At 42.9% G+C, this 72,089-nt stretch overlaps 1 long non-coding RNA gene across 1 annotated transcript; it reads left to right on the forward strand.

Moving 5' to 3' along the window:
• The first annotated feature begins 21,286 nt into the window (after positions 1 to 21,286).
• Positions 21,287 to 37,461, forward strand: LOC309856365. Its single transcript, XR_014307161.1, has 3 exons — positions 21,287 to 21,441; positions 24,794 to 24,955; positions 37,295 to 37,461. It is a non-coding gene; the product is annotated as an uncharacterized lncRNA (long non-coding RNA).
• Positions 37,462 to 72,089: the final 34,628 nt, after the last annotated feature.

Raw genomic sequence — 72,089 nt, forward strand, 5'->3', positions numbered from 1 at the left:
TCCTGGGATCGACCCTCTTATCGGGCTCCCTACTCAGCTCCCCTGCTCCACAGGGAGCCTGCTTCCCCAACCCCTCTGCCTGCCTACTTGTGACCTCTCTCTGTCAAATAAATAAATAAAATCTTTTTTTTTTTAATTGTTTCAAACAGCCTAATGAGATATAGTAGGACGCCTTCCAAACTTGATGAGGTCAGTCGCTGATGGGAGTAACCATAAAAATTATTCAGCACAGCTGAGATAACCCAACCGTTCTTTTCTGAGCTACTTATGAATCCTGAAACTGAATTTCATTTGGAGTTTTTCGGTTTGTTTTCCTTTTGGATTTAGAATGGGAAATGCTTCTAACTCTCTCAGAGCAGAAAGTCTTTTTTTTTCTTTTTTTTCCCCCTCCCACTGTCTGACATCAACAGGTTCCACTCAGGCTTGTCCAATGAAGTGTGTGTTTTGGTTACTTGTTAGATCAATGATCAGGTTTCCATTTCTACACTTGGAGGGGAAAAAAGGTAGTTACTATATACTGCTTTACAAATGTGTTGCCTTTCCTCCTTCTTTTCCCTCTCCATCAAATACTACTCCAATATGGCAATTCAGAGAAGTCTTAGAACATCCCTGTCCTGCTGTTTGCTCCATCTGTGGAGCAAAAACCATTTAAAATGAGGAAGTTTTGCCCGTGCCTGAACGTTAGCCTGTATGTTTCAGCCAGCTTGGAAGGTGGGCAAGGCATATGCAGGAAGGCAAGAGCGAGCTGGAGAGAGCCCAAAATGGTTTAAATGCAAAATAACAAGATTTAGAACTTTGGGTTAGGATCAAGACCGGCAACCATTAAACTACAAATCTTTGCTCCTGGGGCACCTGGGTGGCTCAGTCAGTTAGGCATTTATACATCCAACTCTTGATTTCGGCTCAGGTCATTCACTGGGTCCTGGGATCAAGCCCCATGTTGGGCTCAGCAGGGAATCTGTTTCTCTCTCTCTGTGTCTCTCTATTTTCCTCTACCCCAACCACTGCCCTCTTTCTCTCTCTCAAATAAATAAATATATCTTAAAAAAAAAAATCTTGCTCCCACAGCCTATAGGAGCAAAGCATATAAGGGTGGGCTGAGAAGGGCCACTTATGTGCTTAGTGGACATGTGGACCAGCAGGCACTATATCACTGTCTAGGCCAGCCTGTGGCAAGATGGTAGACCCGGCTCCATTTCTTTTTATTTTAACTATTGAAAATATATTCTGTAGTCTAGGGCCAGCTATATAATTTGCTAGACCTAGGGCAAAATAAAATGCAGGGCCCTTATTCAAAAAGCAGGAAAAAAGTATTGTTTAGGTCCGGAAACATAAAAATCTGTCCTCTGCTCAACAGTGCTTTTTGTTTTTTTTTTCTCTCTCTCAGTTTAGTTTCTTTTTTTCTTTTTTTTTAAAGATTTTATTTATTTATTTGACAGAGAGAGATGACAAGCAGGCAGAGAGGCAGGCAGAGAGAGAGGAGGAAGCAGGCTCCCTGCTGAGCAGAGAGCCCGATTTGGGACTCGATCCCAGGACCCTGGGATCATGACCCGAGCCGAAGACAGCGGCCCAACCCACCGAGCCACCCAGGCGTCCCTCAGTTTAGTTTCTATTTAATGTCACACTAAACTCCCACAGGCACCTGGCGCTCTCGTTCTGTGATGGGGCACATGTGCTCCAGCTGGCTGCCAGGTGCGCCTCCCATCAGCCACTAGAGCCACGCTCAGTGTCCCAGCCCCAGCCAGGGAGTCAGTACCCCTTCCGATAGCCTGTGACAGACTCCCCAAGGGATTGCAACTTCCATATGCAGAGCAGCTAGAGGCTCACACTTAACCAACTGTCTGCTGATCCCACCAGAGTGCTGCCAGCCCATGGCTGGGTCAGCTCCCACCATGCCCCACCTGAGACTCCATGGGGGAGGCATGTGGCCAACCCGCCCCCTACCTTGACATTCCTGCACCTGTGCCAGGTAGAACAAGCATCTCCTCTCCCCACTTTCCCGCCAAGTCCCCTATCCCACTCGACCCACGCCATTCTACCCCCTCCCCACTCTGCTACCTGGACACGGTCTGGGTTAGAGGGTGGTAGTGGTCGCAGGGCAGAAAGGAGAGGCCAGATAGGGCTGGGCTCCAATGGGTGGAGGACTGGGGTTGGTCAAGAACCCACTGGAAGGGGTGTCTGGGTGGCTCAGTGGGTTAAGCCTCTGCCTTCAGCTCAGGTCATGATCCCAGAGTCCTGGGATCAAGCCCCACATCGGGCTGTCTGCTCAACAGGGAGCCTGCTTCCCCCACTCTCTCTGCCTGCCTCTCTGCCTACTTGTGATCTCTCTGTCAAATAAATAAATAAACAAACAAACAAATAAATAAATAAAAGAACCCATTGGGAAAGGTGGGAAGGTGGCACGAGGCTGACTCAAGGTGGACCAGTCTCCAAACCCTGGCACCCCACATCCTCCACTGTCCCACAGGACTTCACTTACAAAACAGAAATTCAAAGATAGAAGTATTAAGAATGTCAATGTGTCAACAGTAGAACATGAAGCCCCAGTCAGGGCCCTTCGGCGCACAGAGCCTGGTGTGATCAGGCACCTCCGGAGCCCTCTGGGCTGCAGTCTCCAAACACGTTCCCTGAGGAGGCCCTCCAGGGGTGACACTAACAGATTCTCTTGAAGCCCCTGGCTCATCAGCTAGCAGCCAGAGCTGAAATTCAGAGTTGAAAATATTGGGTCCCAGCACAGCTCCATTTTCTTTATACTTATTTATATGTTTCGACTGTTTTTGACTTTCTACTTAAGTGGGTTTTTGCTCGCTTAATGAAGAATAAATTCTCAGCAGATATGGACTGTATCCTTCACAGTAGCATTTTATAAGTCTGCACACCCCAAATTCATACTTTGGGTCTAAAACTACCTGGCAAGAGTGAAGGGAAAGAAAATCATATACTGACAGATTCTCAAATGTTTTGAATCCTCTTCATGCAGAATTTTCTAGACCATAATTAACACTTTTCATAGGCCTTTGAAATGGAGAGCTCTGGCTTTTGATTTCATTGGTTCACAGAAAATTTTGACAACTCAAAACCTCCAGCACATTTGCTGATTTCCCAGCCCAGTATTCCATGGTGGAGCGGCACTAGGGCCCTGGTGGCTGCTACTTTTACTTCTGTCTCTACCCCCCCACCCCCACCTATATCCACAAATCTCCCCCACACCCTCCTCAGTCTCAGGGCACAGCCCCTAGCAGGTTCTCAAATACCACCATTCTCTCAGTCATCATCGAAAGCATTTTAAAAGCATCGATCAAATTCTGTGGTAAGTAAATTATGGAATAAAATAAACCCGATGTTGTTTACCGACTGCCTGGCTCTTCTCGAGCATTTGACAGTCGATTGTCCTAGCTTTCAAAGACAATGAACTTGACAGAAAGAGAACATTTATCATTTGAAACATGACATCACATTGCAGAGAGCGCGTCTGGAATACAGTTAAGACAAAATACATTCATTTCCTGCCTTGTAAAAGTCATTTGAGCTCAGCAATATTATACATATTTTCTGGAAATTCGTTTAATTAACACCAACGTGGTCATGAAGTGCTTGATGTAATTTTGTAAAATCATCATGGAAGTAGGGTGCGCTCCTTCACTTATATATCTGCTCATAATTTAGAACCAAAGAGGGTCGTACAGCCTTGAGGAGCTATCCCTAATCCGACGTTTCTCTATCATTGTATGTGTCACTCAGGTGTAGCCGCCCATTTTTTCTGAACCTCAGTTTCCTTATCTGTAAAACAAAGGTAAGACTTACCCATCTTGCAGTTATTTTCAAGATGTAAGGAAAAAATACAGTGAAGGCACACTGCAAACTCTAAAATCCACTTCAAATGTAAATGATTCTCCTTGCCTAAGGTCACATAGGGTGCTTACATCAAACTAGATCAGATCGGAAGAGCCTGACTCTGGGTCCCATGCTCTTGACATTCCGTTTACAGAGACCCTGAGCCATGAAGAGGGAAGTTCCGTCTATCCATCTGTTTCTCCATTGTTTGTCCATCCATTCATCCATTCATCCATCATCCAGCCATCCAGCCATCCATTCATTCATCCGTCTGAACCACAAATACTTACTGAATGTTCCTGCTCTCCTGGGCCTTACCAGGTCTTACAGAGTGAAACATGAAGATACAATATGGATATGAAGAAAAATAAATGGGGGTGAAGGGATATAGTGGGATGCATGTGCAATGTCAAATGGGAAAGCAGAGAAGGCGTCAGTGAGCTGGTAATATCTGGGCGATGATCTGAAGGGGGTGAGGGAGTAAGCCCTGCACGTGTGTCTGCAGGAGGGATGTTCCTTGCTGAGCGTGTTCTATGTGAGATGGAAGGAGAGCTAGCTAGGAGGCCTAGGAGAGCAACTCCACTGGTCCGTTTAGGAGACCAGAAACCTCTGATATTTACCCACACTGCTTATTCCAGGGGCCCTGGCAAACAGAGCCTGAGGCAAGGCTGAAATGCTAAGGCTTTCACAGGAGGAATAATCCAGGGCAGCCAAAGTGAGGACAGAGACGCGCGAGACTCAACCATGAGATGATACCCGGTGGCACCCGCTTCCCAACAAACTACAGGAGAGACACGGCTGGCTCCTTTAGGGGAGGAAGCGACATGGAAGAAGCATGCCTCTTTACAGTCCAGCAGAGGGGATGCAGATGGGGAACTTATCTGTTGACTCTCTGCCACTTCTTATCTCCCCGCCAGGTCCACATTCATCCACGGACATTAACCTCCCTGCCCTTCTATATTAAAAATCATATAAATTTTAGGATTATTTGCTCCAGCTCTTTGAAATACTGGTGGAATTTTGATTGGAATGGCATTAAAAGTATAGATTGCTCTAGGCAGTATAGACATTTTAACAATGTTTATTCTTCTGATCCAAGAGCATGGAATGGTCTTTCATCTTTTTGTGTCTTCTTCAATTTCTTTCATGAGTGTTCTGTAGTTCCTCAAGTACAGTTTCTTTACCTCTTTGGTTAGGTTTATTCCCAGGTATCTTATGGTTCTTGGTGCTATAGTCAATGGAATCGATTCTCTAATTTCCCTTTCTGTATTTTCTTTGTTAGTGTATAAGAAAGCCAATGATTTCTGTACATTGACTTTGTATCCTGCCACATCGCTGAATTGCTGTATGAGTTCTAGTAGTTTGGGGGTGGAGTCTTTTGGGTTTTCCATATAAAGAATCATGTCATCTCTGAAGAGAGAGAGTTTGTTTGACTTCTTCATTGCCAATTTGCATACCTTTTATTTCTCTCTGTTGTCTGATTGCTGTTGCTAGGACTTCTAATACTATGTTGAACAAGAGTGGTGAAAGTGGGCATCCTTGCCGTGTTCCTGATCTCAACGGGAAGGCTGCAAGCTTTTTCCCATTGAGGATGATATTTGCTGTGGGTCTTTCATAGATAGATTTTATGAAGTTCAGAAATGTTCCCTCTATACTAAAATTTGTATGCAATCAGAAGAGACCCCGAATCATTAAGGAAATGTTGAAAAACAAAAATAAAACTGGGGGCATCACATTACCTGATTTCAAGCTTTACTACAAAGCTGTGATCACCAAGACAGCATGGTACTGGCATAAAAACAGACACATAGACCAGTGGAACAGAGTAGAGAGCCCAGATATGGACCCTCAACTCTATGGTCAAATAATCTTCGACAAAACAGGAAAAAATATACAGTGGAAAAAAGACAGTCTCTTCAATAAATGGTGCTGGGAAAACTGGACAGCTATATGTAGAAGAATGAAACTCGACCATTCCCTTACACCGTACACAAAGATAAACTCAAAATGGATAAAAGACCTCAACGTGAGACAGGAATCCATCAGAATCCTAGAGGAGAACATAGGCAGTAATCTCTTTGATATCAACCACAGCAACTTCTTTAAAGATATGTCTCCAAGGGCAAAGGAAACAAAAGCAAAAATGAACTTTTGGGACTTCATCAAGATCAAAAGCTTCTGCACAGCAAAGGAAACAGTCAACAAAACAAAGAAGCAACCCACGAAATGGAAGAAGATATTTGCAAATGACAGTACAGACAAAAGGTTGATATCCAGGATCTATAAAGAACTCCTCAAACTCAACACACACAAAACAGACAATCATATAAAAGGATGGGCAGAAGATATGAACAGACACTTCTCCAATGAAGACATACATATGGCTATCAGACACATGAAAAAATGTCATCATCACTAGCCATCAGGGAGATTCAAATTAAAACCACATTGAGATAGCACCTTATACCAGTTAGAATGGCCAAAATTAGCAAGACAGGAAACAACATGTGTTGGAGAGGATGTGGAGAGAGGGGAACCCTCTTACACTGTTGGTGGGAATGCAAGTTGGTGCAGCCACTTTGAAAAACAGTGTGGAGATGAAGAAATTAAAAATAGAGCTTCCCTATGACCCTAGGGCCCTAGTGAAAAGAAGGGCCATCTGTACTTCTGTTTATAGCAGCAATGGCCACGGTTGCCCAACTGTGGAAAGAACCAAGATGCCCTTCAATGGACGAGTGGATAAGGAAGATGTGGTCCATATACACGATGGAGTATTATGCCTCCATCAGAAAGAATGAATACTTTTGTATCAACATGGACGGGACTGGAAGAGATTATGCTGAGTGAAATAAGTCAAGCAGAGAGAGTCAATTATCATATGGTTTCACTTATTTGTGGAGCATAACAAATAGCATGGAGGAGAAGGGAGTTGAGGGAAATTGGAAGGGGAGGTGAACCATGGGAGACTATGGACTCTGAAAAACAATCTGAGGGTTTTGAAGGGGCGGGGGGTGGGAGGTTGGGGGAACCAGGTGGTGGGTATTAGAGAGGGCACGGATTGCATGGACCACTGGATGTGGTGTAAAAACAATGAATACTGTTACACTGAAAAGAAATTTTAAAAATAATCATATAAAATCTGTGCATTTTATTATATGTAAAAATAGAGTATTTCCCACAAACAAACAAAAACAAAAAACAGTCTGTTTCTTCAGCCTGGGTCCACATACAAAGTCGATGTGCAGAAGAGCCAGCAAGGAAGAAACTGTTGCTGATCTACACAACCGAACTTCTAGAATCAGTTTTTATTGCAGGATAACCGAGCCTCTCTTGACCCATGCAGGGAATCACTACCCCATCAACACATTCAAGGAGAGAAGTCTTTTAGTAAAGGAATCAGTTTGACTTTATTAAATCGAGTGTTTCTCGAACTATTTTGACTATTGGATCCTCTTGTCACAATCTGTATTATCTTATTCAACGAGATTGGGAAACATACTCTTTTCTAGAATAATTAAAAATATTCCTAGCTCTTAGCAGTTTGGGGTATGAATGATGTCACATGAACATTTATGCTCAAATTATGGACTCCTAGCATATCACCAAGCACCCCCCACCAATCCCTCTAATTTCCCCCAGGACTTCATGAGACAAGCATCTTACAGGTATTCAAGAAACGTCCACATTCTTCTAAGCCATGCTTGCTGTCGAATATCTAGTTCCTAACAGTTGCCAAGTAGGTTCCCTTTTCTCTTCTGGGAACTGCATTCTCCATTAGTGGCTACTCTAGGCCCTGTAGTGCCAGTGCAGAGTAGGGCTGGAGGAACATGAGCCCTTCTTGGGCCCAGCATGACAAGAGAGTGTCTAATGAATGGAGTCCCTTCAGCTCTAGGCCCGACTCCTTTATTTCTAAGTTCTCAGATGCTCATCAGATCAGGCACAGGGTAGAGACCAGCCCAAGGGTCTGTGTCCCTTTGCCCCTCTTTCCTGGGTATTTTCTTCCTCTTTTTGCCCCCAAATGAGAGGCACCTTAAATCGACTCAAGTAAGACCAGGATGGCAGGAGTCGGTAGATCTACTGACACTGACTCCTGGTTTGGGGTTCAGCAGGGACACCTTCCTTCATATGAGGACCCTTCATGCCTCCGCTCTAGCTCCTCAGGAAGTCCAGTCCATAGTAATGTTGGGAGTTGAAAGCCACAACTCTATTGTCACAGGGGCATTGAAGCTTGGCGATGGTTCTCATATCCAACCAAACCACTAGGCTGAGGAGGTGAACAATGTTCCCAGGCAATAGCTCAGAAGGGACCAAAAGACTTTTTACAGTATTTGAGTATCCAGACTCACCTACAAGGAAATCTCTGGACTTCCTCCCACCACAGAAGCCATGTTGGAATTCTCAGCCTCATCCTACTAAGTCCTTGTGGGAAAGAAAGACTTCAGGTGGGCAGTGCTGAGTCTATGATGGAGAGAAAGGGATATGGATGGGAAAGGTGAGGAGGGGAACGAAGGGGGACTAACCCTGATTCTGAAAACAGCTTGAGATTTTAAATGCAACTGGAAATCAAACCTGGAGGCAAATTCACTAAATGATTGATGAGTGAATTCAGTAATTAAATCAACTTAGTTCCTTTTAATATGATTTTCCCTAGAGAATAATCAAGGAAACTCTAAAAAAAGTGTTTGCCAAAGCGATCTCATATTTAATTATCCCTAATTCTATGCCATGCACAGAGGAAGAGAAGGAAAACAGAGGCTTTGACTTTATGGCTTCTATTTATCCAATGAAGTGGCCTATTCACTGCCTGGGAGAAGGAGAGGAACCATTGTCTTGCCTATACTGAGGTAAATTTTGTGGCTGTTTTGATTATAATTTTTGACCCAGCTTCAAAATTTCTTCTCTATGGAACTTACTCGAAAGAACTTGGCCCAAGGCATCTGGAGTGATGAAAGTTTTTTATAGGCATGCTTCTTAAGCAAACAAAAGTTACTGCTTTCACTGGCAAAGCTTTGCCTTTGTGACAGTGGATGAGGTCTTTCTCAAAGGCAGAAGTGGGAAAAACGGGGCATTGTGGATTAGACTACACCTCTCAGACATGTAGGGGTGGCTGATTGAGTCCGTGGGGGGTACGGGAGTGGTGAGAACTCTTAGGGTAAGTCCTTTCCATTGAACACTTCCCAGAAGGGATTGCCCTTTGGCAGAATGTCACATGCACTTGCTTCTCACTCTAGATCTCAATTTCCTCATTCTTGAAGATTTCTACAGAAGAAATCCATCTCCTGCTTTCACTTGCTCTCCACAACCCCCCCTTAAATGGGTGCTCCAGAAGAAGCAGAGGCGAGCCAGCCAAGGACACTTTGTTCTGACACCTCCTACCTCCTGCACCTTCATACAATACTCATTAGTCAGTCTGCCTTTGAACTTCTGTCTGAAGGCGGGCAGAAGTACACTGAACCCATCTCATATGCCTGAGTGAGCTGATCATTTTCTGTTATTGTGGTTAACTCATCAGGCTGGCATTTGTGATAAGAAGTAGAAAACCATGGAAGACCGTAGACATTAGAAAGTTACTCTTTGATTGCCTGGAATGACTGCTTTTCTTTAAGTATGCATTGTTTATTTGAAAAAAAAATTTTTTTAAAGATTTCATTTACTTATTTGACAGACAGAGATCACAAGCAGGCAGAGAGGCAGGCAGAGAGAGAGAGGGAAGCAGGCTCCCCGCTGAACAGAGAGCCCAACGTGGGGCTCGATCCCAGGACCCCGGGACCACGATCCGAGCCGAAGGCTGAGGCCCCAACCACTGAGCCACCCAGGTGCCCCTGTTTATTTGAAAATATTTACCTAAATCTCCTAACTCTAGATACTATTTGACCATACTTGGTGCCCTTCCAAACTGGTATCCAACCAGAAAAGCTTAAATTCCTGCTTTATTATTTAGTAAGGTAGTTACCTTGGGCACCTTACTAAACTTTTCTGTGCCATCTATAAAATGGGGACAATAAATCACCTACCTCATAGGGTTAGGAATTAAGTGGGTTAATGCATATAGAAAGCTATAAATAGTGCTGGCACATAGAACATAAATGTTAGATAGTATTTTCTGTTATATGTTAGATAGTATTGTTAGATAGTATCTAAATGTTAGATAGTAATTGTAGATAGTAAATGTTATGTTAGATAATGTAATGTTATCCGTAATGTTATGTTAGATAGTATTTTCCGTAAATGTTAGATAATATTTTCATTCAAATGTCTTGAAATTAATTTAAGCCCCATGTTGGGTGTAGAGATTACTTAAAAATGGAATCTTACAGGCACCTGGATGGCTCAGTCATTAAGCATCTGCCTTCAGCTCAGGTCATGATCCCAGGGTTCTGGGATCAAACCCTGCATGGGGCTCCCTGCTCAGTGGGAAGCCTGCTTGTCCCTCTCCCATTCCCTCTGATTGTGTTCCCTCTCTCACTGTCTCTCTCTCGGTCAAATAAATAGAATCTTTAAAAAAAAAAATCTTGGGGAAAAAGAAGTAGAAAGTTTCCCACATAACCCAGGGAAGCCATAAGATAAGCACCATGAGGGGGGTCTCTGTGTAGGAGCAAGTTAGCATATGGAACCTCAGTCTCTTACTATGCAAATCAAAGCTAATTCTTGGGAACTCAAATGTGCAAATTAAATCAGAATTTCAGTGCTCTGAAATATTTCTAGAAGAGTGTGAGCCATACATAGACTCAATATAAATGACAGTTGTTGCTTCCACTTATTTATTTGGCTAGTGGTATCTTTTCCATTAAATTAGCTGATCTCAGTTGTAGTGAATTTCTTACAAACTCTATAGATTTTTATAGTCCAGCTCTTGGCAAACACTGTTGTAGAAATGGACATGGATGTGGATGTCAGCAAGTAAGTCTGGATTCAGTAAATACTCAGCGAAGGAAGAAGAGATGATAATAGAGGAGTCACCGTGAAGGAAGTTTAAAGTCATGCAAAGTTGGACCTCACTCCGATCTCCAGGTGTGGGCCACTGACTGGAATTTTTTTCTTAAAGATTTATTTATATGGGGCACCTGGGTGGCTCAGTGGGTTAAGCCGCTGCCTTCGGCTCAGGTCATGATCTCGGGGTCCCGGGATCGAGTCCCGCATCGGGCTCTCTGCTCAGCAAGGAGCCTGCTTCCTCCTCTCTCTCTCTGCCTGCCTCTCTGCCTACTTGTGATCTCTCTCTGTCAAATAAATAAATAAAATCTTAAAAAAAAAAAAAGATTTATTTATTTGAGGGAGGAGGGGTGTGGGAGGAGGGAGAAGGACAAGCAGACTCTGTGCTGATAGCGGAACCCGATGCCGATGCCAGGGCTCAGTCCCATGACCCTGAGATCATGACCTGAGCCAAAACCAAGAGTTGGACGCTTAACAGACTGCGCCATCCAGGTGCTCCTGGAATTGTTTTTCTTTTTTTTCTTTCTTTTTTTTTTTTTAAGATTTCATTTATTTATTTGACAGACAGAGATTACAAGTAGGCAGAGAGGCAGGCAGAGGGGAGGGGGGAAGCAGGCTCCCCGCTGAGAAAGGAGCCTGATGCGGGGCTCGATCCCAGGACCCTGGGATCACGACCTGAGCCAAAGGCAGAGGCCTTAACCCACTGAGCCACCCAGGTAGGTGCCCCTGGAATTGTTTTTCTTTCTTTTTTTTTTTTTTTTAAATTTTATTTATTTATTTGACAGAGAGAGATCCCAAGCAGGCAGAGAGGCAGGCAGAGAGAGAGGAGGAAGCAGGCTCCCTGCTGAGCAGAGAGCCCGATGCGGGGCTCGATCCCAGGACTCTGAGATCATGACCTGAGCCGAAGGCAGCGGCTTAACCCACTGAGCCACCCAGGCGCCACCTGGAATTGTTTTTCAATGTTAAATGTTGGCAAATACATCTTCTGTATCCCATCTTCTAGTTCAGTGCGACGCGACGCTGGCTTATGTATTAGAATCACCTGGAGAACTTTAAAAACCAGCAGATGTACAGAATACAGAAATTCTGATTGAGTTTGTTTGGCAGCAGGCCCCAGATGTTTTTTAACCCCCCAAGTGACTCTAATGTGCAGCCCCAGTTGGAAAATATTGTTCCTTCTGAGAGTCAACAGTGACCATACCAGTGATACCTTCTGCGTCGCTGTCTCCTCCAGTGTGGTCAGAGGAAAGGTCCTGAGTAGTTTCTATGAAGTCTGTCTGCTTTGTTCAAGAAAGGCTCCAAACACTGGCTCAGCTGGTTTTTATCTGGTACATTTTCTCTCATACCTATAACCTCAGAATATTCCAGTCTATTTTAAGCCTTCCTGTGGTTTCTAAAGCACAATACTTTCCAAACTGAAGATACCATTTCAAATCTCATGACTATGTTTCAATCTAGAGAAGAGCTAAACAGAGCTACCCTGATTTGTAATGGGACATTTTGTTGTTAATATAAAAAGGCACATAAAAATGCATCAAACTATAAAGCCCTTCATAAAAGAGCAAAATTGTTTCTTATGTTGCTACAGCCTTTGGTGTAAACGCAGGAAGGTAGGAAAGAACCATGAAATAATCACTGTATTTGGACAGTGGAACATGTAAATTTGAATTTCTGGCCCAGCCAGTTCTTAGCTGCAAGTCCTTGCCCTCTCTGGGCAGATGTTTCATGAAAGATGGGAGCATCAGTAGACCTCATAGATTTTGTAGATTAAAGGAGTTAATGTAAATGGTGCTTGGCAAGTACTGAATCCTCAGTAAACAGCTGTTCCGCTCCTGTATTAGCCAGCTAATGCTATGATGCTGCTGCGTAACAGACAAGCCCCTCCCCTGATCATAGTGGCTTACTAAAACGACAGGTATTGTTCCCACTCATGTGTCTATGGGCCAGTAATGGAAGTTCTGCTTAAGGCTATGGCTCAGATTGAGGCCTGTTCCACATGTGTCTTATTCTGAAATCCACAGCTTCCAGGGGCACGCCCTTCTCAGGGAGATAACAGAAGTTCAAGAGAAGTCTGGCAGAAATTTGCAATGCCTTAAGCGTCTTGGATCAGAACCCATTCATGATCACCTCCGTCCACTTGCCCTTAGCCAGAGCAAGTTGTATGGCCAAACTCAAAGTCAATGGGACAGAGAAGCATAATCTACCAAGTGAAGTATAGCACGGCGAAGGGAATAAAAGGAAGAATTGTGAATCAACAATACATTCTACCCCACTTCCTTTCTTTTCTGCAGGGTGCCAGCAAAGGAGAAAAGAGGGGGAAGGAAGTATAGTTGGTTCCCATAGGAACTCTGTCTTGTACCTGATTTGTGAGAGCTTGTCTGGTTTCCTTTGCAGAGATGGTCCAGCATTCACCCAAGGGAAGAAAAGCCATTCTCTGGCGCAGCTGCCTCCTGACGCCTCCCTGCCTCCAAGTGCTTGTGATGGGGGATAAACTCTTCAGAGGCAGTCTAGAATTCGCCAGAAGCCTTTTCAAATATTGCTTGAGTCAACACATCTAAATTGATGTAGGAAGATAAACAGAGGAGTATATGATGAAATTCAGCGAAACAGACCATACTATATACCAGATGTCAAAATAGCCCCGTCTTTGTTGTAAATCAAGCCCTTTTCTTTACCCTTTCAGTATCTCTGTAATGTTTAGGCACCATCTCTGAGTACCTGCTCTAAATGACACAATCACTTTTCCGATATATAATGGCGGTAGGCTAAGCGTCCTTTGTTTGAATTCTAACATTTCATTTGGATTTCAAAACTGGGCGACTAGGCAGCTCCACCTCCCTTATCTAACCAGAGGTTCTGGCCAAACATGTAGTGTGGTTAATAGCGTTACCAGATATGCCCTTGGGAATTCACTAATTGTAGAAAGATTTTAGTGAATAACTCAAAAGGGTTTAACCAAAAATAGTTGTTATAACTGAGGATAATTCAGAATGTATTTCAAGATATTGAAACTGTAGGAAAGTCACCCCCCCCCCCGAAGAACTTTGTTAAGGGATATTTAGTAACAGCGGTGTGAGCAGAGGGTGCTGGGTAGGGCTGAGTCGCACCATTACAATCTCAGACAAACTACAAAACTGCCATTCTCCAGGAATGGCTTCCGGACCATGAACATCAGAATCACCCTGGGCTGTTTGTAAAAGTGCAGATTCCCAGGTAAACCCCCGGACTTAATGAATCAGAATCTGTAGTTGTAAGTGCAAGACCCAAGAATCTCCATGTCTATGCATGCCCAGGCTTTTGTATAACATCAGATGTAGACAGGATGTTTTTGATTCCAAATATCAGTTATGGAAAATGTGAGGTTTTTATAATACCAGATTAATCACTCTCACAGATGAACACAGCCAAAGGATTTTCCCCATTATTATTATTATTACCAAGCTTTTTTTAAAAACCAAGTCTGTTAAAACTTTCAACTAGGATGCTACTATAAGAAGATTTTTGTGTTTTTTTAAAAATACAACCTGAGCACTAGAAACCTTATTTTTCCCTATGACCTATATTTTGATAATAGAAGAATCATTTTCCTCATGTTTTCTCAAATACTGATGGCTTACAAAACTTATACAAACACTGTTGGATGAAAGAAAAGCAAATTAAGATAATATTATTGTGAAAGATAGGAGAAGGTTTTATCTGTGTGCTAAATATGGCACTTTTTTTCCTAAAGGATAAACGATAAACTGCCTTTTTATAGTGCTTTAGACACAAGAATTATCTATAGTGAAGGTTGTATAACCACCCAAGTCAGAATTATCCTTCGTTTTCCACTTGGTAAATGCATTTTTTATTTTTCTCTGTAAGTATGAGATCATAAAAATCATTAGCTGCTCCAATAAATGAATGAAACGGGAGGATGACTTTGAGCAGCGAGAGAAATCTAGAAATCACAAGTAAGAACAACTCGATGGACTCCTTTCTCCCTTTTCTACCTTCTTCCACCTCCTCTTTATTGCCTTTAAGGTTCAAGACCTTCATCTTGATGGCTTCCCACTTCCAACTGTGTAGAAAATGAATTTGAACCATTTGGAAGATTCTGAAAGCTTCTTACTGCAATCACTGAACACAAAGATGCAAAAAAGTATAGAAACATTCATTTCCCAGATTAAGAATGTTACTGGTATATTGAAAAACAAAAACAAAAACAAAACCCTCTTCCATTATCTCACCTTTAGTCCAATTAGCACATACGAGTCATTCTATTCTAGAAGACTCTGGTACCCATTGCTCAGAGAGGGAACAATCCAGAAAAGAAATGCAAAAGGGACATTTTTAGCACCTTCTGTGAAATTTCAGGACTAATTTCAGAACTGCAGTAGTGAAGATCATTATAAGGCTCATGCATTTAAGCCTTGGGCTTGGAGGTTTTTCACTTCATTTTATGACCAGTAAAGATATTTTTTGAGTAGCAAAGGAAAAATCATGTTACCTCCAAAGTGATTTCAAGGGGAAAAAGATCTTCCCTGAGCAATGGGGCTGAAATGTCAAGGGGTCAAATACGTTCATCCAGCACTTATTGCTATTTTGAACTTTCCTAAACTATTTGCCTCGATGTATCCTCTAGCATTTTTCAGAGAGGTCAAGGGTTTAAGAGGCCCTGTGGTTTAAGCTAACATTTCTTGGTTTACAAACAGATCTCATGTCAAAGGTTGAGTGTGCTCTAGCTGAACATAAAAGGGCCACATCTGTTCGGCTACCCGGTGATTTCACCTGCAGCATTCAGCCAATTGGGATATTATTACAGTGCTCCTGAAGTAAGGATCTGATTGTAACCTGACTCTATTTTCTCTTGATAGCAATTAATACTCTGAAAATAGAATGAGTACCAATAAAGTGACACTGGAACCATTCAGACAGGTCACAAACTCTGCTTTAATGGCAAAAGGTATTGAGAATCATTTCTAGTTTTGGTACACATCTCCGCATAACTAAATACCATCTAACTATCAGATTTCTCCACCAGTGTCTTGATGTCTTTGATGTCTGTCTGTATTTCTCTTTCTTTCTTTCTTTCTTTCTTTCTTTCTTTCTTTTTCTTTCTTTCTTTCTTTCCTTCCTTCCTTCCTTCCTTTCTTCCTTCTTTCAATATTTATTTATATATTTAACAGAGAGAGAGAGAGAGATCATAAGTAGGCAGAGAGGCAGGCGGGGGGAGGGAGGAAGCAGGCTCCCCACTGAGCAGAGAGCCGGATGTGGGGCTCAATACCAGGACCCTGGGATCATGACCTGAGCTGAAGCGAGATGCTTAACCAACTGAGCCACCCAGGTGCCCTTGATGCCTCTTTTTGTTGTTGTTTTTTTTGTTTGTTTGTTTTCGTTTTAAGATGTATTTATTTATGTATGTATGAGAGAGAGAGACAGAGAGAATGTGTGTGCACAGGATAGAGGAGCAGAGAGAGAGGGAGACAAGGAATCTCAAGCAGACTCCCTGCTGAGTACAGAGCCCAAAGTGGGGCTCGGTCTAAGGACCCTGAGAAAATGACCTCAACCAAAATCAAAATCAAGAGTCTGATGCTTAACTGACTCACCCATCCAGGCATCCCAATACCTGTTTATAAAATAAACCCTGCACCTTGAATTTGGCAGACGCAGATACTTTACTTAATCAAAACAGTGTAAGATTTTTACCCTAATGTATTCATTTTAGAAAAGCTACTGCCCAAAGCACTCTGGACTTGAGCGCACAACTGTGACTGGAATAGATAGGGCACAACTCCTAACCCTTGTAATATGCTCTTGATCAATATTTGTTGAATAAATGGGAAAAAAAGAAAAGTGTGCTTTTAGACTGCACTAGGGCAGCAATTTGCATGCACACAGGTATACACACACACACAGACATATAACGGAGACGCAAACTTTTTTGGCCATTGTGGGAATGAACCAGAATTCTTTAAGATATAAAGCCAAGGGGCACCTGGGTGGCTCAGTGGGTTGAGCCTCTGCCTTCAGCTTAGGTCATGGTCTCGGGGTCCTGGGATCAAGCCCCACATCGGGCTCTCTGCTCAGCGGGGAGCCTGCTTCCCCCTCTCTCTCTGCCTGTCTCTCTGCCTACTTGTGATCTCTGTCAAATAAATAAATAAAATCTTTTAAAAAAATATATAAAACCAAGTTCTAAATAGGGACACATCAGGTGATATTTAATTATTACGACAGCACTTCAAAAACCCCAGTGGCTTTCTGAATCTACTGGAGCACTTGTCCTCATCCATCCTCATCGTGAGGCACAGACACTTGATCTCTGGTGTAAAATCTTTGAGGGCAGACACCTTGTCTTGCATCATCTTTTAAGTTTTCACAGCACCTAATTTGGGGCAGTGGCTCTGAGTACACTTGAACATTGGTTGACCTGGACAGCACAGGGTTTTAGAAAATCAGACACTAAAAATAAAATCCAGGGTTGTAGTATATTAGTGTAGTATACAGCAATCATCAGTGTGGGGCATTCAGCTTTGCAAAGCATTTTCTTTTTTTTTTTAATTTTTTAAAAGTTTTTATTTATTTATTTGACAGAGATCACAAGTAGGCAGAGAGAGAGAGAGAGAGGAAGAGAAGCAGACTCCCCGCTGAGCAGAGAGCCCGATGTGGGGCTTGATCCCAGGATCCCAGGATCATGGCCTGAGCCAAAGGCAGAGGCTTTAACCCACTGAGCCACCCAGGTGCCCCTGCAAAGCATTTTCCATCACTTCTGTTCTCAATCAAGCCCTCATGGACTGGGAGGGTGGGTAAAAACAATACATTTGCTAAAAACAAAACAAAACAACAACAAAAAACAATACATTTGCTATCCTCTGATGTTGTAGGCACACATGACTGTGTTGTCACACCACCAAACCATGGGACTGACTTAAAGCAGACAACTGATCAGCTGGTTTCAGAACCACATGGAGAGAACCCAGTGGTAGGTTATGTGGCCATGATCCATGTTGGGCATTTTGCAGTTAATCGAGCTGAATGGGACTAAAACAGTAGGTAACCTTCATCAAGCAGTTTTACTGTGCCAGCTAGTATTCTTTCAGACTCCCTCTACAGTCTTCATTATCTCCATTTTTCAGGTGAGCAAACTGAGGTTAAATGACTTATGTCGTCTTAAGTCAAGGTGAGACAGTTAGAGATGAAGCAATGCTAGGGTCTGAAACCAGGTGATGTGGTACCTCAAGTTTCTCTACCTAAGATAAAGTAGCAGAAAGGGAGCGACTACATTTTGTTTTTTAATAAAAGTAAGGGAAATGGTGAACTATGAAATTACAATTCAAACAAAGTCAGGCACACCTGGATGGTTCATTCCATTAAGCGTCTGACTCTTCAGCCCAGGTCTTGACCTCAGTGTTGTAAGTTCGAGCCCTGCATTGGGCTGCACGTGGGGTGTGGAGCCTGTTTAAAAACAAAAATAAAATTGAAACAAAGAAAGTCACCTACAGATCTCCCCTATTAGAGTAATGAAAAAACTGAACGTTCTAGATCTGCCAAGACACTGGAAGGACTTGGGTGAAAATTGTGAAGTTGTATTATTTCTGTCTTGGGTCTACAAGATCTTGGCAAATGAACGTAATCCAAGAGAGAGATTCAGTCGGAACCATTTGCTTTTCCCTCTCTGCAGACCCCACATTCTTTAAGTGACAAGAAAGATCTAAAAGGGAGCGGACTCCACAAAACTAAATAGTGGATGTCAATCTGAATGTGGCCAGTCCTCTGGAATCGCCTGAAACTCTCCAATGAATAGGAACGGGAATTTTCTTCCTGCCGGCTAGTCCTCCACCAGCTGATGCCCTATCCCCAGTCTCTCTCTTAGCCAGTGTGCTTCTAGGAGCTGGATGGAGCACCCTTAAAGAAATGGGGTTCCTCTACCTCACTACTTCCAGTTATTAATATTAATCAACAAATTTGGGGAAGTTTCTGTAATCTGTAAAACATGGGCCAATTATAAGAGAGAAATTGAGAGAAAGACCGAGAGAGTGAGAGAGAGAGAAGATATAAAGTGACCTTGAAGGTCCTTGGGAGTGTATCGCCATTAGAAAGCCTTTTAAAAACCAATCACTAATTCAATATGATTAATTCTTTTAAAGCAGCTTGTAGAGTGTTTCCTGAGCAGCACTGGAGGTCACTTCAAACGAAGTAAATAAACCACAGCTCTTGTGCTGACATTTTAAAGAGAAAAAAACAATTGCTAAAAATGTCCATCCAATTTCCAGTACTTATTCCAGTCCTTAGAAACAGGGAATGTGTTTATTGATCTAAAGTAGCTCAAACAGTATTTTCTTTATTCAAACAGATTTAGCCAGAGGGAAATTCAAGAGTTTGTCTCACAAGAGAGAAAGAGGAGAGAAGGATTCTTCAGGTGAGAAGCTGTTGTGTCTCTACCGTAGGAGCAGCCCGCTTCAAAGGGATAACGGGTGTTCTAATTGCAGCCAAGCCAGTTTGCCTCTAATCACAATTAGTGCAGTTTTAGGTCCTTGAGACTCAAAGTAGATCTGGAATTTGAAACACCAGCATCATGTGGACACGCGTCCTAAACGTAGACTCTCAGGCCACACCCCAGACCTAAATGAATCAGAATCTGCATTTTAACAAGACGTTCCACGATCCCCATCCATATTAGTGTTCGAGAAGCTCTGGTGGAGGCAAACACGAATGGTTATTGACACATTTGATAGAGAAGAGAGCTGGTTAAGCAAAGGAGAAAATGCTACGGGATGAAAGCACCATTCTTCAAAGATGTATTGGCAGTGATAAACTTGCTGGCAGTCCACTAATCCAGCCTTGAAGTAGAAACCACAGGGCCCAATGGATGAACACAAAAGCCGCGTGTGAGCTTGTTAAGTGATATCCAAAATGCCAAGTGGAGGCGGACTTCAAAGGACAAATCTTAATCTAATTATTATACAGAAATGATTTAAAAGCATTTTTAACGGCTACGGTTACCAGCCACAAGGCGCTTGCCAAGGCGGTAGGAACCCTAAGGACTACGATGGATTTGCTCTCGGAGGGACAGAGTTTGGGGAAATTGAGCTAGAGTGAACAGCGAGTTTCTGCCAGCCTAGGCAAAGATGCCATCTCAGAAGACTGATGTGACACATCTGGACCAGCTTTGGCAGCCACGGTGCAAAACTGTTCTGGGGGCGGGGGGAGGCTGTGTGAAAACATTCACACCCACAGCATAATTGGGATAATTTCCCTCCACTCGTCTTTGTTTGGTATCAAGTGGCCCCATTTCATTTCTCTCTTTGGAGAGTTTTGTTCAACTGCCCTGTACGAGAAAATTGTTCTTCCCCCCTTGCCATGTGCGCTCCCCTCCAACACCCAATTGCTTATTTCAAGAGGTTTTATCTGGAATTGGCGAGAAGAGACTCCTCCTGAAGGATGAAGCAGGGCAGGCACTGGCTGAGGCTGCACAAATACTGCATGGACAAAGGAGGAGCACCCGGTGGCTCGGTCCGTTAAGCGTGGGGCTCTTGATGTCACCCGGGGTCGTGGGCGCCGGGTCGGGGGATGGAGCTCAGCGTCTGCCGGCGAGGCGTCTGCGGACACCTTCTCCCTCTGCCCCGCCCCCTGCCTGCTCACGCATGCGCACACGCGTGCTCTCCTCTCGAATCTTTTAAAAAATAATAAAAATAAACATAGACAAAGGACCCATATCTCTAACCCTTCAGTTGACCATACAGGCTTGCCAACTAGAAAATCCTCCACAGGGGACTCCTTTTTGCCTCCGGCAAACTCAGCCCAAACCTCTGCAGCAAATTCACTTTAGATTTTTTTATGAAAGAGAAAGCGTGAGTGTTTTAAAACCAAGGGGGGAAAAAAATATTTTCCTTCCCTGAAGTAAATGCACATTTTGTTCTTTGGAAAACACTGAGCACTTTCATTTAAAAATTCCTGACTATAGTGACACTTTGCTTGTCTTTTCAGGCCATTTTAGAACAAGGGTTTAAAATAAAATGGACTACACGAGGCAATACTTTTTTTTAAATGCTGAAACTGGTGTCTGGTTTTGCGGGGTTGATGGAGACGGGCTTAGGCTTGAGAAATACAAACCCAACTTTCATTCTCGTCCAGGGACGACCTCGAAGAGGCAAACAAAAAGTGCCTCAAGGTAATTCATTGGCGCCAACCTGGGATCTTCGTGATGCAAAGGTAATTGTCGTTACTCCATTTACCTGCTGGAGTACCCTTTGCATTTGAGGAGCAAAGAAGTGATAGTGTTACCATGTTTGCAAAACTATGAGGGAAACGCAGATGAATCATTTATAGCCACCTTCACAGCAAAGAGCACATTTGTGGGAGCATCTGGAGGCTGCTGTTTGCACAGTCGGTTAACAATTCACAAGGTATGGTAGATTGCCTCCGGGAGGGTCCCCAGGGATCCCCCGATATTGTGCAATCCTTTTCCCTGGAGTGGTGGCCTGCCTGAGCAGTGACTTGCTTCTGATGAACAGAGGAGTGCTAGACGGATGATGACTTGAGGCTTGGTGGTAAAGGGCAGTGAGGCCTCTCTCTCTGCCTCCTCTCTCTCCCCCTCTCTCCCTCATTCACCATCACTATTACCATTATCCGCTGGCTCTGGGGCTGCCAGGTGTGAGCGGCCCTGGGGAGAGGTCTGCGCAACTGGCCAACTGCCTGGTAAGTGTTTTTGGAAGGGGCTGCTCTGGCCTCCTCAAGTCTCAGATGCCTGTTGTCCCAGCTGACAACTCGAGGGTAGCCTTGTGGGAGACCATGAGCCGGAACCATCCAGCCAAACGATCCATTGGCTGATTCTTTACTCACAGGAACTGTGAGATAATAAATGTTCACTGTTTTAAGATGCTAACTTTTGGGGTGACTGGCTACACAGCGGTGCATAACTAACACACAGGGGTGTTAGGTTTAGGGTTTTTTCTAGATGATTCAGCTTGTAATTTATTGAGAAACTAGCACAGGCCAGACACTGCCTAAGCAGAGGTTAAAGATCCACTGAACATAAGAAACCTATATTAAGGCACTCTTGGTTTCTGGGCACTATATACAAGCATACAGAGAAGGATTTTACCCTTGGAAATGTGTGTTCATGGTAGTCATCTTTGGAAATTCAACCTACCACCTATGGTTACTACTATCAATTTGCTATTTATATATTCATGGCTCAATAAATACTCATAGATTGAATGCTTCTCTATAAATTGTGCCCACTTATGTGCTTTGAAAATGGAGATGACACTACAAGCCTCTGTCCCTGCCGTGGACTGAATACTTGTGTCTTTAACTGCCCCCCACCCTCCCCGATTAATATAGTGAAACCTAACTGCCAAGATGATGCTATAAGGAGACAGGGCCGTAGGAGGCAATTAGGTCACAAGGGTAGGAGCCCTGGTGCATGGGATTAATGCCATTATAAAAGAGACCCCAGAGAGCTCCTTAACCTCTTCTACCGTGGGAGGGCACAAGGAGAAGACAGCCGTTATGACCTAGGAAGTGGGTTCTCACCAGATACCGAATCTGCTGGCACCTTGAGGTCAGACTTCCCAGCCTCCAGAACTGTACGAAATAAATTCCTGCTGTTTATAAGCCACGCCGTCTAGTCTATCGTGTTATAGCAGCCTGAATGGATCAAGACACTCCTTTACTTCATATATCCACTCAATCACTAGGTCTTTCCAAATTCTCCTTTCTGAGCATCATTCATGTTCTTTCCTCTTTGCCGTCTCTTTTCCACTGTTTTAAATCAGACCATTTCATGAGCAGCAGTGCCTTACTTTCTTGGTACTTCTGCCTCTAGTCTTGCTGCCTTCCTCTCACACTCTCCCCACACTGCCAACAAAGGCATTTTTCTAATATTCAAATCCTATTCTGTTTTCATCCTTCTTGGAACCGCTAGATAGTTCTTAAATTTTTGTATGGATTTGTGAGAGCTCCCTGTCCTGATATCTGCTTTTATCTCCCACCATTTCTCCTGTTGCCCTTTATACTCCAGGAATATGGAATGATTTATAATTTCCTGAATGTGTTCATCAGGCTTCTGTGTTTTAGTCCATGCTATTTCTATTGCCTAGAACATTGGTTTGTCTACTGTGAGTGGAGAACTCTCATTCCCTACTACTGAACTTCCTTTCCATGCAAAGGGACTTTTTAAAAATATGTTTTGTTTGTTTATTTGAGAGAGACACAAGCTGGGGTTGGGCAGAAGGACAGGGAAGAGCAGGGAGCAGGGGGCCTGACATGGGGCTCGATCCCAGACCCTGAGATCATGACCTGAGCCAAAGTCAGATGCTTAACAGACTGAGCCACCCAGGCACCCCTCCGTGTGAAGGAACTTCTATTAGTATAACACTCCTGCTCTCTCCACCCCTGGGGTTGGGGAGGGGTTATTTACCTGATTAATGAGTTTGGGAAGGAGGAATTGAACTGACCCAAGCCAATCTGGCCTTTTTTTTGTTTTGTTTTGTTTTTTTTAAAGATTCTATTTGTTTGACAGAGAGAGATCACAAGTAGGCAGAGAGGCAGGCAGAGAGAGAGGGGGAAGCAGGCTCCCTGTTGAGCAGAAAGCCCGATGCCAGGCTGCATCTCAGGACCCTGAGATCATGACCTGAGCTGAAGGCAGAGGCTTAACCCTCTGAGCCACCCAGGTGCCCCCAATCAGGCCATGCTTTAGTGGTCAGGTTCTTTTGGTTCTAGCTGAGAAAAGTAGGAAGGTGAAATATACATCACTGCCACCACAACTTAGCTACTACGTGGCCTATTATAATGAAAGCAAGTCTTGGGACACCTAAGTGGCTCTGTCGGTTAAGTGTCTGCCTTTGATTCAGGTGATGATCTCAGGGTGGTGGAATCAAGCCCTGAGTTGGGCTCCCTGCTGGGCAGGGAATCTGTTCTCCCTTTTCCTCCACTTGTGCTCTCTCTCTCTCAAACAAATAAATAAAATCTTTATTTTAAAAAAGTCTTACACCAGGGCACCTGGGTGGCTCAGTGGGTTAAGCCGCTGCCTTCGGCTCAGGTCATGATCTCAGGGTCCTGGGATCGAGTCCCACATCGGGCTCTCTGCTCGACAGGGATCCTGCTTCCCTCTCTCTCTGCCTGCCTCTCCATCTACTTGTGATCTCTGTCTGTCAAATAAATAAATAAAGTCTTTAAAAAAAAAAAAAAGTCTTACACCAGATCCTAGCAGTTGTATATGTATCAGCAAGTAGACACAAAAACAGTCATGCCTCCTGTTCTTGTAAACTTGTGCGGAAGTTCCATTCTCGGTCCTTGCGCATTCCAACAAGCACCTCACAGGAAAGACTCACTCTGAAGATGAATACAACAAAATTCTGATGACGGGACTGGCCAGTCCTACGGTTTATCTCCAACTGAGTTCTCCGTGAAAAAGTGGGCATAGAACCAAGGAGGCTTTAGACCCAGGGCACTGTTCTAACAATATCAGACTGCTCGGCTTGCCAGATTCTTATACCTCATTTGTGCAAAAGCAGAAAAGCAGTTGGGTCAGTATCATCTTTCTAATCTGTCATATAAATATCTACAATCAGTCCTTTCATTGATGAAAAATTATTTCTAATGTATTTGTTAACAAATCCTCTGGATATAGCTTTAGATAACAATATTTGTAGTACTTAAACCTGTTCGGAATGTGCATTCCTGATTAGGTGTTTAAATGTAACCAGCCACCTCTAGGGATTACAGTTCATTTATGCATCTCTCTGTTTATACCATATAGACAATAGTGGACATGCTTCATCCAATCACTACTTCTTGGAAGCAAGCTGCCCCAAGGGAGTCCCTATTCTCTTCCAAACTCCAGAGGCAAGCTCTGTCCCTGCAGCGACCAGGGTCTGCCTTGGTCCAGGGATGCTGGGTGGGTGGGTCCGTCTAATTCCGGTATTCAGCATTGGGAAGGCTGTTTGTTGGCAGGTGTAAGCCACATTCTCCAACATCCATTGTGCCAGGGATAAAGTTAATATTTTGGTCTTTAACTGCCAACTTCTTTGTCTTACTTTACAAGGAATTCATATCTCAAGTTGGGGAAAATTATTGACTGGGCCCTTTCAAACACTCTAACTCCAAACTGACGCGCTCTTGGCCCCCTCTGAGAAGCCTTTCATGAGTCGTCTGGGGAGACCTATGAACTCCTGCCTATTGACGTCTGACAGAAACCTGCTACAGGGTAGGTACTCAGTGAATGTTTGTTTAATGAATGAGTCATTGTTAGCGGGTCAGGCTCCTCAAGAGGCTTTTTAAGAGGATTGGTCAATGGTTGTGACCTCATTAACAACCTGCTTGAAACAACTGAGATAGCCAACCTCCGATGATTCAGACAAACACAAAGAATTTCCTAGAAACAATGTCTCCCACAACTTTAGGCTTTGTTGATTTAACATTTGTTTCCATATTTGTCTTTTCCATTATTCATTGAATACCAACTATATATATTTTTTCACCTGCAAAAGGTAGATACAGCATGTGAACTTCACCATTTATTCAATTGTGCATGGGGCCTGGACGAGGATGAGGCCAGTGAGGCACTCACCTCAGGAGGAAAATTTAAGGGAGAGGGGAGGAGACACCAAAAAATTCAATAAACAAGAAAAATAGCATTTTAATGTAATAGTCTTAAGAAATCAAAATTAACGCAAAAAATCCATGATGATTACTAAAATATTTGTTTGTTTGTTTACTTATTTAGTTTTTTTAGAGATTGCACGTGCATGAGTGGGGAGTGGTGTGGAGAGGGGAGAGGGAGAGAAAGAATCTTAAGCAGGTTCCCCGCCCAGTGCAGAGCCAGATGTAGGACTCGGTCTCACAACCTTGAGATCATGACCTGAGTTGAAATCAAGAGTCAGACCCTCAGTCAACCGAGCCACGTAGGCATCCTAAAATATCAATATTTTAAAGACTGGATCACTACCTCTGACCATTCCTTTTGCCTCAGGCTCCAACATAGCTCGGCAGGGCATTGCTACTGACCTTGATTTTAATTTTTCAAAAAACATTGCTTTAAAGTATTATCCATCTTGATTGTTGAGGCTTTTTTTTTTTTTTTTTTTTTTGAGCCCTCTTAAATTTTGCACTGTGGGTGAGTGCCTCCATCTCCTCACCTAAGCCCTGGTCCTGTCACATACATCGAGTGAATGTCTGTCCTTTGCTAGATACACACGGTCAGGACGAAGCAGCCTTTTCTTTCAAGGAGCTCACAGCTTCATTTGGAAAAACAAGAGAGTAAGCAGAAATTAATTCGGACTGTGTGAAAGTGTTGGGACAGAGCTACACAATGCAAGCAATGAGATCAGATGCGATCATACGTACAAAAATCCCAGCATTTCATCCCAAGCTAGATGCCCTGGGTTCAAGCCCTGCGTCTGCTGGCTAAAACTAGCCACGTAATCTTGCACAACCTATCCTCGAACTTCTCTGTCCTTTGCTTTCCTCATTTGTAAGAGCGAGAATAATAATCATGCCTACTTTCTAGGGTTGCGGGGACGAACTAAGCTAAGCCACCTTGAGTCTTGAGAATGGAACCTGGCATGTGATGAGAAGTCAACCTTATTAGCTATAACTAGAAAAGGCTCGTTTTGCAGCATGGAGAAGCTGTAACAGTTAAAAATTAAAGCACAGTCTCTTCTAGGCAAGCTGGTAGGGATTATGGTGATTTTTATCTTTGTCTGACTGATCACTTACTGTCCCAAGCCACTTTTCGTTAGTGCCAGGCGAGCAGGAAAAGCTTCTTTCATCTTTGGCAGTTCTTCCAAATTCAGTAGACTGTGACTGGATAATTTGGAAAGTTAATGGACAACTCCTGGCTCAAGTACAAATATACAAGTCCTCATCATTTTTTTCCCTGAGCCTTTGATACAAAGAACAACAGGTGGACGCTGTAATATTCCCCCCCTTAGAATATACAAGGAGAGGCGTCTGGGTGGCTCAGTGGGTTAAGCCTCTGCCTTCGGCTCAGGTCATGATCTCAGGGTCCTGGGATCGAGCCCGGCATCAGGCTCTGCTCAGTGGGGGGGTCTGCTCCCCCCACCCCCGCCTCTCTGCCTACTTGTGATCTCTCTCTGTCAAATAAATGAATAAAATCTCTTAAAAATATATATCTACAAAGAGTCTTTTATTCACATTGTTTCAGAGGGAGACTGATACGAGCCCTTTGAGGTGGGTAGAAATGGCTTTCTAGCACCTTACAAAATCCTGTGAACAGAAGCACACAGTGAAACTGGGAAGAACACTTCTACTTCTTATTGAACTGAAGAAGTACAAGAAGATAATTTGCTTTTTCAGCTTATCAAGACTCCACAACCTCTAGTTTGGGCCAACTGGATGTTCTGAGGGGGTCTAAAAGGACACAATTTCTGCTTCCCAAATTTTTTACTATAAACCTGTCTACTCTGGTGTTGTAAAAAGGTCCCACTATCTAAAAAGTACTTCTGTTTTCCCAATTATCTAAAAATCTACATATGGACTGAGTGATAAGGTTTATGAATTGTTATTCATTTTATTAACTATGATAATAGCATTGTGGGGTATAAGACAATACCTTCCTTCCTTCCTTCCTTCCTTCCTTTTGAGATGCACTTTAAAGTGAAAGGACGAGAGATTTGCTTTAGAGAAAACTTGGTGGAAAAAAGAAAAGGTGTGGGGTACTGGATAAAACAAGATTAGCTAAATATTGGTTGTTGAATCTGGGGTAAGTACAAAGTGATCACTTGTAGTCTCCACTTGTATGTAGTTTTGGAAATTTTCCCAATAAAAAGCACATTTTTCTGTTTTTAGGCACTTTGCCAGCTGGGCAACAGGCTGGCACTTTCTCTTCCTCAAAGGTGTAAGGTGGTTTCTCCTGACTGTCCACAGGTGTGGCTTCTCCTGACTGTCCACAGGTGTGGCTGAGATAAAGACCCCTCCGCCCAGGAAGCGCCCAGCCGGGCCCTAGGCAGAGGGCGGGGCTCTCAGAGTGGCCAGAATTCCTGCACGGGTAACCTACCAGCGCCCCCCACCCCGCCCCCGCCCCCGCCCCCAGCAGTCTTATCTATCTACGCTAGGGTGCTGTTCAGATCATCACCTCTACTCTGAGAATCCAGCGGAGAAAAAACACCTGTTCCAGATTGTTCCCATTAAGATGTAAATATCTCCTGGGAGTGGTTAACTCAGGGAGCTATTATGAACACTTAACACTTCAGGTGTTTCAGTAATAAGCTCTGGTGACTCTGACAGCTCGGTGACACCTCCCTCAGCTGCTGAGTGAGTTTTAGACCCTGGCTGAGACTGGGTGATAAGGCCTGGCGGGGGGGGGGGGGGGGGGGGGATAGGGCAGTGGGGGGGGGGCAGGAAGCTGGTTGCTGGGCTCCAGAATGAGGAGGTCTGAAAGGAAGAGGGAAGAAAGAAGCCCAGAAGCTAGAGCCTGGTGGTGGTGGTGGGAGGAATCATGGGCTGGGGTGTTCCCGGGAAACCCAAAAGGAAAAAGTCACACCTCTGATCCCCCTCAGAAGCAAGCTTTTTCTAGGCACCACATAGCTCTGTGGTGTCATAGTTCCACACGTAGAAGGGATTTGTTGAAAACCTGCCTAGGGCTTCTTTATATACACCTGAAATTAACCAAGTTTTAAAAGAACTGTGCTCAGGGGAATAGTTACTTTGAATCAAATACCCCAAGTGAATTTTTACCCCTTTGTCATAATTTCACTGAGACCCAGGGGTGGTGGGAGGCACACCAGCTCTGGGCTGATCTTCTTTAGAGATTTTCTTTTGATATAAGGAAGGAATACATTTCTAGCCCTTCAAGCCCCAGTTGTTTTTTATTTCAGTAATTCACTACTGAGCTGGATCCTAACTGATTCAGAATTCTACCAAGACTGGGAAGATCCTGGCGTTGAATCCAGCTCTAAGGCTGCACCAGACACTTTGAAGTGAGCCAGGGAAGCTGAGGTCTTTCTAAGCCAAAGGACACAAACGAAGTCCACAAAGTCTCAGGAATTGGAATGAGCCCAAAAGGAGCAAACGGAAGGTTGGGGGGTAAGCTAAGAGTCCCTTCTATACCTTGCCTTGTTAAGCACAGTGCGTGAAGGTAGTTTGCCTTAAAGGTAGAGAAGGTAGGAAAGAGATTAGAAGGTAAGATTGTGAAGACTTAATGACCAATGAGGCCTCAGAGGTGAGAAGGAGGAAGAGTGAAGGAAGGATCACCCTAGATTTCTGGCTTGGGAACCGGATGGATAATGCGCCATTTTGAGGGAGGGCACTCAGGGGAGAGAGAAATTTAGAGAGAAGATAATGTTTGGAGAGGTAAGTTTTGGACCCGTTGGGTTAACGTGCTCAGGAGACCCAAGTAGAGATGTTCATTAAGCTTTTGGGTCTAGAATCCACCAAAAAAAGAGCAGGACTAGAAAAGTCAATCCAGATTAGTCCGTCCATGGCTGGGATTTGGTGGCCAGGGTGTATTGAGGTTGATGAGGAGATTGTGTGGGATGAGAAAACCCCAGCTGACAGATTAGCAATATCTAAGTACAGGAAAAAAGATGAGAAGAAGAATGGGAAGAAGTGGCAAGAGAAGAGGACAGAAGACAAGTGGGGTGGTATGTTCTAGAATCAAAGGGAAGAAAGAATTTCAAAAAGAGTCACAAGTAATGTGAGACAACCCACAGAAATGTCTAATATAGCAAATGCTGTTCACGCCAAGCCCATATTCCCATAGCCCTTACTAGTATAAGCAGCCGCACTTCCAAGTACCAGACCCGCATCCCTTTGATTCTGGACTTTTTCTGGTTTCCAGAGCCTGCTCTGCCCACCGACAGCAGGCTGGGAGTGCCAGGGAGTTAAGGCATCCCGCTCCCCCTAAGCGACCTTCCACCTATGATTGACAGAAGGTGGTGTATGACTTACTCCAGCTTCTTGACCCGTGGGCAACAGAACTCTGAGATGCATGTTCTACGCCATTTCCCAGAGTTCCCTGGAGCGAGAGTAAACTCTGGTTGCCCATAGCGCTAACTGGTGTGATAACGCACACTCTGTTGAAGCCCTTCCCTTACATTTTCACTTCTTCGCTCCTTTACCTATATTTCCTGGGCTCATCTCCCAAATAAACTACTTACGCTGAAGTTCTTGTCTTAGAATTTGCTGCCAGGGGAACCCAAAATAAGATATCTAGAAAGATAAGGCCTAAGAAACATCCACTGGATCAGACAGTCTTGATTGGTGACTTGAATGAGGTATTTGCAAAGGAATAGAGGGGGGCCTGATGCCGCATTTCAGGGAGGTGAGGAATGAATGGGAGAGGAATGGTGAAGAAAGCAAGCCAGAAGCTAAGCTACCAACAGAAGACGCATAGTCATGACATTGTTTCAGTTCAATATGATTTCATGCCCCTCCCTAACAGGACTCTCGTAGTTTGGGGGCTGTTCTTTCTCCCACTCTGTCTTGTATTGGAGAGTGGTCGTGCCTGGTTGCCCCAGGAGAAGTTAACAGGCCAGCTCCCTCCCACTGATGGAGGCTAGACCTAGGCTAGATCATGGAATACCCTCACCCAGGTCTTTGAAACCGCTAAGAATTTGAAGACTGGTTAGGGACCACTCAGTGTTAACCAGGGTTTTCCAAGCCTTCTTTTTGTCTCCCAAATTCTTGCAACAAATTAACTTTTGTTCAAGATTGCCAGAGGCAGTCTCCACCGCCAAGAATCCTGATTAATACAAGAGGGCTCTAAGTAAAGATTTGGCACAGTGAGAGCAATTTGTTCCTACTCCGATTTTTTCTTTTTTTATGATTTATAATCTAAAGCTAGTTTTGTTGTACTTTAGTGTTTTTCTCTTTTTTCCAGCTTTATTGAGAGATGATTGACATGTAATGTTGTGTGAATATATATTGTGAAATGATTATCATAATAAGGTTAGTTAACACAACCGTCACCTCTCCCAATTATCTTTTGTGTTGTCTGTATGTGTGTGTCTGTGTCTGGTGAGAATATTTGTGATTTACTCTTAGCAACTTTTAAGTATATAATACAGTATTATTAACTATAGTCACTAGGCTCTGATTAGAACCCCAGAAATTATTCATCTTATACCTGTAAGGGGTCTTGACCAACATCTCCCCATTTCTCCCACCCTTTGTAGCCCTTGGCAACCACCATGCTCTACTATTTTTGTGAGGTCAGCTTTTTTAGATTCCACATGTAAGTAAAGTCATACAGTATGTGTCTTTCATTGTCTGTCTACATTTCACTTAGCATAATGACCTCAAGGTCCATCCGTGTTGTCACAAATCGTAGTATTTCATATATATAGATAGATAGAGATATAATCACATCTTTACCCATTCACCATCCATCAGTGGACACTCAGGTTATTTCCAAGTCTTGGTTTTTATTAACAATGTTGCCTGAACATGGGGTGCAGATATCTCTTTGAGATAGTGATTTAATTTCCTTTAGATAGATACCGAAATGTCAGATTGCTGGGTCATAGGGTAGTTAATTTTTTTTTTTTTTAATTTCTTGAGGAGCCTCCATATTGTTTGCCAGAGTGGCTCAACGAATTTACATTCCTACCAGTATTGCAAGAGGGTTCCCTCTTCATATCCTGGAAACGCTGTTATCTCTGGTCTTTTTGATAATAGTCATTCTGACATGTGTGAGGTAATATCTCATTGTGGCTTTGATTTGCATTTCCCTGATGATTTGTGATGTTGAGCATCTTTTCATGTACCTGGCTTCTTTGGGAAAATATCTGTTTGGGTATTTTGCCCATTTTTAAATCAGATTATTTGTTTTTTTATGCAATTGAGTTGTATGAATTCCTTATATATTTTGCATGTTGACCCCTTATCAGATGTTTTGCAAATATTTTCTCCCATTCCACAGGTTGTCTTACCATTTTGTTGCTTCTTTCTTTCTTTTTTTTTTTTTAAGATTTTATTTATTTGGGGCACCTGAGTGGCTCAGTGGGTTAAAGCCTCTGCCTCCGGCTCAGGTCATGATCTCGGGGTCCTGGAATTGAGCCCCACGTCGGGCTCTCTGCTCGGCAGGGGGCGTACTTCTTCCTCTCTCTCTCTACACCTGCCTCTGCCTACTTGTGATCTCTGTCTTTCAAATAAATAAATAAAATCTTTTTTTATTTAACAGAGAGAGAGGGAGATCTCAAGTAGGCAGAGAGGCAGGCAGAGAGAGAGAGAGGAAGGGAAGCAGGCCCCCAGCCGAGCAGAGAGCCCGACTCAGGGCTTGATCCCAGGACCCTGAGATCAGGACTTGAGCTGAAGGCAGAGGCTTAACCCACTGAGCCACTCAGGAACCCCTATTTCTTTTGTTGTGCAGAAGTTTTATAGTTTGATATAGTCCCACTTGTTTATTTTTGTTTTTTATCCTCTTGTTTTGTTGCCTATAGTTTTGGTGTTCTATCCAAAAAGTTCCTTGCTAAGGCCTATGTCAAGGAGCTTTTCCCCTATGTTTTCTTCTAGGAGTTTTATGGTTTCAGGTCTTACATTTAAGTCCTTAATCCATTTTAAATTAGTTTTTGTGTATGGCATAAGATAGGGGTATAATTTCATTCTTTTGCATGTGAATATCCAGTTTTCCCAACACCACTTATTGAAGAGATTACTCAGATTTTTTTTATTTTTCTTTTTTAAAGATTTTATTTATTTATTTGATACAGAGAGAGAAAAAGAGAGAGCACCAGCAGGCGAAGTGTCAGGCAGAGGGAGAGGGTGAAGCAGACTTCCCACTGAGCAGGGAGCCCGATGTGGGATTCAATCCCAGGACACTGGGATCATGACCTGAGCTGAAGGCAGACGCTTAACGACTGAGCTACCCAGGCCCCCTTCTATTTAATTTTTCATATGATGGCTGAAGTTCACGGAACCGACTTCATAATCCACTACTGGACTCCAGTGTGCCATTCGAAAACACTGAATGAGGAACTGTACAAAGCCATGTGCTTTGAGAGTTGGAGTGAAGAGGGGTGATGTGGGAGTGCCTGGCTTCAGACACAGGCAGAGATGAAGGCTGTATCAGTCCTCTCGGGCTTCTGTAACAAAGTACTGCAGACTGAGTAGCTTAAACGACAGAAGTTTATTTTCTCACAGTTCTGGAGGCTGAAAGTCCAAGATCAAGGTGCCAACGGGGCTTTTTTCTGCCAAGACCTTTCTCCTTGGCTTGCGGATGACTGCCATCTTGCTGTCTATTCATAGGGTTGCCCATTTGGTACCTCTTCCTCTTATGATGATACCAGTCATAAGAGAGGAGGGCCCCACCCTAACAGCATCATTTAAACTTAATCACCTCCTTAAAGACCTTAACTACAGTTTAATATCGTCACATTCTGAGGTACAAGTGATTGGGATTTTAACAGGCATTAACTGGGGACCCAATTCAATGCATAACAGAGAGAGGACAGGAGGGTATGAGCCTCGATGGTCTTCAAGGTAATGGTGAGGCTGTGAGTGTTGGAGGAGGAGGGTGGCTCTTGTTGGCAGCACTCAGAGTTTGGGGGCCCCTCTTCTCTCCCACTCTTTGAGATTTAGAGGCCAGCAATGTACTTGTCCTTGGCTTATCACTATCTGGTCTCCATTTCAAGCTGGATGTGTTTTGTTGCATTGTTGTTTTAAGATAGTAGAAGCATGAATGTGTTTATGTGCTGGCATAAGGAGCCTATGAGAATTTTTAAAAATTGCTTTTTTGGAGGATTTTAATGATTTTATTAACACAAATGTGACATGCACAGAAGTTGTCTGTTTATTCATTTTCTTCACTGAGCTGCTGGCGTTGGGACTGGTGACTCTGATGGCCAGCTGGGCTACTCTTTCCACAATGGCTTTGTGGTTCTTACAGGAGACACTGTGAGCAATCTCCGCACAGTGAGATTTGTCACACACCGATGGCACCTCAAGCTCCTTGACATGGTGGACTAGGGACTTCCAGAAGCCACTGGGCCTCATGTGCTTTCTTTCTTGTCACTCCCATAACCACTTTTGGGCATCGAGATCTGGCCCTTGACTCTTTTGCGTACCCTGTTGTCTATGCCTCTGTGTTTTCATCTGTTGCACTTGATTTTGACACATTGGTCACGGTGGTGCCAGATGAACTTCTTGGTCCTCTTTTTTACACACACACACACACACACACACACACATATTAAAGATTTTATTTATTTATTTGACAGACAGAGATCACAAGTAGGCAGAGAGGCAGGCAGAGAGAAAGAGGGAAGCAGGCTCCCTGCTGAGCAGAGAGCCCGATGCGGGACTCGATCCCAGGACCCTGAGATCATGACCTGAGCCGAAGGCAGAGGCTTTAACCCACTGAGCCACCCAGGCGCCCCTTGGTCCTCTTTTTTAATGATCTTGGGCTTCACCAGCAGTCTGAGGGCAGCCATGATGCTGAATAGGAGACGGCTGCCATCTCTGTAGGCAGTGCCAAGGAAGACAAAAATTACTTTTCTTTGTTAGCTATTCAAGCTACAGCAAATGAAACAATTTGGGGATTGGGAGATGAAGGGAAACAAAAATTCAGGGAGGAGAAATTGTACCATAAAGCTGGAGATGCTGATGGCTGTGCCCCAAATCTTTTGGTTCTTATATATTTAATAAGTACCTATGAGATACAGTGTACCTTTATGTTTAGGCAGAGGGGAAGAAGTGAATGCAATTAAAGCCATAATTGCGGGTGCCTGGGTGGCTCAGTGGGTTAAAGCCTCTGCCTTCAGCTCAGGTCGTGATGGGATGGAGCCCCACATCAGGCTCTCTGCTCAGCAGGGAACCTACTTCCCTTCCTCTCTCTCTGCCTGCCTCACTGCCTACTTGTGATCTCTGTCAAATAAATAAATAAAACCCTTAAAAAAAACATAATTGCAATAATAGTTGAATGGAAAAAAATGCATTATTTTGACTTTGTGCAAAGCAACAATACAAAACTTAATATGTGCGTGGTAATGGTTTTTAGACTAAAGAAAAAATGAGAGCATAAATACGTTACAAATAAATTACTGCTTTAGAGTGAAAAGAAGTTGATTAGGTTCAAGTAGCAGATTCTGAATTTAGACTCTAAATGTATACGCTTGCGTATATTCATATCTAACAAAATCCTCACAGTTGCACTTGGCCTATAGATCAATTTTTGATTCAAGGTTCAATTCCAAATGAGAACTGCAAGTTCTTTTGCAACTGGACAGGGAGGCTGTCTGGTCTCAATAAGCTATTTTGAGAACGTTTGAAGACCAGAACAGCATTTTTTTTTTGCAAACATTAATTTGCCACATCATACAAAATTATTCTTCTTGGACCACCTGTATCAGGATGGTACCATCTCAGTTTTCCAGATATGAAATAGCTCAGTTCTCTCCCTGAGGCTATGTAAAAGCACCAGTGGCCCAAGCTGACGCCAAATTAAGCAGTCCACTGGTTCTCATCCAACACAGCTAAACCAGATGGGCCGCTTCAGCGACTTCCAGGCCAATTCCATCTATTTTTCAACCCACATTTAATAGATTTGTGCATCGCCTGCCTTTTAGGAGGGAGAAAAAGAGCACATTTTAAATACCTCCCTCTTGTAACTATAAAATAAGACCTCCAAGTTCATAGAAAATGGAAAAGAAATAAAAATGAAATATAGGGCATTCATAACCCTGCTTTAAGGCTCTAACATATTTTTTTCCAAAATCTGGAAGGCATTTTTTTTTAAGATTTTATTTATTTATTTGACAGACAGAGATCACAAGTAGGCAGAGAGGCAGGCAGAGAGAGGAGGAAGCAGGCTCGGGGCTGAGCAGAGAGCCCCATGCGATGCGGGGCTCGATCCCAGGACCCCAGGATCATAACCTGAGCCGAAGCAGAGGCTTTAACCCACTATAATGAAAATCGTCTTCTATATACACAGATTCTTTTCATCCTTCATTACTTAAGATTATATCTAACACGATTCCTATTCCACTTAAAACTCTTCCCGAGCATTACTTTCATGGCTACTAGATATTTCTTTGTATGAATCCAGTAGAAAGAGGGAGACAGCTCCCTCTTTCTTAAGCTGAGAAGGTAGTCCAAAAACAAGCCAAGGTAGATGAGTGATATGTCAAAAGGCCAAGCTAGTCATCAGGACAAGAGCCCAAGAGAAGGTACAAAGCTGGTGGTTGATAAGCCATGGTGAAGAATGTCGGGGAGGAGAGAATTTGTTCTACTTCTCTCAGAATCTCTCTCTCTCTCTCTCTTTTTCTTTTTAAGATTTTTAATTATTTGTCAGAGAGAGAGAGAGAGAGAGATTGAGCACAAAGAGGGGGAATGGCAGGCAAAGGGAGAAGCAGGCTCCCCGCTGAGCAAGGAGCCCAATGCAGGGCTCCATCCCAGGACCCCAGGATCCCGATCAAAGCCAAAGGCAGATGCTTAACCGACTGAGCCACCCAGGCACCCCTTCTCTCTTGGAATCTCAAGCTGTGTTGCTGAAGCCACTTTATCACACCAAATGCTTTCTTCTCTAGGATCAATTATTTTTCAGGGGCTGTATGATCTCTCCCTACAAGCTGGCTTATGTTGGCATCCTCTTTCTCCCTACCACGTCTTCCTGTGGGCTTGAGTTAATGCTTTTTCTGCTCCAGTACCCATGAGTATGAGTAAATTCAGACCTATACTCCAAGGATGGGAACATGCCACATATTTGCATTTCTGTTCTGGCCCAGCCAGGGTCTCTGCTGCAATGATTTAGCTGTTTTCCTGGAAAGGGAGTTTAGAGCATTTCATGATTATAAATAATACTGTAATAGCATCTTTTTTTTTTTTTAAGATTTTATTTATTTATTTGAGAGAGAATGAGTGAGATAGAGCATGAGAGAGAAGGTCAGAGGGAGAAGCAGACTCTCCAAGGAGCCGGGAGCCCCATGCGGGACTCAATCCTGGAAATCTGGGATCATGACCTGAGCCGAAGGCAGTCGCTCAACCAACTGAGCCACCCAGGCGCCCCTGTAATAGCATCTTTTTGCATTAATCTCTGGTAGTCACCCACATCTCAGGTAATTTCTTTCAGGAAGATTCCTAAAAGTGGAATCACACAGTCCAAAGGTATAAACTTTATTTTTTTTTAGAGAGATAGAGGGAGAGTGCATGTGCACATGAGCAGGGGTTAGGGGAGTGGGGCAGAGAGAGAGAGAGAGAGAGAATCTTAAGCAGAACCCCATGCCCAGCTTAGAGCCTGCTCCAGGGCTCCATCTCGCCACCCTGAGATCATGATCTGAGCTGAAATCAAGAGTTGGACACTTAACCAACTGAGCCACCAAGGCACCCCCAAAGGAATAAACATCTTAAAGGGTCTTGATACATAACACTAATTGCTTTCCACCAAGGTGGTTCCAGCATTCACTCCCACCTGCCACATGGGACAGAAGAAAAGGCCCATCTTGGGAATACGTTCCTGTGTTTCTTAGGGTAGGAAGTGTGGTGGCTGTACTGACTTACAGGCAGAAGCCTTGGTTTAAATTCTGACTTGCCAACTATGTGACCTTGGTGGGTCACTCACTAAGACCTGGTTTCTTCATATGTTTACCAGGACTTATGACACCTTCCCAGAGACGATTGGAATGAATATGTGAGAAGCTGCACACAGAAGGCTTCATTGACATCCCCTTTCAGCTCCCCTTGGAGACTAATCCTGGAACAGAATGAGAGTTTAGAATTTAATGGCCAATAATGGTCTAATGGACATTTCCCAGCCACTTTCGCCAGAGCTAGGTAAGTGAGAACAGTTCTCTTCCTTCCTTTCCTCTTTTTTTTTTTTTTTTTTTTTTTGTGACTGACCAGGCATGGAGGCTGGAAGTGGGGGCTTACCCAGAACCCCCAGACAACACGGCCCCAACACTGCCGGCCCTGCTTCCCAGATGTGGAGGGCCTTGCCAACCCACCTTGGTAGAATAATAAGCCACATGGCGAATGCAAAACTTTGGACTAATATTTCTATTTTACAAATAATTCCACAGTTTTGAATTCAGCCGAACACCACACTTGCCAACAATAGCAGAGTAAGAATACAATTCAGCACCTCATTAATCCCAACATTATTACGTGTGTGGTTTTCATTTCACATTAATATTTATTTATCTCAAAAGAAAGCCAGAACCAAGTTAGGCATGTTATAGTCATCCAGCCTTAAGGTCAGGAAGGTACTGGGGGAAGGGAAGAGACAGGAGTTTCTGGGGGAAGCAAAAACTACAGCTGACTTTAGTCCATGTCCTGTTGGGTAACACTCATTGATCTTTTTTTTTTTTTTTTAAAGATTTTTTATTCATTTATTTGACAGACGGAGATCACAAGTAGGCAGAGAAGCAGGCAGAGAGAGAAGAGGAAGCAGGCTCCCTGCTGAGCAGAGAGCCCGATGTGGGACTCAATCCCAGGACCCTGAGATCATGACCTGAGCTGAAGGCAGCGGCTTTAACCCACTGAGCCACCCAGGCGCCCCTCATTGATCATTTTTAAGGCCTTAAAAAATTAGGTGAATTTTTGGACCAATTAAACTAAAATTATGAGCTGCTTGAACAAATTTAGAGTAGCCTCTGAGCCTTCGAATCTACCTACCTATTCATTCCCAACAAGTACAACTTCAAATCATGATAGCTTGTTAGTAGCATCTTAGCTCTAGAGTGGATCTCAGGCACAACCTCCTGGTTTTTCAGATAAGGAAGCTGAGGTTCCGAGAAGTTCCCTGACTTGTTCAATGTCACCTGAGCTCTTACAGGCAGAGCCAGGCTACAGCCGAGGCCTGTTACATTGCTCAGTCCAACATAACACACTCCTTCCTTCTGTCTCTGCATCTGTGAAATATTTATTATTACAGTTCCTATTGTGACTTCAAAACAGAAGAGCGATTGGAAAATCAGGGGTTTAATTTTTCTGGAATTAAAGTTAATTCCGGTATAAGAAACTGCAGTAGGACTCACTCAATAGAGCATGCAACTCTTGATCCCATGTTGGGTGTATAGCCTACAGGAAGGGAAAAAAAGGAAGGAAGGAAGGAGGGAAGGAAGGTGGGAAGGAACTACAGTAGGGCATTCACATGCAGCGTCTCCTTCTAACAGAACTGATAGGAGCCCTCTATCTGGAATGAGAGAACTGGGGGAGGGGAGGGAAAACTGTTGCTAATCTATTTACAGAAAATGTGTAAATGCAAAAAGTACTTTGAAATTCTCTTAAGTAGGATAAAGATACAAATATAATACCCAGCTGACTGTTCTCACCTTCCCTTAAGCTTTCTGATTCTACAAATATTTAGAATCTGTGAGCTGGATAGGTCAGCAGAGCCCCCTACACATTTAAGGGTTTGTGGGTCAGAGGCTAGGGAGAGGTATGGGCCAGATAATGAGAGGGGTTTGGATTTTGTTGTTCCTACTCAGAACATGGGGTAATAGTAGAGGACTTGGAGCAGGGGGAGCAGTACATCTGTCCATTGCTTTAGGAGGAAGGAAGATCTAGGAGCAATGTGGGGTAACAAAGGGGGAGAAGAGATTGCAAGCCGGAACCAGTTGGCAGATGTATAAAACCATCAAAGAGAGAAGCAGGAAAGACAACTAGGAATTATCTTAGTTTGGGATCCTTCCAGAAGCAGACCCGGAGGATTCAAGTACCAATAGTTTCTTTGAGAGGTGATTCCAGGCAACACTGGTTGAGGAGAGGAGAAACAGGGAAAGAAACGAAGACAGTAATGGGTGTGATAGCAAGCCAGTTTCTAGTGTGGGTGACTAGAGGTCAATCAAACTGTGAAACTCTGGAAGACAGAAGAGAGCACGCATCAGACTTTTACCCTCAAGGAACCAGAAAGGTGAAGGATTTACTCACCAATTCCCCAACCGCCCTTGCTTTAGAACTGCTTCCAGAAACACTAACTGGGGCTTGCCTTGCCTATAAGCCCAATGTACTCTAACAAAAAAGATGCTCTCAGGAACAGAGTCACTGGAATCCATGGGGGAAGGGTCAATGTCAAGGGAACATGGGTAGAGCACTAACAGTCTGATATGCAGACACTTGTTTCTCTCTGGAGCTACTCAAGCAGTCCTGGATCCTGTCAACAGGACTTAGTACTCTAGGAGTAACTGGGTGGGAAGACCTCTAACCCTACCTCTGAGCACCTTGTGCATTGTTGCCTGTGCCCGATTAGAATTTTTAACCAATGCCCCTTTTAAAATTCTCCTCCACAGTACAAATTTACTTGAGGAACCAATGATGAGTGTGCTATGCATCTTTTAGGCAATTATATTTTTAAAACACTTCTCTAATGAGATTACAGAAGACTGGGAATTATAGTAATGAAAGTATTAGGCATGTGATACCCAAGGTAGGAAAGAAAAACATATGAACTCAACTTGTCTTAACTTACTTCAGTGAAGCTGGCAACAAGCAAGCTATCCATCTCCATCATTTACTAGAATTAATTCGAAGTCCGTCTAGGGTTCAATCCAGAATAGACATTTGCCAGGACTTCAAATTGGAAGCCATTTGAAATTAAAACCAGCATGACATATTTTCTTTTCAGAACTACATGACTCAAAATTGAAGAAATTTGAGGAATTTCTGGAAAATTCCATAATGGGTTAATGATGATTTCCTTCAAGAAGAGAGAAGCAACTTTCTTAGAGAAATGGTAAGTTGCTTACATTTGCGAACCTTAAAACTGATCTTTTTGTCCTCTTTCAGTTAGTTTATTAAGGGGATAGGGGTGGGAAAGTGCTAACAGCTCCCAGGGTAGATTTTTGAGTGCTGAGGTCCACCCAGTGAACTCCAAGTAACCAACCCTTGAAAATACATTTACATCATGGAAGTAGAAACGCCAAACCCCAGATGGCTTTCATGGGAAGGAATAAACGTAAAGCCTAGGATGAAAACGTAGCATCTCTGGGTGAGACAACTTTTCCTTCATTTCCCTTTGCCCCTTTGCTTTGATCACAGACCCTTGCATACCTCAGGATTTGGTCTAGAAGGCAGGAGGCAGCTCCGGTTACTTGTACACCCAGTTGGAGGTGCTAAGGGGCTGACCCAGATCGGGGCGAATCCATTTCCTTGAAACCAGTGGATATTCATGGAGCCCCTAGTAAGAGCAGGAAACCCAGTCAGAGCTTATGCATTTTGTAAATATGTCTGCCCTGGAAGACCTTAGAATCTGGTAGGGGAAATTAGACTCCCAGATAAGAGGAGGATTAAATGCTTCCCCCCTGCTTCAATTTCCCTTCATACTTCTAATGGTTTAAACGATCATAACAACAATTATAACAGGAACCCATTTGCAGATCACGCTCAGTAGTCTAGACTCTACGAGGTAATTATCCTATTTTAGAGATGTAGAAACCAAGGCATTGGCTCAAGTTCACACAGCCAGTTAGTGGTGGAGCTGGGATTCAAATCCAAGCAATCTGGGGTCAGAGTCCACATTCTTAACAACTGTACTATCTACCACACAGCAATTTTTTTAATATTAAATTGTTCGTGTACACAGCTGTTTCCCAGTTACTCCAGAAAATTCTATGAGGTAAGAGACTTGTGTTTTTATTCTTGTGTTCTAGCACTTGGCACAGAGTCTGGTCCTGGAAGATGCTCGATAAATACTTATTAAAGAATGAATGAATGATCTGGAAGCACAGGTGAGACTGTGGCTGTTTAGAGAAGGAAAAAAATGACATTTACTCACAGGTATGAAGGAAGGCGGCACAGAAGAAGTAGCATTTAGTCTACCTCAACTGGTCAGTAGGACCCAGGGTGGTGGAGAGATATTTTTCAATTCTATGAAGAAAATGCAGAGCTTTGGTCACTTGGGAAGTAACTGGCTGGTCGGAGGGTCTGAGGCGCGTGACCTAACAGGCCTGCTCTCTGGAAGGAATGGAGATCCCATTGCCAAGTACCTAGAGCCATGGGTCCGTCTGCCATGTTGGACGCAGAGATTTCTTAAAAAAAAAAAAAAAAAAAAAAAAAAGCCTGGTTTAGGGATTTACAACTCTGTAAGGTTGATACAGGGGGTGGGGGGGATTATTGGGGTTCCGCTTGGTTGTTTACCACTCCAGTGCCAAATGTGGATTGTGTGAGCTCCTGTGGAGAGCTGACTCTCAGTGTTAAATGGCTGGCCGTGTGTGCGTAGGAAGCGGCAGGGAAAGGAACTGGAAAATCCCAGGCACAGAACATAGGCTACCTAGTTCCTAGTTTGAATTCCCTATTTGACGACATCCCAGCTTGGCAGGATTCGTAAACCCAGGCGGGGTAGCTGGAGAGAACTAGAGGCACTTACTCAGAATCTTAAAATCTTCACCTCCATGGTGCCACTGTCCGACAGCATCCCCCCACCACCACCATCCACAGCAGCCCTTTCAGACCTTCACAGCACCCTTTGAGTTGTCTACACCGGCAGGTGACATCCCCACAAAGCTCAGGGAATACAGACGCCCAGCAGAAAGCCCTCTCCTTCAAGCTTCCCTCCCAAGTCCCACACATTCCCTCTCTCCCTCCCTCGCAGCCTTCCCTCCATTTCTGACAGGGGATGTCCGCCTTCCATCCACCTGGGCAGGGGTACCCCCCCTTCCGGTGCTTCAGTCACCGGATTCTCCTGAATTTTCAACCACCACAGCTCCCGCTGCCTTTTCTTGTCTAGGGTTAAACACTTTCCAATCAAACCCTCTTATCAATCCCTTTCTTATCTCACCACCGCCCATTTGTTTCCTTCTCACCTGCCATCCATTATTCAAATCACTGGGCTTTTTCTTCTGTCCCCTACAAGCACTCACCCTAAGGCAGTGAAGGGCCTCCTCGCCAAACCCAATTCACACACTGTTGGCAACTGCCTCCTTTTCAGAGCTCTCTCCTCCCTGGACTCTCCTCCTGTCCCTCCAGATCTTGGCTTGCTCCTTCTATGTCTTCTTCATGGGCTTCCTGTGGTGGCCTCCTCTCTCCTTAAATGTTGCTGTTCCCGAGGGCCCTGCACCTAGTCTTCTCTCCATAGATCTTAAGTCCATTCCCAAGATTTTAACTACCAGCCATATTTATGTTTTGTTTTGGTTTGTCTTCTCTTTAACTACCACCCATAGTTAAGGGGCTCGCTCTCTGGAAATCTATATTCTCCTGCCTGGAACACTCTCCTGAAGTCCAGACCCATGGAGTCCAGATCCATCTGGACAGTCTCCATGGATATACCCATGCTCAGCATGTCTGACATTGAACTGAACTTCCACAAAATTCTCTCTCTCTCCTTCTCAGTCTCCCTTCTTGAGGAATAGTGCTAGTGCCCAGCCAGTACCCCAGGCCAGAAAACCCAGAAACCTGGCAGTCTTTCTTGATGACTCCCTCTCTTTCCCACCTACGTACATTGAGCCACCAATGTCTAGAGGGTCTACAGGTCCCCTCTGTCATTTTGACCCCCCACTCTCCATAGCTTCTTTTCTGGCCTGGATCCCAGCATTGATCATCAAGCCAGCTGTCAAGGACTCTTGGAAATGGACATCTGGTTATATCATTCCTCTACTTTCTATCTTTATGTGGTCCCAAATGGCCCTCATGATGAAATCCAAACCTCTCACGATGACCTCTGAGGCCTCTCGTCTCTGCCCAGCCCAAAGAGGCCACACTTGCCTGCTTCCCTCCTCACTCCCCTGCCATTGTTTCTACCTGAAATGCTCTCACTCCCCATTCTTCCAACTTGATATCCTCTGAGAAGTCTTCTCCAGCCTTTCTCCCCTCTCCTTTCCCAACTACGCTCTGTCCTGCCTACAGCATCCATGCCCGTTTCCAGGGTGATACTCAGCACCCCGTACAGTTCCCTTGTCTGTCCTCCACCATCGGTCTATGTGTAACTTGACTTTCTTAACTTGTGTACTGTAGCGACAAGTACAACACTTGACACATACCCCATTGTTAGATCCATGCAAGAAAAATCCCAGACACCGTGCCTGGACACCACTGTCAGGAGGAATCCAGGCCTCAGCCTGGCACAGCGCGCTCTGTGACCGAAAACATTTACTCTCATGACTCATCCCTGGTCAGGCTCCAGGGAAATGCTTCTGCACACCTCTCACCCCACATCCTTCACATAAAAGGCATCTGTGTCCCACTGCTGGAAGAGTTCGTGGTTGTGCAGCAATCTACCTAGAAGAACAGCTATAGCATTGGAGTACAGAGAAGATTTCAGTTGTGGAAGTGCTTGGATAAGAGAAAACCCAAGTACAATCCATGAATGTACTAGATCCTTTCGTAACGAGGCATCTCTCCCAGTACTCATCCCAGGCATCCACTTGTCCCCTTCCCTTCTTGTCACAACTTGGAGTTCCAAAGATACTCATGAATTACTGGTTGTGCACAGTGGCTGGCAGACATTTTGCAATATTGAACAATTCATTAATCTTAACTTTGTGTGTGTGCGCGCGCGTGTGTGTATAGACAGATGAAAAATGTGTGAAGCATGAATCATACTGAGTCCTTATATTAGCAAGGCTGAATTGCACTTTCTTTGTGGAGCACTCTGCTCTTTAGAAAAACCATTATTTTATTATTATCCTCAAAGCACTTAGTTGCAATGACTTCTAAATAATTCCGTTCATGTGCTGGTTTGTTATTAGTACATTTTTTAAAAAATCTTATTTATTTGACAGAGAAAGACACAGCAAGAGAGAGAACACAAGCAGAAGGAGTGGGAGAGGGAGAAGCAGGCTTCCTGCTGAGTGGCAGGAAGCCCGATGTACGGCTCCAAAGCAGGGCTTGATGCAGGGCTCGATCCCAGGACACTGGGATCATGACCTGAGCCGAAGGCAGATGCTTAACTGAGCCACCCAGGCACCCCTTGTTGTTAGTACATTGTAATGTGCATGTGGTTAATGTGCAATGTGTTGATATTAATAAATTTAAGAGTTTTTAGAGAATGGAGAAACAATAAAATCTGGTAAGTTTCTTAATGTTCTTTTAAAACATCTTCAACATGAATCTTTTTGAATCTGAAAGAAAACAAAGAAACAATTTCAATAATGAACTACAGCTTGTTACATCTTCTAGTAGTAACGAAAATCACAAACAGCCTGAAACATCCTTAGATACCGTGCAAGAATCCCAAGTTCAAAGTAAAATAATTTGTAATTCTACAATTAAAAACCAGCTTGATGGGACACCTGGGTAGCTCAGTTGGTTAAACATCTGCCTTAGGCTCAGATCATGATCACTGGGATAGAGTCCAGCTTCCAACCACTTCTTTGTGGAGCTGCACTGCTGCACTGCTGCACTCACACCCTCCCCCCTCGGCTTGTACTCTCTCTCTGTGGCAAATAAATAAATAAAATCTTCAAAACAAAAAAAACAGCTTGACTATTTCAACAAAAAATACCAGTAGCCTATTATTTCTAATGACATAAATGTTAGATGCAAATGGACTCAAAGTTGTATCACTAAAATCTGAAAGTGCCAAACATGTGTTTTTGTCAAAATGGCAATCATACTCTATTCAAACTCTTGGTTCAGGGAAAAAGTTTGTCATTATCAATGAGGAAAATTTTGAAATAATATCAAGAATTATTCCCTAAATAAAGCTTTTGAAATAGCAAAAGTGTCCCCCAAATAGTCTATAAAAATAGCAAAAAAGCAAATGAAAAACATCTGGGAAACACCATCAGAATTTTAAACAATGTCACTGCGTAGTTAAAAGTAATCAAGCTTTTTCAGGAAGGAAACTTTTATGAGAACCTCAAGGAAAGAATAATATTGATATGAGCATATCAATGCAATCAAGGCTCCAAGCTCTTCTTATTATAAAACTGATCTAATAAAATGAGGAAATAATTCTCAAGAAAACATATGAAACAGAGACACAAATCTCAATAATCATCTAAGAAAAAAAAATCATCTAAGATTCTCCAACTATTTTGCATAAAAGTATTTTAATAATGTATTTAAATTATGAAATTCAAGTCTGAATAGAGTTTAATGTGTTTTGTTGATATTATAGAACCAAAAGGAGTAATAATATTAAGCTCCATTGTTGGTGCTCCCAAAGAATGATTTAAATGACAACTATTTACCAAAAAAAGCTTATTGCCTGATAAAAAGAAAGGAGGTTCAGCTAAAATTTTAAGAAACTTTCTAGATATTTTAATTTGGAAGTAAGTCACTGCATTCAGTTATCTTTGGATGATGCAATAAAAACATAAATCGGTAAAATCTGGCTGATTTTGTATGGCCTACAAACTACAGAAGAAAAATATTTTGTAACACATGAAAATCACATAAAATTCAAATTCCAGTGTTTATAAATAAAGTTTTATTGGAACCCAGCCACACCCATTTATTTACATGTTATCCAAGGCTGTTTTCCTGCTACAAAGCAGAGCCAAATACTTACCACTGATGCTCTGTGTCCTACAAAGCCTAAAATATTTAACATTTGGCTCAGTACAGAAGACGCTTAACAACCTCTGAAGCAGAACATTTAAAATCCTTTCTCCATAAATTTTATAATGTACTACCATACCAAAAATAATAATTGAAAAGAATTAAATGAAATAGCTGAAAATCTGGGGTACCTGGCTGGCTCAGTTGGTGGAGTGTGCTACTCTTAATCTCAGGGTTGTGAGTTCAAGCCCCATGTTGGATATAGAGATTACTTAAAAATAAAAATTGGGGGTGCCTGGGTGACTCAGTCCTTTAAGTGTCTGCCTTTGGTTCTGGTCATGGTCCTGAGGTTCTGGGATTGAGTCCCGCATTGGGCTCCCCGCTCAGTGGGGAGCCTGCTTCTCTCTCTCCTACTTCCCCTGCTTGTGTTCTCTGTCTCTGTCTCTCTCTCTCTTTCAAATAAATGAATAAATTCCTTAGAAATAAATAATAAAAATAAAAATTGGGGCACCTGGGTGGCTCAGTCAGTTAAGCGTCCAACTCTTAATTTTAGCTCAGATCATGATCTCAGTGTCATGAGATCAAGCCCCTCATCATGTCAGGCTCCCGGCTTAGCAGGGAGTCTGCTTTAAGATTCTGTCTCTCCCTCTCCCTTTGCCTCCCCATTCCGTGTTCCTGTTTTTGTTCTCCTTAAAATAAAACCAAAGCTTTAAAAATAAATAAATTTTAAAAATTAAAATTAATATATAAATTTTCTTTAATCAGCTGAAAATCTGGAAATTGAAGTAATGAACATAAGAATATTTGGATCTCCTGAAGCAGTCTGTAGGATTAGAAGCTGTAAAAGCAGTTTGGAGACAATATCTAGCCTTGTACAGTCACTTTCATAGAAATTATTAAATAGGATTAACTAAATATTTGGAAAATATAACATTTTTGGGCACCTGGGTGGCTCAGTGGGTTAAGCCGCTGCCTTCGGCTCAGGTCATGATCTCGGGGTCCTGGGATGGAGTCCTGCATCGGGCTCTCTGCTCTGCAGGGAGCCTGCTTCCCTCTCTCTCTCTCTCTGCCTGCCTCTCTGTCTACTTGTGATCTCTGTCTGTCAAATAAATAAATAAAATTTTTAAAAAAAGGATTAAAAGAAGTGGATGATATTATTAGAAGTGGAGAATAAGAACATACCTTTTGAAACTAAGCAATGATGAATTCCAAGAAGTAATAGTATTCATTTGCCTTAAAAATTATTTAAAAATTGATTTGTTGCTCAATGACAAACATGAAGGAAAAAAAACACATTAATATTTGAAATCAAAAATTTGACCAAACGATGTTTGTGAATGTCTTTGGATTGAAGGAGAACAAAATTTTTAAAAATAAAACAACCAGGGCGCCTGGGTGGCTCAGTGGGTTAAGCCTCTGCCTTCGGCTCAGGTCATGATCTCAGGGTCCTGGGATCGAGCCCCACAGCGGGCTTTCTGCTCAGCGGGGAACCTACTTCCCCCTCTCTCCACCTGCTTCTCTGCCTACTTGTGATCTCTGTCTGTCAACTAAATAAAATCTTCAAAAAATAAAATAAAACAACCAATTTTATATAAAATTACAATAAGTGATTTTCAGGACTTAGTCATGAAGATAAGAAAGACGCTGAATCTACAAAATTCTCAAACAGAACAATAAGAGGCAGGAAGTCTTCCAATGTCAATGCTATAGGTTCAGCAGAAGCTGAAAGAAGCATCAGCACTATGAAAAATATGATATTAAGATAAATTATCTATGAATTGAGACTACAAGCTACCTAATGACTCTCAAGTTAATGGCATAGCTGTTAGCAGAATTTGATGTTTCTCCCTGCACCAAATCACCACTCCCTTGGAGGGATTATTTGGCAGTAACAGACCATGTGAAACAAAAGATGACATAAAGATTTTCTAAATCTCAACAAATAACAGAAATCGTTAAAACTATTTGACAAATGATTTTTTAAAAAGATTTCTTTATTTGAGAGAGAGTGAGCGAGGGAGCGCTCGATCGACGGAGGGGCAGAGAGAGAGGATCTCTAACAGACTCCCCACTTCCTGCAGAGCCCGACACTGGGGCTCCCTCTCGCCACCCCGAGATCACCATCGAAGCCAAAATCAAGAGCCAGATGCTCAACCAACCAAGCCCCTCAGGTGCCCCTTGATGAATGATTTAGAAAGCAGTTTTATAATATATAAATATATAGAGTTAGAGAATAAAAGGATTATATGAAGTTAATTTTTGATTAATATATAGTATGTATCAATATATCCAAATGTCTCTATCTCCATCTACAGATGTTGTATTTCTGTATCTGCATCTCTATATTACATACCTGTTGTTAAGTATTCTGACCATTGCCCTTGGGCATGACTCACATTTCACGCTGGTGTTCTGTCCTGGCTTCACCTTTTGGATGGCACACATGGAATTGACTTCCCAGCTCTGACCTTGGCTCCGGGCAGGAACTATTCTGGTTCTCCCCAGCAGCTGACTGCACTGCCTCAGACTGCCTTGAGTCACACCCCTTTTAATTCAGCCCAGGCCTGGGGAAGCTTCCTTCCCTGGCACAGCCAGTGGCGAGCATTCCCACTTATCTTGCCTCTGTCCGTCTCAGCACGGCCTGGGTAGTTCAAGGGAGACCGTTCACTCCCGTTCTGCATCTATCAAAACTTGCTGCCCGGGAAGCAGCCAAACTCCTGGCTAATATGCTCTTTTCCCTAGGGCCATTTTTATTTCATGTCTTGACTTCAGTTGCAGAAGGAAAAGCTTTATTCCTTTGCAGAAGAATTTCAGGCATCAGAGGCAGCTGGGGAAGAATTTTGGGAGCTGAAGAATTTCGAATACTAATGTTTTATGAGTCCTTCTGCAAATCAAAAGAGAAAAAACTTGGACTTTTAACATACGATTTTTCCAGAGGGGGAAAGAGAAGTTCCCTGCCTTCTTTGGTTTCTGTTTTATCACTGAATGGATCATGTGAGTACGCAGGCTTAGATGAGATGAAGTTACTGTCTGATACATCACTTGTTATGTTATAAGATATAAAGTTATGAAGTTTAATAGTAAAAGACAACTCATGGATGCCTGGGCGGTTCGGTTGATTAAGCATCTGCTTTCGGCTCAGGTCATGATCTCTGGAGCCTGGGATCCAGCCCTGCATTTGGCTCCTCGCTCAGCTGGAAGCCTGCTTCTCCCTCTCTCCCTGCCCCTCCCTCTGCGTGTGCTCTCCCACACGTGCTCTCGCCCTATAAAACAAAAAGATAAAATATTAAGGAAAAAAAGAGAGCTTAAAAAGATATCTGTGTAAGCCAGTTCTCAGAATCATGTTCAAGAGGTCTTAGATCTTTTTTTTTGTTTTTTTTTAAGTAAGCTCTATCCCAACATGGGGCTCAAACTCAGAACCCTAAGATCAAGAGTTGCGTGCTGTACCCACTGAGCCAGCCAGGCACCGCAGGTGGTTTTAAATCTTTTTTTTTTTTTTTTAAGATTTTATTTATTCATTTGCCAGAGAGAGACACAGTGAGAAAGGGAACAGAAGCAGGGGGACTGGAAGAGGGAGAAGCAGGCTTCCCACCAAACAGGGAGCCCCATGCGGGTCTTGATCCCAGGACCCCGGAATCATGACCTGAGCAGAAGAGAGATGCTTAATGAGCCACCCACGTGCCCCAGAAGGTTTTAAATCTTAACATCGATTGATCAACTGAATTTGATGATGAATTTGATGCTACCTCTATGCCAGGCATTGTATTAAGAATTACACACTCGGGGCGCCTGGGTGGCTCAGTGAATTAAGCCTCTGCCTTCGGCTCAGGTCATGATCTCAGGGTCCTGGAATAGAGCCCCACTTCAGGCTCTCTGCTTAGCAGGGAGCCTGCTTCCCCCCTTCTCTCTCTGCCTGCCTCTCTGCCTACTTGTGAGCTCTGTCTGTCAAATAAATAAAGAAAAATCTTTATTTAAAAAAAAAAAAAAAGAATTACACAAGCACTGGAGTGGAGTGCCACTGCCTCCCTTGCCAATGACAGCCTCTGTCAGTCATCCCCTTGCCCTACTCCAGCTCTCACTGGGAGCTGGAAATACCACTTGTTTTCCTCTTCTTTCCAGCCCAGGAGTCCTAAGAGCTTCCCACTGCTGCTGATCTCTGTGTGTCCTGACAGCAAGAGCTGGTTCCTTCAACCCTGTCCACACATACAGAAATAGTGTCTTCCTTGAATTATCTCCACAGATTCCAGCCCAGTGCGCTTTCTGTTTCCTGCTGGAACTCTGACTAATACGTTAAATCTGCCAAAGATCCTGGTCCATTTAATTTCTTTCCTTAATACCTTCTTCTAAATGCTATGTTTTTGTTTGTTTTGAAATGGCTGTTTGGCTTTGTTTGAAGAGAACTAGCTAGTCTTACGCATGGAGTTACCTGTTTCTCAGGTGGGCACAGATTCATTTGACCTTCGACTGTAGAAACCGTCTCCTAGGGGCGCCTGGGTGGTTCAGTGGTTTAAAGCCTCTGCCTTCAGGTGGAGTCATGATCTCGGGGTCCTGGGATCGAGCCCTACATCGGGCTCTCTGCTCGGCGGCGAGCCTGCTTCCTCCTCTCTCCCTCTCTGCCTACTTGTGATCTCTGTCAAATAAATAAATAAAATCTTTAAAAAAAAAAAAAGAAAAGAAAAGAATTATAAAACACAGCTGTTAATTTTATAGATATTAGGCTACATTAGAGAGGGGATCTCAAAGTCCCAAAGAAAATCTAAGACCTCAACATCCTATCTGCTGATTTCTGCCTGAAACTTTGGGATAGAATCTCCTTTTAGGTTAAACTCTCAATGCCTGTTGAAATGCAAATACCATCATGGGAAGGTGGTAGTTTGTACTAGATCGGGCTGCAAGTAACAGAAAACCCAAAATAGCAGTGCTCAAACACAGGAGTTTACTTTTACCTCATATATAATACTTTTTGAAGGAGGTAGTTCTTTTTTTTTTTTTTTTAAAGATTTTTAAATTTATTCATTAAAGAGAGAGAGAGAGAGCACAAGCAGGTGTTTAGGGTCAGAGGGAGAGGGAGAAGCAGACTCCCTGCTAAGCGGGGAGCTAGACTTGGGGCTCCATCCCGGGACTCTGGGATCATGACCTGAGCTTAATCAACTGAGCCACCCAGGAGCCTAAAGGAGGTAGTTCAATGTTGGGAAGGAAGTCCCGTGGTCATCAAAAACCCAGTCTCCTTTAGTCTTTTTACTTCACCATCTTAAGCACTGCATTCTGCCTCCAAGTTCCACTCAGGGTCCAAGATGGTTGCTGGAGCTCAAGCCTTATATGCACCTGCGTGGCTCAGTCAGCTAAAGCATCTGCCTTCAGCTCAGGTCATGATCCCCTGCTCCGTAGAAAGTCTGCTTCTGCCTCTCCCTCTGCTGCTCCTTCTGCTTGTGCTTTCTCTCTGGCTCTCTCTCAAGTAAATAAATAAATCTTTAAAAAATAAAAAATAAAAAAGATAAAATTCACAAAGCATACAGTTCACCTATTAACGTGTAAAACTCCTTGTTTTTATATATTCACAGAATTGTGCAACGGTTCACCATTATAAATTTTAGAACATATCATCACAGTAAAAACTAAACTGCATCCCCACTAGCAATTAGTTCCCATTTTCCCTCCCTGCTTCTCTCAGCTCTAAACAACCACTAATCTACTTTCTGTCTCTATAAATATGGCTATTCTAGACATTTTGGATAAATGAAAATATGCAATATACAGTATGTAGCCTTTTACAACTGACTTTTTTCACTTAGCGTCATGTTTTCAGGGATCATCCATGTTGTAGCATGTCCTAATCCCCTTACCTTTTCAAGGCCAAGTAATGCTTTATCCACTCATTTTGTTTATCCACTCATCGGTTGATAGACATCTGGGCCCTTTCTACTTTGGGGCTATTATTAATAATGCTGCTATAAACATTCATGTGCAATTTTTTGTGTGGATTTATGTTTTCATTTCTCTTAGGTGTATACCAAAGAGTAAAACTGCCTGATCATATGATGACTCTACATGAAACTTATTGAGAAACTGCTGCACTAGTTTTCCCAAAACAGCTGCGCCATTTGCCATTCCCACTGGTGGTATAGGAGGGTTCCAGTTACTCGGTATTCTACTCACCATTATTATTATCTATTCTATTAAGTTCAGCCATCCTATGTGAGTGTGAAATGGTATCTCATTGGGGTTTCAATTTCCATTTCCTTGGTGACTAAGGATGATGGGCAAATTTTTATGTGCTTATCATTGGTCATTTGTAATTCTTTAGAAAGATGTCTATTCAGATCATTGGCGCATTTTTTAATTGGGTTATCTTTTTATTATTGGGTTTAATATTTTTCTATATTTGGGGCACCTGGGTGGCTCAGTGGATTAAAGCTTCTGCCTTCGGCTCAGGTCATCATCCCAGTGTCCTGGGATCAAGCCCCAGACTGGGCTCTCTGCTAAGTGGGGACCCTCCGTCCCCCTCGCTCTCTGCCTGCCTCTCTGACTGCTTGTGATCACTATCAAATAAATAATTTTTTTTTGAAAAAGTGTTTTCTGTATCTTCTAGATACAAATCTCTTGTCAGATTGAGGGGACCAGGATTTGCCACCCCAAAATATGCATCTTTGACATACTGATTATTTGGGGCTGATTATTTTTGAGAGACTGCAGACCCAGGAGAACATCTGGAATCAGAGTGGAAGTTGCCTTTTTTTCTTTTTTCAAAGATTTTATTTATTTATTTGACAGAGAGAGAGCACGAGTGAGAGCGCTCAAACTGGGGGTGGGGGGGGAGGCAGGCCAGGTCGGGGGGGTGGGGGGAGAGGCAGGCAGAGGGAGACGGAGAAGCAGGCTCCCTGCTGAGCACAAAGCCCAATACGGGGGTGGATCTGGGGACTCTGGGATCCTGACCTGAATGGAAGGCGGACACTTAACTGACTGAGCCACCCTGGGGCCCTGGAAATTGCCCTTTTATTTATTTATTTATTTATTAAAAAGATTTTATTTATTTATTTGACAGAGAGAGAGGTCACAAGTAGGCAGAGAGGCAGGCAGAGAGAGAGAGAGGGAAGCAGGCCCCCGCTGAGCAGAGAGCCCGATGCGGGGCTCAATCCCAGGACTCTGAGATCATGACCTGAGCCGAAGGCAGTGGCTTAACCCACTGAGCCACCCAGGCGCCCCGAAATTGCCCTTTTATAAGAAACATTTACATGTATCAGGGAAATCTCCATCTGTAAGGGTGTTTCCTTCTCTGTATGAGGAAGAGGATGACTAAATCCCTAGAAACTCTTATCAGTGGACAAGGTAAGGACTTTGGGTCTGCATAACAACCTTACCCTTGTTTACTGTGCTTTTTCTGGTCACCTCCCATTACCAGGTCTTCCCACTGACAGCCCTCCCCCACCAACATCTTTTGTCTTTAGCTGAACATGTTATTTATTTTAAGATTGTGATCTACAATTGCTCCGGCCATTTCTGGGAGTTACTCAGTTGTCTTGGGTTTCTCCTATGTGTACAGGAGGCATAAATGTTATTAAATGTCTGTTTGTTTTTCTCCTGTTAATCTATTTTTTATTACAGAGGGGGTCTCAGCCCTCTGTAGAAGGGTAGAGGGAAAATTATTTTTCCTCCCCTACACAAATATTTTCTATTGCTCTGTTGTTGTCTTATTATTTTCTTTCTTTCCTTTTTTGTTTTTAAGACTTTTTTATTTGTATTTGAGAGAGAGAATGAGCACGAGCAGGGAGAGAAGCAGAAGGAGAAGCAGGCTCCCCACAGAGCAGGGAGCCCAAAGAGGGACTTGATCCCAGGACTCTGGGATCATGACCTGAGCTGAAGGCAGACACTTAACTGACTGAGCCACCCAGATGCTCCTCAATTTGTTCTTCTGTTGCTTTTGCTTTTAGTATTATAACTAAGCCATTGCTTAATCTAAGATCAGAAAGATTTAGGCCTATGAATTCTTCCCGAGTTTTATGGTTTTTGCTCTTATATTTATGTCTTCCATCGTTTTCAGTTAGTTTTTGTATATGTTGCAGAGTAGGGATACAACTTAATTCTTTTGCATGCGGGTATCCAGCAGTCTTGGCACCACTGATTGAAAAGACTATCCTTTTTTTTTTTTTAAGATTTTATTTATTTATTTGACAGAGAGCACAAGTAGGCAGAGAGGCAGACCCGGGTGGGAGGTGAGCAGGCTCCCTGCTGAGCAGAGAGGCCCACGAGGGGACTCGATCCCAGGACCTTGAGATCATGACCTGAGCCGAAGGCAGAGGCTTAACCCACTGAGCCACCCAGGCTCCTGTGAAAAGACTATTCTTGCCCTGTTGAATTATTTTGGCACCTTTATTGAAAATCAGTTGACTATAAATGTGAGAATTTATTTCTGGTCTCAAATTAATTCTATTCCATGAACCTATACGTCTGTCCTTATGCCAGCACCACACTATCTTGATTAATGAAGCTTCGTAGTAGGTTTTAAAATTGGTAAGTTTGCGTGTAAATTCGTTGTTCTTTTGTTTCTTATGCTTTTTCAAGATGGTGTTATCTATTCTGAGTCCCTTTCATGTTCATATGAATTTTAGGAACAGCTTGTCAATTTCTGTAAAAAAGGCAGCTTAGATTTTGATAAGAGTGCATTGAATCTGTTTGGGAACTACGGCCATCATAACAATATTAGTTCTTCTGAATGAGGATAGCTGCCCATTTATTTGGGTCTTTAACTTCTTTTGACAATGTTTTGTATTTTAGAATATAAATTTTGAATCTTTAATTTTATTCCTGTGTTTTATTCTATTTGATGCTATTGTAAAAGAAGTTTCTTATTAAATTTCATTTTCTGAATGAAATCTTTTTAAAAGATTTTATTTATTTATTTGACAGACAGAGATCACAAGTGGGTAGACAGACAAGCAGAAAGATTGGGGGTGGGAACCAGGCTCCCTGCTGAGCAGAGAGCCTGATTCGGGGCTCGATCCCAGGACCCTGGAACCACAACCCGAGCTGAAGGCAGAGGCTTAACCCACTGAGTCACCCAGGTGCCCCTGATTGTTCATTGTAAGTATACAGAATTACAACTCATTCAGGGTGCCTGGGAGTGTCAGTTATTAAGTGTCTGCCTTTGGCTCAGGTCGTGGTCTCGAGGTCCTGGGATTAAACCCCGTGTGGGGCTCCCCGGTCAGCGGGAAGCCCACTTCTCCCTCTCCCACTCCCCCTGCATGTGTCCCCTCTCTCGCTGTGTCTCTCTCTGTCAAATAGATAAATAAAGTATCAAAAAAAAAATACAACTTATTTTTGTATATTGATTTTATATTATGAAACCTTTTAAAAATTTTTCATTTATTATTTATTTATTTATTTTAAAGATTTTATTTATTTATTTGACAGAGATCACAAATAGGCAGAGAGGCAGGCAGAGAGAGAGGAGGAAGCACATCCCCGCTTGATCAGAGAGCTCAATGCATGGCTCTATCCAAGGCCCCTGAGACTATGACCTGAGCGGAAGGCAGAGGCTTAACTCACTGAGCCACCCAGGTGCCCCCATTTGATTTATTTTTTAAAGGCAAAGTTCTTTTTTTTTTTTTAAAGATTTATTTATTTATTTGAGAAAGAAAAATCACTCAAAGAGGGGGAGGAGCAGAGGGGGAGAGAGAGAGAGAGAATCTTAAGCAGACTCCCTGCTGACCGTGGAGCAGATGTGGGGCTTGATCCCATGACCCTGAGATGATAACTTGAGCCGAAACCAAGTCACATGCTTAACAGACTGAGCCACCCAGAGGCCCCAAAACTTTTTTTTTTTTTTTAAGATTTTACTTTATTTTTGTATTTCTTTCTTGTTTGTCATTGTTCTTTGGTATGTTTTAAGTAAACTCTACCCCAGATACTGGGCTCAAGCTCAATCTCATGATCCTGAAATTGAGAGTTTCATGCTGTAATGACTGAGCCAGCCAGGCGCCCCATATCCTAAAATCCTTTTAACTGGTTTATGGGTTCTAGCAGATTATAGAGGATTATTTGGAATTTTCTATATGTACGGTCATGTTTCTGTAAATACAGATGGTTTACTACATCTTTCCTAATCTGGCTGCCTTTTATTTTTATTTATTCATTTATTTTGTCTAAATTTCCATGGCTAGAACCTCCAGTGCAATGTTGAAGTATTGAGAGCAGACATCCTTGTCTGGTGCCTGATTTTAGGGGATGCCATTAAGTATAATGTTAACTGGATTTTCCACAGATGCTCTTTATCAGACTGAGAACATTCCCTTATATTCCTAGTTTGTTGAATGCTTGTATCATGAAGAGGTGTTGAATGATTTTGATGATTTTTCTGCCTCTTTTGAGATCATTATGTGGTTGTTTGTCATTATTTTATTAATATATTGGGTTAGAATAATTAAATAATTATTTATTTATTTATTTATTTTTTTTTAAAGATTTTATTTATTTATCTGACAGAGAGAAATCACAAGCAGATGGAGAGGCAGACAGAGAGAGAGGGAAGCAGGCTCCCCGCTGAGGAGAGAGCCCGATGCGGGACTCGATCCCAGGACTCTGAGACCACGACCCGAGCCGAAGGCAGCGGCCCAACCCACTGAGCCACCCAGGTGCCCCAGAATAATTAATTCTTTTAAAAAGATTTTATTTCTTTGACAAAGAGCACAAGTAGGGGAACAGCGGGCAGAGGGAGAGGGAGTAGCAGGCTCCCCACTGAGCAAGGAGCCTGACATGGGGCTCCATCCCAGGACCCTGGGATCATGACCTGAGCAGAAGGCAGACCTCTAACCAACTGGGTCATCCACGTAACCCAGAGTAATTAATTTTTGCATGTTAACGAACCTGCGTTCCTGTGATAAACTGCTCCTTGTTGTGGTAATATAATACTTTTTTTATGTTGCTGGATTTGTATTTTTTTATTTTTATGTCTGTATTTATGATAGATAAGTACTCTGTACATTTTTTTCCTTATGATATCTTAGTTTAATTTTGTTATCAGGGTAATTCTGGCTTCATATAATGAGTTGGGAATTTTTTGGAAGAGTGGGTGAAGAATTGGTATCAGTTACTCTCTCAGTTCTTGGTAGAATTCACCAGTGAAACCATCTGGTCCTGGATTTTTCTTTGTGGGTAGGGTTTTTGTGTTTGATTTTTTTGTTTCATTTTGTTTTACTTAGTCAGCCTCATGTTGTGAGTGGCTTAAATTTTTTATTTCTTCTTTAAGCTGAAATGTAATTGACATCTACTTCTTGAGTCAGTTTAAGCAGTTTGTGTCTTTCTACAAATTTGTCCATTTTACTTACGTTATTCATTTGTTGGTATATAATTGTTTACAGTATTCCTTTATAATCATCCTTATTTATTTAAATTCAATATAATGTCCCCTCTTTTATTTCTGATTTCCTTAATTTTATTTTATTTTATTATTATTATTTTTAGCAATTTGATATATTTTTAAAAGATTTTATTTCTTTATTTGACAGAGAGAGAGACAGCAAGAGAGGAACACAAGTAGGGAGAGTGAGAGAGGGAAAAGCAGGCTGCCCACTGAGCAGGGAGCCTGATGTGGGGTTCTATCACAGGCCCCTAGGGTCATGACCTCAGCTGAAGGCAGATGCTTAACGACTGAGCAACCCAGGAGCCCCATGATTTTAGTAATTTGAGTCTCTTTTTTTCTTGGTCTATATAACTAAAGATTAGTCAGCTTTTGTTGATCTTGTCAAAGAACAAACTTTTATTTTCTCTATTCTTTTATTTTATTAATTCATGCCCTAATATTTGTTATTTCAATGTTTTCTTTTATAGAAGAAAAAACTGTGACTCTAAGAGACAAAGAGCTTTGTCCTAAAATATTAACCCTGGTTAATATAATAATATAACCCTGGGTGGCTCAGTCAGTTGAGTGTCTGCCTTCAGTTCAGGTCATGATCCCAGGGTCCTGGGATGGAGCCCCAAATTGGGCTCCGTGCAAAGCAGGGAGCCTGCTTCTCCCTCTCCCTCTGCTGCTCCTCCTGCTTGTGCTCTCTGGATCTCTCTCTCTCTGTCAAAACACAGAAAATCTTAAAAAAAAGAAAAGAAAAGAAAAGAAATTAATTCATACATTTTATCCTTCCTTTTAAACATAAGTCTTAAGCTTTGGAAGAATAAAATGCATCAAGTATCAAGGTTCAAGATGCAACATTAAGGGTTTTCATGTAACTCTGTCCACCATAGTTAATTAACCTTGTATGAATGAGTGTGTTAGAGAGTGGCTAGTTGGTCGCTAAATCTAGATCCTCTCCCTCCTGTGTACCTAGGTAGAATACATTTCCCAGCCTCCCTGCAGTTAGGTGGCTATATAACTCTAGCGTAGCCAATAAAATGCAAGCTAAAAGACAAATGCACCATTCAGACCTGTCCCAGAAATACCCAATCTCTTCTCTCCTTTCCTACCATCTGCAGGGTGGATGTTTGCCCTCAGGGCATTCTTGAAAGCCCCAGATTGAAGATGGTAGAGTCTTTCTTATTAGTTGTGTCTACTTTATTCAATAATACTCAAGAAACATGTAACCAAGTTCCTTGGGGATTTTTGTTATAAAGAAAGAATTGAAATTTTCTAGAATTCAATCTAGAATTTTGATGACTCTAAACACTGTAGATGCAAAGTCCTCACACTTGAGTCTGCTGTAGTTGCTGTGTGCCTGAATCTTTAAAATCTGCATGGTGTTAGGAGGTTTAAAGGGCTGTCATATATTATCTCATTTAATCCTAAAAACATTCTTAGAATATAGCATCAATGAAAATGGCAAATGTGTATGTGCTGGTCACCTTCTTATCCCCAGCATCTCCCACAGTATCTGGCACATTACCTACTCAGTAAATACTTGCTGAATGAATGGATAGGCAAACTTGAGTAGGCTGAGAGCATGGAAAGAGAGGTTTACAAGAACCCATCAGCAATTTAAACTACAGTTCTTATGTCTAGAGCAATATTGAATGTAAAACATTAGTGCCTGGTACATGTAGGCATTCGATAATATAAATTATTTATATTTATATGTATATATATAATATGTATGTGTTACATATATCATACATTCTATGTTATATATAATAATATTAAATAGTTTAATATAGCATAATTTTACTAAATTATTTACATAAATATATGTTTGTCATCATAATTGGCATTAGAATAACTTTAGAGTATAGCTAGAGTAAGCCTGACAAATACATAGAATCCAATAAGAGGCATTTCAGTGTTTCAGCCTTCTGAGCTAGGATAACATTTGGTAGAAGAGTGAAGCTGTAACTAGATTGGGTAAATCCAATCAGATGCATCTCAGATTTTCTATGACTTATCAGATGAAAAAGGTAAAAGCAGTTACAAATATAAGTAACCCTTGACTTGCATTTACTCAGGGGATTCTGAGAGCAAAACTAACCACACTTATGGAATCTGAACTTGGAGTTGCCCATTGAGATAGCCACTATGAAAAACTATGTGTGTAGCAAGAGGCACCGTAAGGCAGCTTGGGTTGTAAGAAAGATGCCTCTGAATGTCTGTAGCTCCAATTCTCACATTCTGATAAAATTTCAGTCAACTGAGAAGGTAACCTCAAAATTCACTTGGGGAGTAATTCTACATTGCTTGTTACCATGTAATTGTCTTCTTCTTTTACTTTCTTTCTTTCTTTTTTTTTTTTAAGATTTTATTTATTTATTTGATGGACAGCGATCACAAATAGGCAGAGAGGCAGGCAGAGAGAGAGAGAGAGGGAAGCAGGCTCCCTGCAGAGCAGAGAGCCCGATGCGGGACTCCATCCCAGGACCCCAAGATCATGACCTGAGCTGAAGGCAGTTGCCCAACCAACTGAGCCACCCAGGTGCCCCATACTTGTATCCTTATATACTTGTCTCCTCGTCTTTAACCCAGGGTTTCTCCCCCTTGGCACTGTTGATACTTTGTACTGTGGGACTCTTCCTTGTGAGGGACTATCCTATACATTGTAGGATTATTTAGCAACATTCCTACTCCTTGCCCACTAGATGCCAGCAGAACTTCTCCTCTGTCCCGTTTGTCACCAAAAAGATATATATATTTCTGGACATTGGCAAATGTGCCCTGGGAGGCAAAAATCACCCTTTACTGAGAACCACTACTTTAACCCTAAGAAGATTTATGGTTAAGTATAGGGATAGATGAATAAATCAAACCCATAGTATTAGTATTTTTGCATTATGTGTGGGAGTTCTCCGTATGTATCTACTTGGCAATGTTTAAGGTAATTTTGAATATTTAATTATATAATAGATTAGCTTTTATGTTTCTAATTTAAAGTATGCACAGGAAAATTGATTCAGGCTTGAGATGATCAGCTTACCAAGTTTGCAAACAGTGTTAGTGATGAGATGGTGGAATACAGGTAAGGTTCGGTGGGGTGGAGTCTGGAGCTGATGACCAAGAAAGAATTCTCAAGATGTCTTTGGTGCAAAATGGTGGTTTATTAAAACATAGGAGCAGGACCCATGGGCAGAAAGAGCTGCTGCCCCAGGGTTGTGAGAAGTAGAGCTGATTATATACTTGGGAGTTGGGGAAGATAAGGAAAAGGGAGGTTTCAAAAGGATTTTTTTATGTTAAAGAAGGCTCACAGGATACAGGAGGCCTTGCTATTGTCAAGTTAGGTTGTTTACCCCATTGTAAGGCATGAACAATAAGATGGTTGGGAGCTTCCAGGAGGAACAGTACAGGCAGCTCAATCAAGTATCTGTCAATGGGCTGCAGATTATAAGGGCATTAAACTGTATCTACATTCTTTTCTGGAAGGAAGGCCCTTGATAGAAATGCTTTGTTCTTGTAAATTGCTAAGATTTGTGTAAACTGAGGGAGCCCCATGTCTTGTAGGATTGTGATCTCTATAAGTTAACTATTTGTCGGGGTGCCTAGGTGGCTCAGTGAGTTAAGCCTCTGCCATGAGCTCAGGTCATGATCTCAGGGTCCTGGGATTGAGCCCCAAGTTGGGCTCTCTGCTCAGCAGGGAACCTGCTTCCCACCACACCCCCACCCACCCACCCCCACCTCTCTGCCTACTTGTGATCTCTTTCTCTCTGTCAAATAAATAAATAAATAAAACCTTAAAAAAAAAAAAAGTTAACTATTTGCTTTTCCTTTAAGACACCCAGGAGTGGGGCACCTGGGTGGCTCAGTGGGTTAAGCCTCGTCATGAGCTCAGGTCATGATCTCAGGGTCCTGGGATCGAGTCCCACATCGGGCTCTCTGCTCAGCAGGGAACCTGCTTCCTCTTCTCTCTCTGCCTGCCTCTCTGCCTACTTGTGATTTCTGTCAAATAAATAAATAAAATCTTAAAAAAAAAAAAAAAGACACCCAGGAGTGCCTGAGGAATGTCACATATATCCCATCTTGGGGGTAGGAGGTTGTGGGATGTCAGCTTCTGCTTTGTCCTCAGCTTGCCTTCTGTTTCCTCATCAGTAGAACATTTGAAAGGACTTACTTAGAAGTTTTTTTATTACATTTATTAGAATCAGTGGCATTCATGAGGAACTTGTTTGGTAGGAAACAACTGATGCACTTAAACAGAAAATAAAATATGTTAGATGTATAAAATTGGTTTAAAAGTATTTAAAAGGACTTCATTAATGAATTGTAAAAGTACTTGTAAAATTATTGATAAAATGCCGCTATATTTATAAAGAAAACAAGATTTGTAAGTTGAACTTAAAAGCTTAAGAAAGGGGCACCTGGGTGGCTCAGTGGGTTAAAGCCTCTGCCTTCGGCTCAGGTCATGATCCCAGGGTCCTGGGATTGAGCCCCACATCGGGCTCTCTGCTCTGTAGGGAGCCTGCTTCCCCCCCCCCCCCCCCCCCGCCTCTCTGCCTACTTGTGATTTCTCTTTCTGTCAAATAAATAAAATCTTTAAAAAAAGAAAGAAAGAAAGAAAGAAAAGCAGAAGGAAATGTAGATAAAATTAAATTTCCTTAAAATCTGCAGCCCCATTGACAAATACTTGAGATAGGCAGTTTAACATTCCTCTAGGAAGCTCCCAGCAATCTTAATGTCAATGCCTTGCTAGAGGGAAAAACAACTTGAACTTGACAATAACTATGCGTCCAGAGTCCTGTGTGTCGTCCTTAGCATATGAAAGTACTTTTGGAAAGTTCCCTCTGTCTTCACCTCCCCCAACTCCGAAGTATACAATAGCCATTCCTCACAACCCCAGTGCCCCTCTTTCTGCCAATGGATCCTGTCCCTGTTTTGCACCAGACTTCTCAAGAATTCTTTCTTGCCTGTCGGCTCCGGACCCCAACACTCCAAACCACATCAGTAATCATTTTGCAATATACAGATGTGCGTCTTAAACTTACACAACGTTATGTATCGATTATATCTCAATAAAGCTGGAAAAATGTAAAAATAAAGTTTACAAAAGTAGCACTGACAAGGGAACAGAAGGCTGGCTGAGGACCAAGCGAAAGCTGACACCCTCCAACCTTCCCCTACCCCCACTCCCGGGTGGGACAAACGTGACATTCTTTAGGAATCTTCCACCCATCTTAATGTTAATAGCTTGCTAGAGGGCAAAACGACCTTGGCATTGGCACAAAAGGAGTCTGGTATCGGGTATCTGGTAGGTCCTCTTTAGCATATGAAAGTTCTGTTGAAACCTCCCTTTTCCTTACCTCCCCCACCCCCATGGTGCACAACCTGCCACCCCTTACAACCCCGGGGCAGCAGCTCTTTCTGCCCACGGGTCCTGTTCAGAACCACCATTTTGCACCAAAGATTCTTTCTTGGTCCTCGGCTGCGGACCTCACCCCACCGAACCTCACCTATATTCTAAAACTTCATCAGCACAACCAATTTTCAAGAGCGCTGTATTTATAATTAAAATTGCTGGTTTAATTTGAAAGATGTGTATATGTTGTGCTATAAAAAAAAGAAAGTTCTGACTCAATAGGTTTGGAGTGGGGCCTGAGATTCAGCATTTCAAGTAAGTCCCCCAGTGACAGTGCCAACAATACTGCTCCCAGAACCACACTTTAAGAAGCAAGAAGTCAGAGGATTGGGCATTAGAATTCTGTTCTCTAAAAACGAGGTAAAGAGGTAAAGGGGAGCAAATATTGCCATCCCAAGATAGCCCTCTTGCCAAATTGATCATTTTAAGAAACTGCAAACACAGGAGAAACTCGGAAAACCCAGTAGGAGCTATCCGTAAGAGTTATTTACATTTATCTCCATTTGAATGGAGGGAAACCTCCTTTTGTAAGGATGTTCCCTCCCCTTACCAGGAAGAGGAGGTTTACTCTCCATCTCTAAAAATTGTTATTGATGCAGAAAACAATGATTTAGATCTGCATAACAATCTAACCCTTGTTTATTGTGCTTTCCTGGTAACCTCTCTTAACTGATTCTCCACCCCCAAAATCTCCTTTAAGCCTTAGCAGAAGATGGTGTTAAGGTGATGGCTTTGGGTCTTTTGGGGGAGTTATTCAGCTTCCCAGGTCTGTCCTGTAGTTACAGGAGGTATACACGCTATTAAACTTCTGTTTTTTTCTTGTTAATGTGCCTTATTGATGAAGTTCTAGAACCTAGGTGAGGTTCGGTGGGCTGAGGTCCGGAGCCGATGACCAAGAAAGAATTCTTGAGACATCTTTGGTGCAAAATGGTGGTTTATTAAAGCCCGGGGACAGGACCCATGGGCAGGAAGAGCTGCTGCCCTGGGTTGTGAGGTCGGCATGTTATATACCTCGCGGTTGGGGGAAGGTGAGGGGATGGGAGGTTTCAACAGAGTTTTCACATGTTAAGGAGGGCCTGCAAGGTGCCGGGAGGGGGGGGCGGGGGGGGGCTTGCCCTTATGGCCTGATCAATGTCGTCTTTAGGTCAGGCATTAACATCAAGATAGTTGGGAGACTCTTGGTGGGGTGTTCTGATCCTGCTATCATTTACATTCCCTTCTACCTCAGCCTCCTCCAGTTTATGGTGGGGAGGGAGACATTAGGGCTTCAGGAACTGAGAGTTATTTGCTTCTGGAAATTTGTGCTATTGATAAGGTAACCTTCCTGTTTAGGTCTCTAGGACATCTGTAGAGCAAGGGAGATTCCTGTTCTGCAGGATTGTGATCCCTGCAAGTTAACTATCATTTTATGGCGGTCAGGGATGCCTGAGGAATGCTACACATAAGGAGGGGGGGCAGGTGGAGAGGGGGTGCAAGGCACCAGCTCTTGCTCTGTCTCCAGCCAGCCTCCTGCTCCCTCATCAGTATGGCAATTCAGTTGTTAGACCGGCCAAGGAACCAGAAGGGAAGAAGGGGAAACTTTTCTGCTCCTACCGAGGACTTGCCTTAACTCGTAAGTCTATACCAAAAGGATCTCTGCCCTTGTAAGTGAGGGCAAAGGAATGAAGAGGGTCTTAGTTGGTGACCTTCATTCCCAGGGGTGCCCACAAAGGCTCCCTTCCTTCATCAGAGGCGTGAGTATCAGCAGCCAATCTCAACTCTCTTCCGTTGGACCAAGATTGCTAAATATCAACACTTTTAGGTCCTGAACTTTGAGTGTTCCAGAATAGAAGAGGGGTAGGGGGTTAGGCCAGCAGGAAAAAATAGGGGGTTTCTCTTCTACCCAAAGAACATCAAGGTCTTTGCTTCTCAGTGTTTGACTTCTCTTGCTGCTTATTAGGTTCTAACAGGATATCTGGAGATGAGCAATGAGGAAGTCAAGGCTCGCTTTTGGGAAGGTCAGAGGCCCATCCTGGCAGCACTCCACGATCAAACCGGACAGGCCCAAGATGGCAGAAGCCGTGGCAGGAAACGCCCGATCAAATTAGGAAGAGAAAGCGTGAAACCCTGCTTACCAACCCAACTGATAAAACTTCCATCCCCTAGTTAACACAGTCAATAAAAGATAGAAACCCAAGCCTCAGGGTGTGCCCTTCCCAGATCTCCAGAGAGTGCTTTAGACTTTAATAAACTTTCCCACTCATGTACTCATCTTCTCTGCTGCGTGTCTCTCCCCAAATTCATTCTTATTGATGAAGTTCTAGAATATAGGTGAGGTTCGGTGGGGTGAGGTTCACAATCGATGACCAAGAAAGAATTCTTGAGACATCTTTCGTGCAAAATGGTGGTTCTGGACAGGACGCGTGGTCAGAAAGAACTGCTGCCCTGGGGTTGTGAGGGGTGGCAGGTTGTGTACCATGGGGGTGGGGGAAGTAAGGAAAAGGGAGGTTTCAACAGAACTTTCATATGCTAAAGAGGACCTAACAGATACGGATACCAGAGGCCTTGCCATTGCCAAGGTCGTTTTGCCTTCTAACAAGGTACTGAAAGACCCGCGGATCCCCTTACCCAAGAATTCAACACTGCCACTGGATGCAATCAGCAAGAGGTTCTTTATTGTTACGCAGGCGCCTGCGGGTGGTCAGCGCGCGCCTGCGGGTGGTCAGCAGCTCCTGCTAGCTGAGCACACCTGGCTGGGGTGGTGCAGGATTTTTATAGACAGGTGCAAACAAGTTTTGGGTGGGGCGCAACTGGTTGGTGGACAGTTTGAACTTTTGAAAAAGGCATATGTGGAGTTTGCTGATTGGCTTTGGGGACCCGCTCGCGCGGAAGAGAGAGGCGGGAAGGGAGAACAAGAAGGGGGAAGGTAGGAATGCCATCATGGCGTCTTCTATTATTTCTATAAGCGAAACAGTTACAGAAGGGCAAAAGAGCAATTAGTCACGCAATTAATAACCTAATCTACGCCTAAAAGCCAGCGGTTCACAGAAAAGCAAACAAGCGGTTAGTTATCCTATCTATCTTCCAGGGCAGGGGTCTTTCATTCCCCCCTTTTTCTTTATCATGGATAGAATCTTCTATCCATTTGTCTTGTTCTTGCATGTCCTGCCCTTCCATTGAGCTAGTCCGGGGCTCTGTTTGTTTGAGGAGTTGGTATCGCTGTGTCAGTACCATAGTCTGAACAACAGACAGGCGATCTTTAATGAACTGTACTAACCTGTTTAAGACACAAGGACCAAAAGTTAGAATTAATAACAGAATGATGAGAGGGCCCGTTATAGATGACAACAAAGTAGTAAGCCAAGGCAATCTGTTGAACCAGTTTTCGCGGTGGAGAAGGGTGGAGAGGGGTGCAAGGCATTAGCCCCTTCTCCGTCCTCAGCCAGCCTCCTGCTCCTTCATTTCCCCCTGAACAATCTTGACCCTGAAATCTTTAAGGGAGTTGAAGGTGGAAGGTCTCATCTTCTGTAACTTCTTCGTGCTGAATAGGGGCGTAGAGCTGTCCCTACCTGCTCGGGTCAATATTGATCAGGGTAGGAACATAAGGGAGTTACAAAGGTGGAGGCAGCTGAATCCAGCGCTGACAGTGGAGAGGCGTCCTTGCGCGACAAGGATCGTCTGTCGTGGCGAAGTCATTGTAGCAATGGAGTCTCGGCACCAAGTAGAGAAACATGGAACAAAGCAACATATTAAGATTAATAAGGCGATAAGAATGAAAAGCCCGAAAAAGAGATTCGGCCATAGTCCTCCTTCAAATTAGGAACTTAACCATTTACTGAGAGAGAAGGATCTTGTAGGGCCTTAATCTGGGTGTTCATATCCTTTATTATTCCTGTGACATTTTTGTGATAGTCTGGGATGTACACACAACATTCTGTTTTGATGATTGCACATGTGCCACCCTGGGCTGCTGTAAGGACATCTAAAGCCATCCTATTTTGTAGGACTTCCCTGCGTGTCTGTGACACTTCAGTATTAAGTAGGGAGATGCCATTTAGTGAATCACTGAGTGCCTCTGTAGTATATTTATTAAGGGCTTCTACATGCCACATGACATTCCCTAGTCCCGCAGATGGAACAAAGATGGATGCTAAGTGATCATACCATTTAAAAACAGATTGTGTCCATCTTTGTTTCAAGTTGGGGAGATTAGCTGGAGTTGTGATGGTTTTAGTAATGCGCCCATGAATCCAGGCAAATCCTAAAGTACAGCGACCTATCCACCCTGGAGGAAGCCAGGGCCACAGGTTGGTTCCACATATCCAGTAGGTTCCGTTCGGAGCTGGCCATCTGATGCCAGGTCACCTTGCCCAATCAGTAGCAAACCGGTCAGTAGCCTGGAGTACTATTACTTGGGAACACATTTCTAGTGAGCCATCCTAGACATCATGTGTTATTTGCCCAAGTACCACTCGTATGATTCTTGTTCCCAGCATAAAACTGCCTTCTGACTGAACTGTCCAATCATGGGTGTAAGACACAGATGGGTATCCCAGATTTGATATATGCCATCCTTAGTATAGCGATGAGGAGGGTTTTGGAACTTAGGCCCATATTGGATTGGGGAGTTATGGCTTGATAGCAATCCCCTTTCCTTCCAAATAGCTCCATGGGCATGTAGTACCAGGAAAGCATATTTGGAGTCAGTATAAATGTTAATTCTTAGACTTTGGCAATTGCAAAGTGCTAGTGAGCACTATGGCACACCTAGCTTTTCTTATTTTTTCTATGAAAACTACTGTCATCAGAAAACCAACTGTCATTCATATTTTTAACAGGGGCATCTTAAATCTGGACAAATAGAGTAAGCAAGATCAATAACTTTTGAACATTTTTGCTCTATAGAGAAAGAAGTACAGTGGTCAGGTTCAGGCATACAGGTAACTAGGTTTAAAGTATGACAAGTTTTAAGTATTATTTCTGGCATATCTATAAGTATAGTCCAATATTTAATAAGTTGGCCTCCATCATCCATTGGTGGCCTTTGGCTTCTAAGACAAATCTGGACCTGATGTGACATCATTACAGTCAAGGACTGTCCCATAGTGAGCTTTGAGGCTCTTTTTATGAGGAGGGCTGTTCTATGCTTAGCTACAGCATCTGTTTGCAATTGCACCTCAACAGAGGTGCCCTCTAGGATAAATATGACAAAGGGGTGAAACCAATAAGACGACCTTTGAGTGGTCCAGCCTTAACAATATCCTGATTACAGAGGATCACTGGCAAGTGAGAAAACTTGTCAAAAGATAAGGGGAGTCCCTCATGGAGCATTCAATCCATTCATAAAGAAAGTGGGGTCATCCATTATTTCCACAAGTCCATAGTTAATCCTATGGAGGGCGGTATGCTGGCTTTTAGACAATTTCATTATCCCAGCCACACATAAGGTGTTAGTTAAGTTATACAATTGCAGGGAATCAATCCCATTTTCCAGTTGTTTAATCATGTGCTGTGGGGTCTGCTAATATCCCCACAAAACAGTAAGATTGACTAAAGAAGCGATTGTACAACTTCTCTGAAGTTTATCTCAAATTGTTTAGCTTAGGTAAACATTTAAAGACAATCAAATCTAGAATTTAACATCCATAAAGGTGTGTTATTAAAACATAATTTTTCTCTCTAAAATAACCCTCATTTCCAGAGATAGCCAAATCAGGACTAATTCACTTGTGAAACAAGTCCAGTTTTAACAAACTTGGCCTATTATTTACATAAGCTCAGCAAGAACAGTGAGTGTGATCAATAGATCTTTTAGAATCTGCTTTGCTGGAACTTTGTATAAGGAATCTGTAGGTTGAACTTTTAGTAGCCTCTCCGGGCCAGAAGCCAAGCCCTGTACTTGCCATGAGGCATGCCTGCAATACCTTTGGGCGAATTCCTCTTCCCGAGACTGCACCTACCAAGGAGTGACATTCTTTACTCACCTGGTGGGGCTGCTGGGAACTCTGTAAGCAAGGTATCAGGCCAACAGTCCCAAGGGGCTTTATGGCTCCAGGTTTCATAAAGTCAACCTTAGTTCCTTAAAGCTGTCTGGTCATATCTGAGTCTTTTCAAATATGACATCCCAGTCAAAGCCTTGGTAAAATAACCAGTTTCCAATTCTTTCCTGTTACAAGGAGAACAGATTCTTATTGAACTTATGCAAATGACTGATTGCCATGGAAGAAAGAATACTTACTGAGATCTTTTGGTTTCAGAGGGTTCAGATAGAGAGAAAATTTGAATGCCTTGAGCACTTTTACAAATGAGCACTTTTACATCTCTATAAGTTACAGATAACTAGGAGGGAGTATCCCTAGTCTGTAAGAGCAAACAGTAGAGAGAACCAGCAATGTTCAAAGTAAGATAAAACATTAAGAGACATAACATTATCATCTTTTAGTTCATTTAGTCCCATATTACTAATTCTGGTGAATGCGGCTTTAGTCTGTTTTGGAAATTCTTACCCATTTCAGTTTTAGGATTTTCAAGTATATCAAATATCTGTAAAAGTCCTTTATAGGAATCTCCTTGAAGATAAAACTCATTTTACCAGAGAATTAAAACAATTATAAATGACGAAAACTCAGAATGGATATGGTTAGAGCTAAAGAGACACAGGAGTTTACAATTTAGCTGCAAGGAAATCAGGTTATTTCTGTGATACATAGCATTTCCATAATTACAGTATCAAGCGATGATCTCTCAAAACGTTAAACTTTAGGAAGTGCGTAGAATCTCTAGAATAGTTATAGCATTTTCCCAAATGTAACCCAAGGTTTATCATTGGTTCAGTAGTACTTCATGAGCAACTTCACATACCAAGGAAAAGCCTGAGTTAAATAGATTTACAATTTAAATCTTGTCAACATTTGCTAAAATCTTAGAAAGTTCTAAAGCACATGCCTAAATATAATTAGGGATGTTAAACACCTGATAAAACTGAACATAGAAACTCGTTTTTCTGGGCAGGCAAAGAAAAAACCATTTACATTTTCTTAACAGCAGATCAATTGATCTAAGAAAACATTGTCCTTTTGAACAGAGAATTTCAGTCTTGTACCAATGTACCTTTAAAACCCATTCATTTCAATCTTAATCCATTCTTGACCATAGATAAAATTCCTTTTCTGAAAATTTCCCTTCACAAACCTTCTACAACTTTCCTTTGCATTCAGGTTTTGTCCCAAGCCATTTCCTTCCAAACAACCATCTCATTTAGGACAAAATTACCTTCCTTTACCTTCAACAAAATGTATTCCCATTCCTTAAATCTTTCTTACATATCTCCTACTTTCCTACATACAGTTTCCCTTTATTTCCATCAGTCTTAGTTACACTAAGCAGAACTTTGTATTCTTAGAAACACCTTTAGTTATTAACCAATTGTGAACTGTTACAACAGAATTCTTCAGGTGGCAAATTTATGAATCAGTTAAGTGGAAAACAAGCTTACCAGCAGATTTAAATACTCTTAGTATCTTTGCAGTAAGAAGTCAAAAGCACAAACCTACATTCAGTAATTTATGACTTAGCATTTTATCCTGTTTGGTTAAGACCTAGATGTCCACAATTCAATTCCATTTGTCATCCAAGCAAAACTTAAACTTTCAGGTTACCAAAGACTTTGAAAGCTACTTCAGCAATTACCCATTAGAACTTTGAGACAGACAATTAACCATCAGTTTAGTCATTTCTTTGCTAACAAATTTTAACAAGTAACACAAGCTTATTTGACCTTCAGTAAATTTTGAAGTTTCACATTTACTGCTAACTTAAAAGACAGGTCTTAATTAAACCAACAAACTTAACTTAGTTCCAATACTGATTTGCATTCCACCTGGGCCCACTCCGCTTTGAATGTTTACCTGAGACATGCGTGGGAAGATCTGGAGTGGGGGTGTTAGGTTCAGGGGTGCTCTTCTTGCTCCTTTACAGTGGAGAGAGAAGGAGCCGTGGTGCATGATCTAGAGGCCAGTCATGCAGGCTGCACACACGTTGGTACAGAAACACATAAGGGGGAAACAGAAGAAACAAAGTGCTACCAGGAGGCAGAGAAAAGATTCCCGGTTTCAGAGCTCATAAGCCCCAACAGAGGAGCAGAGGCCATGCTTTCCCACCAGCAAGGGGGGAGGGGTTAGGCAGTCCAAGTCAGGCCAGAGAACACAAGGAAACTTCCCCGAAACAAAAAGAGTTTCGGCAGCTGCTTGGGAATATTCCTTATAGTCTCTGTCTCGAGTTAGACCAACACCCAGTTGGCTCCAGTAATAGCCATTTACATGGGAAGTGAGTGAGGGAGAAGCCCCCCACATCTTTTAGGAGAAACAGAGAGAAATAAAGCCAGAGTCCCCTTAAACAGAATGTAACCTTCATGACCAGTACAAGGAACATATATCCACATTTAAAGACATAACATGGAGACATGCATGAAGACATACATTGTTGGCCTCCATTCGGAGTCAAAGAAAACACCAAGGACAATAAGCAAGACACACAAAACAATTACAAATTCAACCGGCCCAGGGGAACCACGAGGTCTCCTCTGTGGCGGACAGAACCAGCCCAGGGGAACCAAAAGGCTCCTCTGCGGCGGACAGAACCAGCCCAGGGGAACCAAAAGGCTCCTCTGCGGCGGACAGAACCAGCCCAGGGGAACCAAAAGGCTCCTCTGTGGCGGACAGAACCAGCCCAGGGGAACCAAAAGGCTCCTCTGTGGCGGACAGAACCAGCCCAGGGGAACCAAAAGGCTCCTCTGCGGCGGACAGATCCCTGGGGCGTCCCCCAGGGTGGCAGGGGAGAAGTCCGAGTTCGTCAACTCCTTCTCAAGCTGCCTACAGAATACAGAGCAACAACGCGCGCTGTTGTACAGTCCTATTCTGCTACCCGCAGAACAGGCAGAACAGAGGCCTCACAAGACGAGAGACAAACAAGAGCACGAGACAGGAGACAAAAACACATAGTTATTAAAATTTAAATGCTGGCCAGCTTACCTCCCAGTGGGAGTCGGTTGGATCCTTGGGCAGGAGTCCGATGGTCTCGGTGGGACCTCCAAATGAAAGACCCGCGGATCCCCTTACCCAAGAATTCAACACTGCCACTGGATGCAATCAGCAAGAGGTTCTTTATTGTTACGCAGGCGCCTGCGGGTGGTCAGCGCGCGCCTGCGGGTGGTCAGCAGCTCCTGCTAGCTGAGCACACCTGGCTGGGGTGGTGCAGGATTTTTATAGACAGGTGCAAACA

This window comes from Mustela nivalis (assembly GCF_964662115.1).
Source record: "Mustela nivalis genome assembly, chromosome: X".
Taxonomy (NCBI): Eukaryota; Metazoa; Chordata; class Mammalia; order Carnivora; family Mustelidae; genus Mustela; species Mustela nivalis.